We start from the raw sequence: 72,089 nt of genomic DNA on the forward strand, positions 1-72,089 counted from the left end.
TGCCAGTGACCATGCCATTGGTGCAGTGTTGGGACAGAGACATGACAAACTTCTACACGTCATTTACTATGCTAGTCGTGTTTTGAATGACGCACAGAAGAATTACACAACCACAAAAAAGAGCTGCTTGCAGTGGTTTACGCCATTGACAAGTTCAGATCCTACTTAGTAGGATCAAAAGTGATTGTGTACACTGATCATGCTGCTCTAAAATATCTATTCACAAAGCAGGATTCAAAACCCAGACTTATCAGATGGGTGTTGCTTCTACAAGAGTTTGATATAGAAATAAGAGACAGAAAAGGGACAGAAAACCAAGTAGCAGATCACCTGTCCCGAATAGAACCAGTAGAAGGAGCGTCCCCCCTCTTACTGAGATCTCTGAAACCTTTCCGGATGAGCAACTCTTTGCCATCCAGGAAGTGCCATGGTTTGTAGATATTGCAAACTACAAGGCAGTGAGATTCATACCCAAAGAGTACAGTAGGCAGCAATCAAAGAAGTTGATCACGGATGCAAAGTACTATCTTTGGGATGAACCATATCTCTTCAAGAGATGTGCAGACGGAGTAATCCGTAGATGTGTGCCTAAAGAAGAAGTGCAGAGGATCCTATGGCACTGCCATGGATCACAGTATGGAGGACATTTTGGAAGTGAGCGAACAGCCACAAGAGTCCTCCAATGTGGCTTCTACTGGCCTACTCTCTATAAAGATTCTCGAGTGTTTGTGCTTAATTGTGACAGTTGCCAAAGATCTGGCAATCTGCCTCACAGTTATGCCATGCCTCAACAAGGGATCTTGGAGATTGAGTTGTTTGATGTATGGGGTATTGACTTCATGGGACCTTTCCCAAAGAGTACAGTAGGCAGCAATCAAAGAAGTTGATCACGGATGCAAAGTACTATCTTTGGGATGAACCATATCTCTTCAAGAGATGTGCAGACGGAGTAATCCGTAGATGTGTGCCTAAAGAAGAAGTGCAGAGGATCCTATGGCACTGCCATGGATCACAGTATGGAGGACATTTTGGAAGTGAGCGAACAGCCACAAGAGTCCTCCAATGTGGATTCTACTGGCCTACTCTCTATAAAGATTCTCGAGTGTTTGTGCTTAATTGTGACAGTTGCCAAAGATCTGGCAATCTGCCTCACAGTTATGCCATGCCTCAACAAGGGATCTTGGAGATTGAGTTGTTTGATGTATGAGGTATTGACTTCATGGGACCTTTCCCACCATCATACTCAAACACTTATATTCTGGTGGCAGTGGATTATGTATCCAAATGGGTGGAAGCTATTGCAACACCCACTAATGCACTAAGACGGTGTTAAAATTTCTCCAGAAACACACTTCAGCAGATTTGGCACCCCTAGAGTACTAATCAGTGATGGGGGCACTCATTTCTGCAATAAACAGCTCTACTTTGCTTTGGTCCGTTATGGAGTTAGCCACAGGGTGGCCACTCCATACCACCCACAGACAAATGGGCAAGCTGAAGTCTCAAATAGAGAACTCAAGAGAATCCTGGAACGGACTGTAATTAACCGTAGAAGGGATTGGGCAAGGAGCTTGGATGATGCTCTGTGGGCATACAGAACAACATTCAAAACCCCTATAGGGACCTCTCTATACCAGCTTGTGTATAGAAAGGCATGTCACTTTCCAGTGGAATTGGAACATAAAGCCTACTGGGCAACCAGATTCCTGAACCTTGATGCCAAGTTAGCTGGAAAAAAGATTGCTCCAGTTAAATGAGTTAGAAGAATTTAGACTCAATGCTTTCGAGAATGCAAAAATATACAAAGAGAAAGCAAAAAGATGGCATGATAAGAAATTGTCATCCAGAGTCTTTGAGCCAGGGCAGAAAGTTCTGCTATTTAATTCTAGGCTCAAATTATTCCCCGGAAAATTGAAGTCCCGGTGGAGAGGTCCATATGTGATCACAAGCGTATCACCATATGGATACGTAGAGCTTCAGGATAATGATTCTAATAAAAAGTTCATTGTTAATGGACAGAGAATCAAACATTATCTTGAAGGCAATTTTGAGCAAGAATGCTCAAAACTGAGGCTTGATTAAAGCTCAGTAATAGTCTAGCTAATGATAATAAAGAAGCGCTTGCTGGGAGGCAACCCAGCCATTTACAAAGTTTATTTGTTAATTAATTGATTTTTACAGGTATATGTTAAAGTATCTTCAAGGTAAAATAGCAATTTCTTGAATTCACAAAGTTACAAGGGAATTTGGAAGCTCACTGGCGTGAAAGAGCCAGTAAGAAACATTTTGGGCGTTGAATGCCCAAAAGAAGCACCAACTGGGCGTTCAACGCCAGTGAGGGTAGCCATCTGGGCGTTAAACGCCAGAAAGGAGCATCTTCTGGGCGTTAAACGCCAGAAAGAAGCACCTTCTGGGCGTTTAACGCGAGATTGACAGCTTCCCGGGTGTTCAGAAAACGCCCAGTGACAAAGGACTCCCTGGCGTTCAATGCCAGAAAGAAGCAACAGCTGGGCGTTGAACGCCCAGGAGAAGCAGCAATTGGGCGTTAAACGCCCAAAACATGCAGCGTTTGGGCGTTTAAGGCCAGAATGGTGGGGAGGAGGTAAAATTCATTTTTCTTCACAAATTTTCTAATTTTTATGTTTCAATTCATGATTTCTTGCATAAACATGTTTCAAAATATCATCCTTCAATTCCAAAAATTTTAATCCTAATTTCTAAAAACCCTAATTTCTAAATCCTTTTTCAAAAATATTAAATGCATCTTAATCCCTAAAGACAAATTGTTTTCCAATCCAATCCAACTCTTTTTTTTAAGTTTTTCAAAACTCAATTATCTTTTAAAAATCTTCTTTCAAAATTAAAATTCAAATTTATCTTTTCCAAATATCATTAACAATTTTTTTTCTTTTTCTTATCATATTTATCTTTTATAAATCATATCTTTTATCTTATCTTTTTCTTCTTATTTTCGAAACCCACCCTCCCTCCCTTTATATTCACATTCGGCGCCCCTCTCATCATCCACCATTCCACACTTGCTCTCCTCCTATCCCTCTCCTTTCTTTTCTTTTGCTTGAGGACAAGCAAACCTCTAAGTTTGGTGTGCTTATCCGTGATCACAAAAACATACTCACTTTGATCATGGCCCCTAAAGGAAAACAACCCACCCCAAGAGGCAAGAAAAAGAGTATTCCAAAATTACTTTGGAATCAAGGGAATTTCTTGACTAAAGAACATTCAGACGATTACTACAAAATAATGGGTCTAAGATCAGTGATCCCGGAAGTCAAGTTCGATCTGAAAGAAGATGAATATCCGGAGATCCAAGAACAAATTCGAAACAGGAACTGGAAAATCCTAGCTAATCCTGAAACAAAAGTGGAAAGGAATATAGTTCAGGAATTCTATGCTAATCTGTGGCAGACAGACAGACAAAGAATAATTGGAGCTGCCCTCTATGACCATCGGACCTTAGTCAGAGGAAAGATTGTTCACATCCATCCTGACAAAATCAGGGAGATCTTTAAGCTTCCTCAACTGAAAGATGACCCAGACTCCTTTAATAGGAGAATGATGAGGGTAAACAAAGGCCTGGACAAGATTCTAGAGGATATATGCATCCCTGGAGCCAGGTAGACCACCAGCACCATTGGCATCCCAAATCAACTCAAGAGAGAAGATCTCAAACCAGTTGCCAGAGGCTGGCTGGACTTCATTGGGCATTCTATATTTCCCACTAGCAACCATTCTGAAGTTACTGTTAAAAGAGCAGTGATGATTCACTGCATCATGTTGGGAAGAGAAGTAGAAGTTCATCAACTAATCTCATGTGAACTCTACAAAATAGCAAACAAGAACTCCAAGGATGCCAAATTGGCCTATCCAAGCTTAATTTCTATGCTCTGCAGAGATGCCGGAGTAAAGATGGGAATAAATGAGTATATCTCAGTTGAGCGGCCAATCACTAAAATGTCAATGGAAAGACAACATCTGCAGGATGATCCAATCAAGAGGAGAGCACAAGAATTCCTCCCAGAACTTCCTCAATTCGAATATTGGGAACATCTTGAGGCATCTGTTTCCAAGTTGCAAGAAGCTATGAACCAAATAAAGGAAGAACAGAACAATCAAAGTAGCATGCTTTGCAAATTGCTTAGGGAACAAGAAGAGCAAGGGCGTGACTTAAGGGAGCTGAAGCGCCAGAAATTAATCCTTGAAGGACCAAGCACCCCACAGATCAGAGGAACATCCACTTTCCAAAATACAGGTTGTTGAGTTCTAATTTTAGCTTTAACTTTGTGATAGTGTTATTATAGGAATTTACCTTAGAAGTTATAAATTAGTAGTAGTAGTAGTAGTAATTAGCACCTCTATTCTGGTTTTATTTCCAATTAAGTTATAATTTATTTTCTCATCATCATCAAACATGAATAAAATAGTAGATAATTAGAATAAAAAAGTAATTTATATTTTTCGAGTTCTTAATAATAAAAATTATAATTAATTATATGTGGTGGCAATACCTTTTGTTCTTTGAATGAATGCTTGAACAGTGCATAAATTGTATCTTGAATTTTACGAATGTTGGCTCCTGAAAGAATGAGGAACACAAAAAATATTATTGACGATCTGAAAAATCATGAATTTGATTCTTGAAGCAAGAAAAAGCAGTGAAAAAAATTACAAGGAATCATTGGATCAAGAAAAAGAAAAAAAGCCAATAGCTCTTAAAACCGAAAGGCAAGGGTGAAAAGGATCCAAGGCTTTGAGCATCAGTGGATAGGAGGGCCTAAGGAAGTAATTCCAGGCCTAAGCGGCTAAATCAAGCTGTCCCTAACCATGTGCTTGTGGCATGCAGGTCCAAGTGAAAAGCTTGAGACTGAGTGGTTAAAGTCGTGATCCAAGGCAAAAGAGTGTGCTTAAGAGCTCTGGACACCTCCAATTGGGGACTTTAGCAAAGCTAAGTCACAATCTGAACAGGTTCACCCAATTATGTGTCTGTGGCATTTATGTATCCGATGGTAATACTAGAAAACAAAGTGCTTAGGGCCACGGCCAAGACTCATAAAGTAATTGTGTTCAAGAATCAACATACTACACTAGGAAAATCAATAATACTATCGGAATCCTGAGTTCCTACGGATGCCAATCATTCTGAATTTCAAAGGATAAAGTGAGATGCCAAAACTGTTCAGAAACAAAAAGCTACTAGCCCTGCTCATCTAACTAAAACCTGAGCTTCACTTGAAACCCTAAGATATTATTGCTTCTTAATTTCTTTTTATCCTATTTTATTCATCTAGTTGCTTGGGGACAAGCAACAGTTTAAGTTTGGTGTTGTGATGAGCGGATATTTTATACGCTTTTTGGAGGTAATTTCATGTAGATTTTAGCATGTTTTAATTAGTTTTTAGTAGAATACTATTAGTTTTTAGGCAAAAATCACATTTCTGGACTTTACTATGAGTTTGTGTGTTTTTTTGTGATTTCGGGTATTTTCTGACTGAAATTGAGGGAGCTGAGCAAAAATCTGATTTAGGCTGAAAAAGGACTGCTGATGCTGTTGGATCCTGACCTCTCTGCACTCGGAATGGATTTTTTGGAGCTACAGGAGTCCAATTGACGCGCTCTCAATTGGGTTGGAAAGTAGACATCCAGGGCTTTCCAGTATAATAGTCCATACTTTGCGTGAAGATAGACGACGTAAACTGGCATTCAACGCCAGTTCCATGTTGCAGTCTGGCGTCCAGCGCCAGAAACAGGTTACAAGTTGGAGTTCAACGCCCAAAACACGTTACAACCTGGCGTTCAACTCCAGAAACAGCCCAAGCATGTGAGAAGCTTAAGTCTCAGCCCCAGCACACACCAAGTGGGCCCCAGAAGTGGATTTCTACACCAATTATCTTAGTCTACTCATTCTCTGTAAACCTAGGTTACTAGTTTAGTATTTAAACAACTTTTAGAGACTTATTTGGGGGATGACATTTTTTAGATCTGAATTTTATACTCTTTGACGGCATGAGTCTCTAAACTCCATTGTTGGGGTGAGGAGCTCTGCAGCGTCTCGATGAATTAATGCAATCACTTATGTTTTTTCATTCAAATATGCGTGTTCCTATCTAAGATGTTCATTCGCGCTTAATTATGGAGAAGGTGATGATCCGTGACACTCATCACCTTCCTCAAGCCATGAACGTGTGTCTGATAACCACTTCCGTTCTACAGTAGATTGAATGAGTATCTCTTAGATTCCTTAATTAGAATCTTCGTGGTATAAGCCGGATTGATGACGGCATTCATGAGAATCCGGAAAGTCTAAACCTTGTCTGAGGTATTCCGAGTAGGATTCCGTGATTGAATGACTGTGATGAGCTTCAAACTCCTAAAGGCTGGGCGTTAGTGACAGACGCAAAAGAATCATTGGATTCTATTCCAACCTGATTGAGAACCGACAGATGATTAGCCGTGCTGTGACAGAGCATTTGGACCATTTTCACTGAGAGGATGGGAAGTAGCCATTGACAACGGTGACACCCTACATAGAGATTGCCATGGAAGGAACCTTGCATTATGCTATTGAGTTGAATATTACATTGCAGGAATTCAGAGGATAAAACATCTCCAAAACCCCAACACATTCTCCATTACTGCACAACAAGTAATTAATTCACGCTCTTTTATTTTTCTAATAATTCAAACTGATAATTTTAATTAATATCCTGACTAAGAATAATAAAATAAACATAGCTTGCTTCAAACCAATAATCTCCGTGGGATCGACCTTTACTCACGTAAGGTATTACTTGGACGACCCAGTGCACTTGCTGGTTAGTGGTACGAGATCAACTTCTCACGGATGAAGGAGCTCAATCCGTACTTTTTCTTTGAAATAGATGTGGACGAAAACCATAGCCTTAGAAATGTGTTTTGGGCTGATGCTCGGTGTAGAGCTACATGAGAATATTTCGGTGATGTCATGACGTTTGACACTACTTACAAGACTAATAGATACCAAATTATTATTTTTTATTTGACTTAATTAGATTTTTTTCAGCTAAGGCATTTGGATTTTATACCTACCTTACATGTTTTTATATTTCCATTGTTTAGGTACGACATGCCGTTCGGGTCTTTCATAGGTGTCAACCACCATGGGATGTTTACGCTTCTTAGGTGCGCATTATTGCGGAATGAGGAGACTCATACCTTCCAATGACTTTTTTGGACTTGGGTGAAATGCATGGGAAAGGCCCCTGTATGTGTTATAACAGATTAATGCCTACAGATGCGTTCTGCGTTAGAGACCACATTACCAAACACACGCCATAGATGGTGCATATGGCATATCCTAAAGAAGATATCACACAAGCAGGAAGGTTACCATCGTTTCGATCAGCTCAACACATGCATGGAGAGGATTATGTTTGAATCCAACTCTAAAGACTCATTTGGGAGAGATTGGCACGATTTTATTGAAAAGTATGACCTCTAAAATTCTAGGTGGCTAAACGGTAGTATAATCTCCTGGTTTATTGCTGCCTGTGTTTGGCTTCTTTATAGATGTTATTTTATAGTCAATATGGATGTTGCACTCATGGGTAAACTTACGCTATTCTTTTTGCATTTTTTCTTTATTCATTGGCAGATATGTTTACTGACCGACACATGTGGGTGTTAGTATTTTTCAAGGACGAATTCTGGGCTGGCATGAGAAGCACACAACATAGTGGGAGCATGTATGCAGTTTTCGATAAATATTTAAACAGTAAGAGTTTTTGTTGCAATTTGTTCGCCAATACCAAAACTGTCTTATAGACAAGGAGCAAAAGGAGTTTGAGTGTGACGCTAGTAATTTAAGGGGGATTATCCCTTGTGTTTCCATCTCACCAATAGAGAAGCAGTTCCAGAGAGAATATACAAACTCCATGTTTCGAGATGTTAAAGATCAATTTATAAAAAAGGCTGATTACAACATCTCCTCAATCAACCATCATGGCACAAGTACAGCTTGTGAAGTTGACCAACAAAAGATGGTGTCTGACATGTTAGTGTATAACAAATACCAAGTTGTCTATTGCTTGTAGTCATCAGAAGTTCAATGTGATTGCTTTATGTTCCAATTGTATGGTATTTTATGCTGCCACATTCTTGCTATTCTTTTATATTTTCGTGTAACAGCAGTGTCCTCACAATACATTCTATCCCGGTGGAGTAAGAATGTTAGTTAGAGACACACATACATCAGAAGTAGCCTTGACATGGACCGTTCTAACGACAGCATGACCATTTTTAGGGAATTGTGTTTTGATTTTTACAACGTCGCTCAGGATTTCATGGCTACTCCAGAGGTTAGTGTTATATTGCGTGATACCATTGACAGTGCTCGGAACAAGTTCAAAGAACACAAGAAATCCGAGCATCAAGCTGCACATGTACCAAGTGCAATTAACTCGCATATGCGTGATGAGTATCCCGTTAGCATAGATGAGCTACAGGGCCGACGACGTGTTCCTACGCGAGGTCGTCCAACATCCACCAGACTTGGGGCATATCTAGAAAAATCTATTTAAAAGAGGGCTTGCAAACATAAGAACACGCACAATCACAACAAGAAAAATATGAGATCTATCATTTTTCATGTCATTTGTTTGTTTTTAGTGTGCTAAATGGATGATAAGTTAGGATGTTATTTTTCAATATGATTTGTGTGTTTAGGGACCTAATGGTAATGCACAACCATCTCTTACCAATGTGGCATCCTCCTACAAAGATACATAGTGGGCTTGTTCAGAAATGACAGACAATTTGGCTATGTGTTCTGGTTCCTACACATCACTATTGAATTCATTCCATAACGCCAAAGAATTGTGTATGTGCACCTTGTGTTTTTTTCATAGCATTAATGTCATGTTCATCTATTTATTGTTTCGTCTTTATTTTGTTTTTAAATTTTTTTCCACATGAAGCATTTTTGGAGGATTTGAAGTTTAACATTACTACATATCATAAGCTTTAGAGTTTAGCAACTACTTTGTACTTTGGTCATGCTTCAACTTTATTTTATGTTATTATGATTTGGTGGTTTATTGGGTTGGTTTTATATATTTTTATATACGCAACTTTATTTTACCTTATTACAACTTCATATACCATTATTAAACAAAATATAATAATAGACTTGGGCTACTGATATACAACCTTTTTATTTTTTTAATCTTTTTTACCATTATTATTTCTTACTAATATTTAAAATAATAAATGTTTAGTTGATAATTTGATCATTATGATCATTTGGTGCATTACATGAAATTAAATTTGAATTTTAAAAGTATATCGTACACAATAAGATCTTTATTTCATTATTTAAAAAATTAGTGATCAAAAAGGCATATCCAGATATGTATTTTCTTTACATCCAATAACATCTTCTAATCTTTGAAAATAACAACTACAATCGATAATGTATTGTTTGGGCATAAATATTTTTATCTGGATGTTAAGTATAGATAATTTTAAAGTTCAATTAAAAAAATTTTCCTTAGATATACAAAAGAAAATTCAAACTTTAATTAATGTGTTCTCGATCGAGCAAAAACAAGCCAAACACATAATAAAAAAAACTAAAAGAACACAAAAATAATTTTTTTCATATATAATTTTTTATTGTGATATGACATCATATATAAAATTCATCTGTAATTCATGATAACATTCATAAAATTCTGAAATCAAATTAACGAAAAACACACACACACACCAACTCTTCTAATCCCAAGTTATGGCTTATAGTTCTGTTTAGCTTTCTTAGCCCGTTCTGACCTTCGAACCAGTGATCTTGTCCTTGGATTCGTCCAAGGGTCTTCAATCTTTTTCTTCTTTCCCTTATCCTCTACATGACGACATGGCACATTGAGTACACCCTCTACCACACTCCTAGAGACGTTGTCTTTGCAAATTGGTATGTCGGTTACAATTTTCTTCCGAATTTGTAGCAGTTGGGCCTGTGATAACAAACAGATGTATGTGTTTGGTATAAAATACATTAAAGAAGCAAATATAAATCCAACCATTATAAGTAGAATTCATCCAAAAAGAGTTATATATTAATGATTAAATACGCAAATAAGCATCGGCATATGTTTTGGATTACACTAACCGTCGTCCAAATAGGCATGTCCAATTCATCCTCTGCCATGCTCTTTGAATTCCACATGTCCATCCATTTTATGACATATACACCACAGTCTCACCTATGCAACACAAACAACAAAGAGTCGTGCCAATATATTTAAATTTTGCTTCGGTTGATTTTTTTAACCATTTTCTGTTTTCATCTCTAGACTTACCCATTTGACTGTTTTGGGAGCATTGTTTCATAACAACACTCATAGCCCTCAGCTGTGAATACTACATTTTGATCTATAGTTACAACCAACTTTTGGAGAAGAAAGCCCTACGACAAGACAGATAGAAAAATTAGGGAGGAAAATAAAAAAATACAACAAAGGCAACAACTAACACCCATAAAAATATGCATCGTCAAATCTATTCTCACTTACTACATATTTATCTATTTTCTCTCGCCACTCAGAGTGTCGGTCATTGTGCATGGAGTCTAACACCCATAGGTTATTAGTATGCCGGCGAAGCACATGTAGCCACTAGTGATCATTTTGACACACTGGAACAAACCACTTCATCGTTGAATAAAGCATGTTAGCATATAGTTTTTTTCTCACATTCTTGTAATAAAAAATAGATTGTGTATAGATGTTAAGTAAGTACGTGAATTACTTACATATTTAACTTATTTTGCATTCCCCACATTGAAGCAGTGCTGCCATGAAACTTCTAAGAACAGGGACAAATTCAGTGTTCGTGCCCGCACATCGTTCAATATTATTATCAGTCAATATTAGGGCCTACAATCCCATTTTGGATTAGTTAAACACCTAAGAAAATAATTAAGAGTGATAACTCATAAGTATAGATTTCGTATATCTACAACAGTATCCTTCACCGAGGCAATTATGGATATTAATTAATATTAAGTGGGTAAGGACAAATTTCACTAACCATTAGTCTCGGTGGAATGCAGTACAAATCGGTGCAAAATCTTGCGTTACTCGAAGCATTGAACATGAAACAATAGTAATCAACCACTTGAATAGAAAAATTGCATTGCATTTCATAGCACTTTAATGCAGAATACATACTCACCAATTGATTACGATTTTTTTTCGGTGTTACGATATCGCTTACTCTTCTACGCCATCCTAGTGATTGTAGGTCCGCTCGCTGCAGTTAAATATCATCACCATTGTGAATCCATGCGAGTATGGCATTCTGTGCAACCTTACGATCTGTCACCCACTTGTATATCTTGTTCATGTCATCACCTGTAGACCTTGCAGTAACCCCAAATGGCATTGGTGTGTTCACCACATCTTCTGATTTTCTTATATTTTCTGGTGCTTCAGGTTCTAGAGTCGCATTTCGTTCATTTGTTATCGGAGATCCGTGCGATGATTCTGGTGTGTGCATCTGAGTGATACCAAGCGAGAATGACGGGATTGAAAAATCTGGATTGGGTCCTCTGGTGCAACATACACTACCATTGCAAGTTTTCCGGAATATCTGCACATTCATTAACAATTAAGTGCTCTTAAGTGAGTGCCTATTGCAACTTCTCGTACAATTATTTAATACTTTAGTTTAGTAGAAAGCATGCATCTCCAAAAAGGGTGTTAGCGTGAACTAAAGTAAAGAAAGTTGTGTAACCAGCATACGATTAGATAGATAGCATCTTGATGGTAATCAGTGGCTAAGAGCAGGGAGAGGCTGAATCTTAGCTTCCCTTTTCACAAAATATAACTTTTACTTTTCCAAAGAACTTCAGGAGATATTTTAACTTTTTGTCTCGTAACAAGTTAAGAGACATTTTTGTTTTGTCTCGTAACAAGTTGAGAGACATTTTTTATTTTGTCTCTAGAGAACCAGAAATAGAGAAGAAGCAGAGAAGAGAGAATCACACCACGATGTATCCTAGTTCAGCTGCTAAGTGCAATGCAACCTACATCTAGTCTCCATCATTATAGTGACAAAATTTTACTATCTTTAATAGATTAAAATCACCAATTTATTTCCTTAGGATCTACCCAATCCTATCTGAGACAAATCCAGATTCTAACCCGAATCTGAACTTGACTTGGACTGAAACCAAGGTTTTCAACTGTAAAGTGCTAACCCAACTTGCAAGAGAATCTCCACAAGATCATGAAACACAACAAAAAGATGTACAAAGAAACCCTGAGACATCTATGGCTTTTTCTCTAATTTTGATCACTGTCTTTTTCCTCTCATTGGCTTTTTCTTACAAACCTCACCATGTCTGCCTTTTTCACCATGAGACATAGACAGACAAAACTTAGAAAAAGAAAATAAAATAAACATTATTGAAGGAGAAGAACTCAGGAAGCTTGGGTAGCTATGAGAGCTCTGTGCTTTCACTTACTCTCCTTGATCTCAACCCTTGGTCATTCACCCTTAATATAGAAGGGGAAGTTTCCAAGGTTGAAACCCTAACCCAACAACTTCTTCTCCTACCAAAGAGTAGTAGCGGCTTCAACAAAGAGGGTTGACAAAGTCAAGGCTGATGCATGCAAGCTTACCTCATCACTCTCACTCTTTTTCATCAAGCTTCTTCCATCTTGGTAATTGATCTTGACTTTGGCCCCAAGAATGGATTCTGATCGTTGATGGGCTTCTAACTCTGGATGGCTTCAACCAACAACACAACTTATTAAAATTTTTAGAAAATTCAGCAGAATGTACCCTATAATTAGAATCTTCTGCCAAATATAATTATTATTTTCTGACAAATCAAATATGTTTTAAACAATAAATGATAAATAAATATAACATTTTTCAAAAAGAAAACAGCTACAGGCATAAATTGTAACATGCATGCATTCAATAAAACATCAAATCCTAACCGTTCTAGTGTGCAACCCCTTATAACTCCACAATTTTTCAACAAATTTAACCACAAATTTAACCAGTTTTAACAAAATTTAACCACTGATTTAACAAAAATTCTAATAAAATGCTAAACTCATAAAATAATATAGAAAAATAAAACAATCATAACAAAAATAAATCTTATGATAATGGCTACATGGTCACTTTAATGCAGTGGTGACAGAGGCGACAGTAACGGCGATGTGAACAGCAACTGTAGAGGATGCGGCGGGAATAGCAACAGCAGCAGAATCAACGATAACGTGCAGCGGTACCGATAGCGGGTGTTCTAGGAGGTGGTGACGACGATGAAGTGCCCCAGCGGTGGCAATGACAATGACATGCTCTCGGCAGTTGTGACAATGACAGCTTGGACGATGAGAGAGAGAGAGAGAGAGAGAGAGAGAGAGAGAGAGTGTGTGTGTGTGTGTGTAGAAGTGAGGGAGAAGGGTTTTGCGTTTGAATTTTACCCCAATTTTACTGGCAGATTAATCTGCCAAAACGATGCATTTCACTAAATTGTGATACCGGCAGAATATACTGACGGTAAAATTGGCGCAGGTAAGTTACGTTTTTGCGTCAACAATTGCCGTCGACTTTAGCGGTAAAAAAATTATTCCGATGGTAATCTTTTTTGGTAACGAATTTCTCCTTCTTTCTGTAAAAAAACCCAATGCTAAATTCACCGATATAAATTGACGCTAAATCCGATGGTAATTTCGACGGTATTCAGTGTTGTTTTTGTAGTGCAGATAATATGAGAGTTATAGTATCATGTGAAGGAGTTCTAATACATTTTTGGGCTAAACATTATTACATGTGAAATCCTAAGCAGTACTTTTAATCAAAGCAATAAATCCCTCCTTCAGTTATGCCTTACAAGAGATGATGCCAAGTAACCTAATCACAGATCACAGAAAAATTATGTCAAAATAAAAAAAATACATTATTGTCCACAATAAATTTGGAAACACGTAAGAGGTTTTGAGTTATATTAGGCACATAAATCCAATTGTTTAGTTCATAACACATGTTTTGATATTTATCATAAAGTAGAAAAGAACCATGATTTAAAACTAGAATATTCTAACCATTCATTACCAACGGATACTTGTTCAGTTTCATTTGAAGAGTCATTAGAGGATAATAAATTTGCATAATCAGGTAAGATGATGGCTGGCTTCTGAATCTACATACTAGGCAATACCAGGCATAGTCAAGTAGATTGTAATATATATATGCTTTATTGGGTTGATGAAAATATAAATTTGGGGGGGGGGGGTAGTGAATGAGAGTTACTATAAGAAACTTGAGGCTGAGATGATGAGAAAGCAAACTAAGGGTCATAAGAAACAAATTTGATCTATCACACAATTGACATTATGGTCTTGGGTTTGTAAAACGTCCTCCACGGTTAAATTGGGCTCTATGTTCCTTCTATTACTTTTACCTCTTCTTGAATTCGCCCAGATCAGAGTAATGATGAAGACTGAGCCAGATTGTCTAAAGTAATGCCTTGTTTAATCCATCTAGTATGGCTTGAATGTGATCGTCCTCATTTAATAGGGTAAACCAATAACAAACAATAAATCTACCAATTCCCAAATGGTTTTAAATAAGAGTGAATTGTGATTATTGTTACAGTAAATATTGAAGTATATTTCTTGCAAACAACTGAATCATCTTTTTTCTTTTGTTATTTTCTCAATTTCGAACTAAAGAGAGATATTGGAAGAATCTAAATAATCCTCCACTTCTAATCTTTGCGCTATGAGAAATGATGTGTGTTTCCATGTAGTGAAATTCTCTTCTTCAAGTTTGTCTAAAATCTGCAACAAAATATATTCTTAGTATTAGAAGTCAAATTTGTGAGAAGAAATTCGATGGATGTTCAAAGACATGTTGAAATTTGTGCAGCAAAAGTAGTAAGCCTAACCATAAAGAACAAAGACATGTCCTGGTGTAATCTTGGAGCACTCAAGAACTACATAAATTGAAAGCAAAGAAATGAATAAGAATAAAAATGCATTATTGAATGTTGATTTTAGAGTATTGGAAGATGAACAATACAATTTATTGCTATGCCTAAATATATAATTTAGTTTTTGAAACAAAAATAATTAAAATTTTTTAAATTATAAGATGTAAAATCTAGATGAAATATATATCAACTATAAAATTAAATCATGATCGTTTGAATTAGATATGACTAAAGAAAATATTCAAACGTATACAATGCAAATTACAAACATTTACAAACATTTGAATAAAAATTTGATTAGATTAAATAAAAAACATAACAAATTATATTGATTATATTTTTTAAATTAATTCAAATCACATATCTCATTTGTAGCGACAACAAGAAAAATAATAAAATGGATATATATATATATATAATTTTTAAGTATATATTATTAGAATATTATAATTAAGGAACAAAATCAGGAAAATATCAAAGAGAATTAGAAAAAAATTAATGTGATTTATTAGGATATTATTCCATAACGAGAGTATTCTTAGCGTACTCTTGGTTTATATATTGGTAAGAACCTTGTAATCACAGATGAAAAATATGAATAAAAAAAATACTTTTTTTAAATAATTCTTCGTAACATTGTGTCAGAGAAGAGTTAGGTTCTAGCGACTCAAAATTCTGACGAATTGACATTACAAATTGCAAATATACTATGCAATAGTTTTGGCATGCGATCATCACAAATCAATTCTGACAATTTGTCAATTGGTTTCAAACTAAACGGATATAATTATCTAACTCTGATGAAAAAAATAATTGGTAGAAGAAGAAAGAAGAAACACACCAAAGAAAATTGCTCTAAAATTGTGGGTTACCAGATTGGTGGAAAAACAATCCAAGTCATCGGAGCTGCCGCTATGAGCATCCCAGAAATCACCAGTAGCGGTGGCGAGGCCAGAAGAGAGGAAGCAAGTCACGATGGGCAGTAAGGGCAAGAACTACTGAACTCCTTGGCTACTCAGCCCAGACGGCGACTCAATATAAAGAGGAGACCCAAAATCAGAATTTAATTAAAAAGATAAATGAATGGATTTTCGATTATGGGTCTACCGATACTATGACTCATGATTTCCATGATTTTAACAGCTTGACTATACCCTCAAAAACCATATTGAAACCGCTAGTGGAGAATTAATTGATGTTAAAGGAGGAGGTTCCATTACAAAATTGAAATTAAAAAATTATCTCTATATCCCTCCACTATCATCAAAATTATTGTCTGTTAGTCAAGTAACAAAGGATCTAAATTGTGTGGTACTTATGTACTCTACCTTTTTGCCTTTTAAGGAGATCATTGGGCGTGGTACTGAGCAAGAAGGCCTTTACTATGTTGATGAAGTAGCACACTAAGGTCATACCATGCTTGCTCACGGAACGGTTACTAGGCAACATTGGTTATGACATAGGCGTCTCATCATCCTTCATTTGGGTACCTCAAGTTTCTATTTCCTAGTCTTTTTACAACTAGTACTGAACCCCTCAAATGTGAAACTTATATTCGCACAAAAAATCATAGAGTTTCTTTTCCTCCAACCAACACTAGAGTCAATTCCAGTTTTTCATTAATACACTCTGATGTGTGGGCCCAGCCCCTATTTTCCATAACAATTTTCAATATTTTGTATTATTTGTGGATGATTTTTCTCGCATGACTTGGGTATATTTTTTAAAACACAAACTTAAAGTACCTAATAAGTTCTTTGCTTTCTACCAAATAATTCAAACTCAATTAACAAGAAAATCCAAGTATTTCACTCAGATAATTTTTATGGAATTTATAAACCAATCAATGCGCGATTTTTTTATGAAAAATGGTCTTATCCATCAAACTTCCTGCCCAAATACACCTCAACAAAATGGTGTGGCTGAGCGGCGAAATCGTAAGTTACTTGAGATGACCCGAGTCATGCTTTTTGATGCACAAGTTCCAAAAAATTTTTGGCCTGAAGTTATAGCGACCTCTGCCTACTTACTAAATCGCCTACCTACTCAAGTTCTCCACCACAAAACACCCTTACAAGTCTTGGCTACTCAGACTGCAATCCAATCACTCGTCGTATTCATGTGACCATGGATTGCGATTTTTTAGAATCCGAATTTTACTTCAGCCTCCAACATGGCATTCAGGGGGAGAACAATAATGAACCACCAAGTTGGCTAAATAACCTTTGTTGCCCAGAAACTATTCAAATAGAACAAGTAGATGGAGCCACCGAGTATACTTCACTCAACGTAAAAAATAACTCAGTACATACAACCAGTGAGAGTCCTTTTGAGAATGTCAGACAAGAGGTAGGTAATTATCAATCTGATAATTTACTCCATATTTTTAATGAGACTACTAACAATAACAGTATAGCACTGAAACATGAAGAACCAAAATCCAATACCTTTATTCTTCCTCCAAGAAGAAACAGAGGGATGCCTCTTGATCGATACTCACCAGAACATGTTCCTCGTAACTCAAGATACACGATAAGAGTGGCTAGAGAATGAATAGCAGATGTTGCAAAGGCTTTTTCCACCAGACTCTTAACAGAAGACATTCCAAGAACTCTCCGAGAAGTCAATGAGAAATTTGAATGTCGAAAAGCATTGAATACAGAAATAAAAGCTCTAGAGAAGAATGGAACTTGGGAGAAGTGTATCCTACCGACAGAAAAAAAGTCAGTCGGGTGCAAATGGATTTTCACGATTAAACACAAGGCAGATGGAACTATTGAACGATACAAGGCAAGGTTGGTGGCCAAAGGTTATACACAGACCTATGGTATCAACTACACTCTGAAACTTTTTTACCGGTTGCAATACTATTAGGGTGTTGTTTTCAATAGCAGCAAATGAAGATTGGCCACTTCATTAATTTGACATCAAAAATGCTTTCTTTAATGGAGAGTTAAAAGAAGAAGTGTACATAAAAGTTCCTCCAGGTGTCTCAACAGGAATTAAAAAATATGAAGTTTGCCAGTTAAAGAAGGCTCTTTATGGGCTTAAACAATCTCCACGTGTTTGGTTTGAAAGATTTACAGATGCCATGAAAAGGTATGGGTACAAGTAAAGTAACTCTGATCATACCCTTTTTTTGAAAAAATAGAGAGATTTAATCACTTGCCTAATAATCTATGTGGATGATATGATCAAAACGGGAAGTGATGCTGAAGAAATTGAAAAATTGAGAAGAAACCTATTTACAGACTTTGAAATGAAGAATTTGGGAAGACTAAAATATTTCTTAGGAATAGAGGTTCTACGACCCAGTAAAGGAATCTTTATCTCCCAAAGAAAGTACATTTTGGACCTTCTGGCAGAAACAGAAATGGTGGATTGCAAACCATCCAATAGATACACCCATGCAAGTTAATCACAAGTTAAAGATAGTAGAAGGTACCACCCTAGCAGATAAAGAAAGGTACCAGCGACTGGTTGGAAAACTAATTTACTTATCACATACTCGGCCTGACATAGCTTATGCTGTGGGAATAGTAAGTCAGTTTATGCATAAACCACAAGAAGATCATATGGAAGCTGCTATGAGGATAGTTTGATATTTGAAGGGAGCTCTAGAAAGTGGAATCATTTTCAGAAGGAATGGTCATTTGAAGGTTGAGGTATACACTGACGCAGATTGGGCGGGCAACCCAAATGTTAGAAGATCAACAGCTGGTTACTTTACATTTGTTGGAGGCAAACTGGTAAGGAAAAGTAAGAAGCAGAAAGTTGTAGCTCTTTCAAGCGCAGAGGCAGAATTTCGAAGGATCGTTAAAGGCATAACTGAAGTATTGTGGATAAAAAAATTGATGACTGGTTTCTACCACAATTGCCAAACCAGTTGAAATGTGATAACAAAGCCGCAATCAGCATTTCAGAGAATCCCGTACAACATGATAAAACAAAACATGTTGAGGTGGATCGACACTTTATTAAAGAAAAAATTGAGAATGACATTATTGAGCTTCTATTTGTGAGATCAGAAGATCAGCTGGCTGATATTCTTACTAAAGCAATTTTAAGACAAGCCCTTGTTAAAGTTCTAATTAAGCTGAGTATTGGTGATCCCACTGCTCACCTTGAGGGGGAGTATTAGAATATCATAATTAAGGAATAAAATTAGAAAAATATCAAAGATGATTAGAAAAAAATCAATATAATTTATTAGGATATTATTTCATAATGAGCGTACTCTTAGCGTATTCTTGGTTTATATATTGGTAAGAACTTTATAATTACAGATGAAAAATATGAATGAAAAAATAATACTTTTCTAAATAATTCTTCGTTTCTTTTCTAAATTCTTTGTACCATGGTAACACATATAAATGTAATTATAAACTTTAATTTATTTATTATTTATAAAAATACACCATTTAAGTAAAACAGTTTTTGTTGATAATTATTAAAATGACATCATTTCAGCTACTCCAAAATAACTTTTTCCTGTACAAATATATAAATATATATATATATATATATATTTTAAAAGTTACTAATTATTTATAAAATTATTTATTTAAAAAATTTAACTGATATATGTATATTTATTACATTCTTTCAGACATGAACTTTTTTTTTTGAACTTGTGTGTATGTGTGTGGTTTTTTTTGCACATATATTTTTTAATGAACTTATGCTAAAATTATTTTCACTATGAAATAACAAATATTAAATTTTATATTTTTATGTTATTAAAATCCTGATATCATAAAATTATATTTTAGTGTAGAATTACTTATTCAATAATAATAATAATAATAATAATAATAATAATTTTATTATTATTATTATTATTATTATTATTATTATTATTATTATTATTATTATTATTATTATTTGTAATAGATGGATAGCTAGATTTTTTATTACTGGGCACCATGTATATGGCTTTTATAAATAAACTCTACTACGTACATCTTCTACATCTGAAAGAATCAAGACTTCTCATGTTATTAATTAGGACGCGGACAAAGTCTGAATCCAGAAGTGGGACAGAAAAAAGCTGCTTCCAAAACAGGGAATTATCATTGTCATGAATCACGATTGATAATAAACTCTTGTTATGTCAATGTGAAATCGAAAACTTCAAAAGATCGATAACGGTACATTGGTGGAAGAATAATTGAAGGAGATAAGGGAAAGACCAAATTAATTTAAAAATTATAAATAAAAAGTAGTTATGTTGCTTTCACCTCATCTGATCAAGATCTAAGTAACATTCCCCTTGAAGAAGCACCTTTATGCATAGTGCTTAAGGAACATTTTCACTTTCAATTACTTAAAAGGAATATTTTCTTATCACAACATTCTCATCCACTCCTCAAATATAGTAACTTAGCTTGGTCAAACAAATATATTAATTTATACTGTATTATATGATATTGTAAGGCAACCACTAAATATCAAATTTTATAACTAATATAATGAACATAATCTAAAAGATAAATTAACAATAAAGACAAACTAAACCATATATATGATGAGAAGTACAAATGTAATTTTATTGAATTAGGATACCCACACAGAACAAGAGAATCATCGCATTTGTGTTTGTCTACTTGCTCAAATCTAACATAATAATTAATGGTTACAAAGTTCATATAAAGTCACCGATCCAATGATTTATTTCCTCTATTATATATTAATTCCTAAATAATAATAATAAAGTACTATAACTTCATGAATGCGTCCTATTCTTCCACACCACAAAGCAAAAACTAGTCTCATACAATAATAATATTAATAAGTACTTATTCATACAAAATAAAAATTTCATTAATCTAAGTAACGATCTGAGGGAAATCCATGAAGTAAACCATAGGATAAGGCCATGAGCAAGATTGCAGCCTCTTTCTCATCATGAGGGAACACATTTAAAGCCAAGTTCTTGCTCAAACTTATTGTCAAGTCTTCAAAACCAACCTTCTTTCTTCCTCTATGAGATAATTTATTAGTATTATTATTATTGTTATTGGTTCCAATTTTGTGCTTCTTTTTCAACTGATTTGGTGCACTACACTTGGCTTTCAACTTCTTATCTTTGTTGTTGTGCTTGTGTAACTTCTTTTCATTCTTCTTCATACCATCATCATCATCAGTAGAAGCCATGAGAGTTGTATCGTTCTCTGATGCTGCAACCTCCGCCGCGGCCGCCACCGCGGCAGCTCTCCTCGCCTTCCTTTGTCTAATTCCACAAGCATTGCAAAGAGACTGATGCATCATAACAATTAATAATCAGCATATTTATATATACAACATACTTAATTTAAATAAAATAATTCAATAGTTCTTCAAATTCTATTACTTTACTTCACATGGTTGAGCCAATTTGACTGACGATTTTTTTTCTCTACAAAGATAATATATCTATAAATTATTTGTAGAAAAACTAAAGGGAGACGGGCATCAAACACAACCTTAAATTCAAATAAGTTTTGAGTTTGTCAGAGATGTTTGTCTCCTCTTGTGAATTTAAATTTTTTAAAAGAAATGATTTCATAATATAATATTAAAATTATATGATCGAAAAATTTAAAATTTATCTTTGTTAAATAAAAAAAACAAATAAAAAATTCTTGTTTAAAAAGACGTACTAGACATATAACTCATGTATCTTTTATTATCCACTTAATTAATTTTTTAAAAAAAATAGTTTCATAACAGCGTTGATAAGCTTAAAAGTTAAAAATCTCAATTGTGTTAATATAAATAGTTATTATTAATATATAGAGATTTTGTGTCCTATGGGGGAAAGTTTGGAGAAAAGGGGATTATTATTATTTATCATGAGAAGTGGAAAAAAAGTGCTTTTTTTTTGGGATACATTGAGTGAGAAAAACTATTTGATAAATTATATGACAATACATAAAAAAAGAAAATGAGAAAAATGATTTATTTATTTAGTTTAAAAAGAAAAAGAAAGTACCTTGGGGCCTCTTGGTCCACTTCTCCAAAGAGGGGTCTTTGTGGTGTGGCAATCAGAACAAACCCTAACAATCATATTATTATTATTTTCATGACGGTTTGAAGAAGAGTTGTTGTTGTTACTGTTGCTGCTGCTATTATCAGTTCGTAAAGGGGATAGCGGCGCTTGCTGCTTTGGTCCCTCTTCATCAAACCTTAACCTGAAATTATTAGTATCAGAACCACCCATGATTCTCATCTTTGAAGACATCCACTTCACCGAACCATGATCCTCCTCATCATGATGAGCTTGATTATCAAGATGATGATTTTCATTCCTTTCTTCTTTCTTCAAAATTTTTAACTTGAGCAGTTTACTACTCTTCTTGTTTCCATCCTTCTCTTCTTCTTCTTCTTTTTCTTCTTTTTTTCTGTGGTCATGAATATGATCCCATGATCCTCCACTAGAAGGAACATGAATCTTCTCAGCCTAAAAGATATATAATATAACATTATAAAAATCTAAGTTAGAGAAATAATTAATATAAGTGAGAGAGATCAACAATTTTTGCTTCAATGATTTCTTTTACAAGTGTTGTTAGAGTTCGGCTAGCTAATTAGTAAAACAATTATGTTATATGTACACAAAAGATCAATTATAAATATAAAATAGACAGATATAAAATATACGTTAAACATAAATAAACAACATATGTATTTAATAAATCTACAGTGATTAATTTAGTGGCTAATTTCAATTATATACATAATATTTTTGTTAAAACAAAAATATAAAATAATAGTAACTGACCTGTTGATGAGTTATTTGTAAGTGGTTTGGATGATGGTCCCAATAAGAATAAGATGATAAAGAAGAAGAAGGAGAAGAGAGTTGAGGATATGTAGTAGTAGTGAAAAGGTGATGTTCTTCATTGAGATCAAAAGGAATAGGATGATGATGAGAATAACGATAACTTGGTATCATCATGAAGGTGAGGCACACGCATAATACAAAGCAAGGGTATGGAGAATTGGGTCTGGATCACTCTGCAAATGCAACGGCTTATCTTTTGTCCACTAATAAGAGGAAGAAGATAGAGAAAACAAAGACAGAAACCTATGCAAGATGGCAATTATATGGTTCTCACTTCTGACCACTACTTATATATATATAAATATTTTTTATGTATTTAATGTATTAAAAATTTAACTTATTATTGTTTCAAAAAATTTTAGTCAAATAATTTTTATGGTATTTTTAAAATATATTTTTAGGGCACGTATACCTATTAATGATTTTTTTTAATAATATTATGTGCAGAATTTTATATCATTAAGACATTGGAAAGTGTTGTTTAGTTTTTCATGTGATACTTTTTGTTCCTTTTATTGAGGGTTAAGTATTTATTAATTATCGGGAAAAAAGAATATATTGTAAGTTTTTTTTTATATAAATAAAAATGTGTTATCTATCATTCTATTTAAAAAGCTCAGGTATTCACAATTTTTTCATTATCATATACTAATATATCAGTAAGTTTTGATGTGTTTATTAATTTATTTTTTTATCCGTTAAATATGTATAAATATAAAAATAGAAAAGTTATTTATAATAATAAGTGATTAATTATAACTCAATTAGAAAGTCTTGGAACTAGAAATTTCTGTATATAATAAAAGATTTTTTAAAAAAATTCTGTATATCAAAAGAGAAAATATTTAGTTTGGTTTCTGAAAACACATTCGAATCTTAATTTAATTTTAATTGCCTCAATTTAGTTCCTAAAATTTTTAAATTTTAATCACGTTAGTTCCTGCAATAGTGTCACAGAGTCAATTAAAAAATTTAGGGATTAAATTAACGCAATTAAAATTTCAAGGATTAAGGGCCATATTGGGTAAACTTATTAAATAAGTTATTTTGAAAAAGAACTTAAAATATAAGAACTTTTATTAATAGCAAATTTTAAATAAGTTATTTTGTAGTTGAAAAGTTATTATAGAAATACTTATTTTAAAGTTGTGTATTAAATAGGAGTGATAAAATAGTTTTTAAAAATAAGAAAAATCAAATTTTTTAGGGCAATTTACATAAATAAATAAAGTTGGAGAATTATTTACGTAAATGTGCAAATCTGTTTCTTGTTACCATTTTGTGCAAAATGCATTTTTATGTAAACCGTGGCAACCCACCACGGTTTCAAAACAAACATAAACCGTGGGAGGTCACCACGGATTAGGAAGAAATTGATTTGCATGTAAACCGTGGGAGGTCACCACGGTTTACGAAGGAAAATGGTTGAGCATAAACCGTGGGGAGTCACCACGGTTTATGTAGAGTAGAAAAACGTGGTGGCTTGCCACGGTTTACTCTGACGGAAAATCTATATATATGTGGGTGATTCAAGCAGCAGAAGAGATCATTCTCACAATGGCTAGTGAGGAAGAGAGCTTTCTTGCTCTGGTGCATTGCTCTGGAAAAATAAAAAAAAGCAAAAGCAAAGGTGTGAAGTTCACCGACAGAGAACCACTAAGTATTTTTATTAGTTCGTCAATGAGTTTGTCGGACTTGAAGAACAGCATCTTGGAGAAGCTTGGCGTGTTGGGTTGCAAGTGGGTGAAGAAACTATTCTACAAGATTCCCATGGCGGTTGTCTCGACCGGTGTTCAGTACGAAACCTTTCCCGTTAAGTCTGATGAAGATATTCGGGTTCTCTTCTACTGCGTAAGGAGTTTTCCGGAGATCAGAATCCATGAGTTGTTTGCGAAGTTGGAGGTTGGCGTCGATAGTTCTGGGGCATCCGCTCCAGTTCCTTGCGTAGCTTCCGCGGGTGGTGCATCTAGTTCGATGCCTGCGGTCAGACCGCATCTTCCTCCGGTTCAATCACCTTCTTTTGCGGCTGACTTAGAACAAACGGAGGTTGTCGGTTCTGTCCCTTTGGAGCATGCAGCAGTCATTGAGCCTCCCAACGTAGTGGGTACCGGTGGTGGCCTCGTGCCTTATGTTGAAGACTTTGGTGGACCTGATCAAGTAGAGAATGCAATGCGTGACGATGGATCTGACGAGGAGCCTGTTGATATCGATGGTGACAGCGACGAAAACACAGGCGGCGATCCTGATGCGCAACATCGGCCTTCAAGTTCTGCTTCTCATCAATACCCTCCACACTTCTCGACACTAGACTTGGAAGCTCTTGGTCAACAGGAAGACAGCGGTAACAGAGTGGGTAGATCTTCTACAGAATTCGAGATTGGGCAATCTTTCCAGAGTAAAGATGAAGCTGTGCTCAGTGTGAAGGACTATAGCATCCGGCGAGGTGTTGAGTACAGAGTCATCGAATCGGATCATTTGAAGTATCATGGAAAATGCAAGGAATTCGGCAAGGGTTGCACTTGGTTGATTCGTGTAGCGCTTCGTGCACGAAAGGGAACTTGGGAGGTTAGGAGGTACAACGGGCCACACACGTGCCTCGCAACTTCTATTTCAAGTGATCACCGTCAGCTGGATTATAACGTTATATGTGCGAGAATTCTTCCTATGGTTAGGGCGGATGCTGCGGTTACGGTAAAGGTACTTCAACAAGCGACAGAAGCTGATTACGGTTTCAGGCCTAGTTACAGGAAGGTCTGGTTGGCTAAGCAGAAGGCTGTGGCTGAAATATATGGAGATTGGGAAGAGTCTTACGCGGAGTTGCCCCGTTGGATGCTAGGGATCGAGGCGACAATGCCGGGAACAATCACGGTGCTGAAGACGTCTCCGGTTCAGATTGGTGGTGCTGTTGATGAGTCGAGGGTGTACTTTCACCGACTTTTCTGGACATTTCCTCCCTGTGTCGAGGCATTCCGGCACTGCAAGCCACTCGTCAGTATTGACGGTACCCACTTGTATGGGAAGTATGGAGGGACGCTCCTGTTGGCGATAGCTCAGGACGGAAACTCGAACATCCTGCCGATAGCATTCGCCCTTGTAGAGGGGGAAAATGCAGAGTCGTGGTCATTCTTCTTGTCCAACCTACGAGAGCATGTGACTCCTCAGGAGGGTATCCTAGTTATCTCAGACAGGCATAATGGGATCAAGGCGGCCCTTGAGGCACCTGAGAATGGATGGCTGCCTCCTCGTGCATTCCGGGCCTACTGTATAAGGCATGTGGCAGCGAATTTCGCCCTAACGTTCAAAGGTAAGGACTCAAGGAGGTTACTGGTCAATGCTGCCTACGCCAAGACTGAGGGTGAGTTTTACTACTGGTTCGACATCATGCGGACTGAGAATCCAGCAATGTGTGACTGGGCCAACCGTATGGAGTATGACAAATGGACCCAACATGAGGATGCTGGTCGACGGTTCGGGCACATGACCACAAACATCAGTGAATGTGTGAACTCCGTGCTAAAGGGTACTCGCAACCTCCCTGTCACATCATTGGTTAAGTCAACCTACGGGAGGCTTGCTCAGCTATTTGTGGTCCGGGGTCAGACAGCAGAGGCACAACTCGGAGCCGGCCATGAGTTCTGTCAGGCATTGGTCAAGGCTATTGATCGGAACCTTAGAGACTCCGGGTGCTTTACTGTGACATTATACGACAGGCATCAACTAGAGTACACCGTGGCTGAGACAACACCAACGGGGTCGTTCTCTATTGGTAGCTATAGAGTTTCCCTTAAAGATCACCGATGCGACTGTGGGCACTTCCAGGCGCTGCATTATCCATGTTGCCACGCCATTGCCTGTTGCGCCTACTCCCGGCTAAACTGGGCGTCCTATGTTCATGAAGTGTATCGTATGACTGAGGTGTTCAACGTTTACAATCATGGGTTTCTCCCACCTATTCCTGAAGGCCTGTGGCCTCCATATGGTGGCCCAACCATTATTCCTGACCCTAATCTGTGGCGTGCAAAGGAAGGCCGTCCAAAGTCAACCAGGATCCGAGGAAGCATGGATCAGTCTCAACAGAATCAGCCCAAGCGTTGTGGGTTATGCCGTCAGCCCGGGCATACGCGAAGGAACTGTCAGCAGCGACCACAAAGTGGTGGAGGGGATGCGTAGATGTCATTTTGTGTAACCCTCTTCTATGCCTTCTTATTCGTTTCTAGGTCTAAGTAATGTTAGCCCAAGCGTCCTCTGTTACATATGTCACTTTCAACGTGTTTCAGTAGGAACGAAATCTAAGTATAATAACCTCGTTTTATATTATCAGTTTCATTAAACCACTTTAGCTATCTTTAACAATGTGCATTATAATATAAACCATACAGGAATACATGAAATACTCTTAATCAGGCACTCACTACATAGTCTGAAGATAAATATTATTTAACAGTAAGTCTGAAATACATAAACACTAACAGGCATGCACATTACATAAAGTAATTAGCATGCTGAATACATAACGTTACTACCAAGATCAATACATAACATAACTAACATCATCAACACATAACCTACCTACCATTATCAATACATAAATAAAGAAACAAAGTACTGGACAGGAACATATAGCATAACTAATCAGAATCCTCAATGGTGTCACTGTCATCGTCATCGAACTGGCCAAGCAAGTGCCCTCCGGTGCCACACAAAGTAGGACGTCTAACCCGCCTAGGTCGCTGATCTGGCGCTGGTGCTGTGGGGTGTGCGGGAGCCGCGCTGAAAGCGGAGGGAGGTGTACCTCCTAAAGCAAACCATGGGTCAGACGGCGAAACTGCTGGCTCGTTCAGGTCAACTGCCAACTGAGCCTGAACATCGTCACTGCCTGGCTGTTGAGCACCAAACTGGGCATGCTCCTCAGGCATCTGTGGCCTATAATGGGTCTGATCATCATCCCTAAGCATGTCAGCAATGTCTCTGTAAAAGGAGGACTCAGTAACGGGATCAGCAATGTCCACCCCAACAGCCGCGGTCGTAAACTCGGCAAAACCATATGGGCTCACGTTCCCAAACATCTGTGAGCTAGAACCCACGTTGAACGTCGGCTGATCCAACTACATCCTCAGCGGCGACGTGACCAGTGCCTCCCCCCTGCTCGGATGGTCCTCCAGCAGGCCCACCTCGACGGTCAGGCCGCGCAGGTGGCCGTCTGCCTCTACGTCGAGGAACACGGTAGTCCACTGGATCCCCAGCCTCAGCTCCAGGAACGTCCTGGGCCAATCGGTCGGCAAACTCCCTCCACTCGCGATCGGTGGTCCGGGTCCCAATACGGCGACGCCTATCAACTCGTCTGTTATCTGGTCTGTCATAAACATGAACTCTAGGAGGTGCCTGGGACGACCCTCTGTGACGCGCCTCCTCAGTCAACACAATCGGCCTCGGATCCTGAAATGCTACATCTGGGGATAGGAACCTGTGCGCCACACGGCACCACCACTCTAGGTAATCTGATGATGGACCAGGGTCGAGGACACGATCGACCCATATGACCGACTGATGCCGGTTCTCCCAATACTGGTGCCACTCCCGATAATATGAAGGAAACCACCGGTCCCCACCCCTACCATCCTTCGCATGTAGCCAATCTATGTTCAGAGCTACATCTGGGGGAGGCTGAACACCGCCGAACTGGGGTAGAACCCTATCCACCTGATGCCACTTGATGGCAGCAAAATATATGAGGCTAGTGACGGCCGTCCATAGCCGTCGGTGCTGATCAACTAGTATCTCCGGATGAATAGCAGCAGTAACATCAGCAGAAGAATAAGGCTCCCACACAAACTGCATAGAATCAGTAAGACGTTCATGAGGCAGTGCCATGTAAGAAAAACTAGATCCACCATAAGTAATAAATAAGTCACTCACATCGTGGACAAGCAACCGATCAAGTGCAAGGCGTGCGGAAACTAATCTCTGTGCCCCTGCATCGTTCCTCGGAACAAACTCCGCCCACCTACCATTTAAATTGAAATCATGTCAAAACAAACCTTAACACAGTACCAATTTTTACAATTTATGAACGCATATTTTTAAATCATACCTAGAAGCAAGCGGAAAACCAAACCGGTCAAAACCTGTGGGCCTAAGAGTGGGAAACCTCCAGAAAATCCAAGATTGTAGTAGGTGTAGCGGCCCAGCCAAGTTAACGACGTTCCTGTTTGTACCACGACAAAGACACCTATACAACCAGGCTAGTGCAGCGGATCCCCAGCTATATCTGCCCAAGTCATCCAATGATGCCAAATAAGGCAACCAGCGAAGGTGTACCCTGTTTGCATTCTTGTCCGCAAACAGCTGAGACGACAACAGCATAAGGATATAAGCGCGTGCGTATACACGAACGGTCTCCTCAGTAGCATCTGCAGGGAGAACACGGAACCTCTCGTGGAACCAGGTGTAGCACACTGTCATCTGCTTCACCTTACTCTGCGGTGGTAACTCCCCGAACAACTCCCGGAACCACACCCATGCCGGTCTACCGTGTTCCATCAGATTCTCAAACTCAGTCAAGCACCCACTAACGGGTGCACCATCAATCGGCAAACCCAGCTGATACGCGACATCCTGTAGAGTAATGGTGCACTCACCAAACGGCATATGGAACGTGTGGGTCTCCGGACGCCAACGCTCAATAAATGCGCTAATCAGAGACTCATCAACCCAAAACCATTGACTGTTTAGCCTAGCAAGATGATACAACCCCGCAGTCTCCAGATAAGGTATAATCCGGTCATGTAACGGCATATTCTGCTGCCGCCTAACGGCTGTAATAACCCTACTAGGCTGCAAAACATTCGAAATAAATAAATCCCTTAACATACAACCATTACAAACAACAACATACATAATACTCCTGCTAAGATAACTGTGCACTCACAACAACAAATTAACAGTTTAAATTCATGAAAAAAACCTTTGAATAAAATACAATAATCATAACAAAATATTGTGCAAAATACTAAAAACCAACGTTGCGACAACCGGACCGGTCAATGAACCGGTGAGGTTACTGGTTCAATGGTTTAATGCTTCCCCCGGGTGTTAAACCGGAGTTCAACCGGTTTAATTAAATATTAAATAAAATTATTGAAAAACCTAACATTAATTTTAAATACAAGAATTTAATAAAAAACCGTAAAAAAACTGTTAAAAAACTGGCCGGTTCGACCGGTTTTCCAGTAAACCGGCCGGTCCGACCGGTTCTTTTGCAGTAAAACTATTTACTAGATATATTCCTACTAACATATCAATTGCTATATTAGAATTACATTTAATTACAATAATAATAACAATAACAGTTACTAACCTCTTCGTCGATATTTCCTGCCACGTGAGCGATGCCATTTAGTCGGTACAATCGATCCTCATCCTCCATTGGCCCCACCACCTACTTCTACTTCACTGCCTCCAAACCTTTTCCCAAACTCTCTCTACCACAATGAATCCAATTTTTTGCCAAAGGTTACAAATGAATCCGTCCCTACCTTCAGCGGATTACATATATATATAGATACACGTAAACCGCGGTGGGTTACCGGGTTTTACGTTCGAATTTGTTTCCTCATAAACCGTGGTGAGTCACCACGGTTTATGCACACCAAATTTCCCTAGTAAACCGTCATGGGCTCCCACGGTTTACATGTAAACCAATTTCCTCCTAATCCGTGGTGACCTCCCACGGTTTATGTATGTTTTGAAACCGTGGTGGGTTGCCACGGTTTACATAAAAATGCATTTTGCACAAAATGGTAACAAGAAACAGATTTGCACATTTACGTAAATAATTCTCCCACTTTATTTATTTATGTAATTTCTCAATTTTTTAACTTTTTTAAAAATTCTTAAATAACGTTTTGAAAAGTTAAAGACATATCTAAAACATTGTACCAAACACTATTAATATAACTTTTTATAAGTTAAAAATTAAAAAAAATAACTTTAAATTTTTTTCAAACAAACCCTAAATTAAAACTCAAATATAACTTCAGAGACGAAACCAAACTGAATATGTTATCCAACACTTTTTATACTCCCATCTTATATAGTATCAAAGTATAGAAGTATCAATTTCAGGGCAATTTACGTAAATAAATAAAGTGGGAGAGTTATTTACGTAAATGTGCAAATCTGTATGTTGTTACGATTTTGTGTAAAATGGATTTATATGTAAACCGTGGCAACCCACCACGGTTTCTAAACATGCATAAACCGTGGGAGGTCACCACGGATTAGGAGCAAATTTTTGTAGGAGGAAACCGTGGTAGGTCACCACGGTTTATGAAGGAAATTTGGCAAGAATAAACCGTGGGGAGTCACCACGGTTTATGAAGAAACTTGTTTGCACATAAAACCTTGTGGGTCACCACGGTTTATGTGTGGTAAATAATGGCCAGAAAACCTTGTTAATTTTATGTCCAAGAGACACAACTTATTTTTTATTTTTTATTATTCTTGTTAAATTTTTTATAATTATATTTTTATTATTATATTTTCATCTCAAATTTTTTTAATGAAAAAAATGAGAATAAATTAGATTTTCATAATTTGTTCTAGTTTATCACCAAGCAGAATTACAAGAACACAAAATTTTGTGTCTCTATCCATCAGTGTCTTGTCCTGTCCTATTTTCAGTGTCTTATCCTATTTTGTTGTTGAAAACAAAGGCAGCCTAATAAATACACACTATATAGTACATTTTATAAAGAAAAAAATCATCTATTTCTATTGAATATTATAATAAAATTTTTTCGTTCTCTTTATGTATTATTGACTAATATATACTATAAAATTTTACATGTATTATCAATTAGTTTTTCATTATGTTTATTCCTATTTTTCATTTTACACTATATTTAAATATTTATTATACTATAAAAAATATTAATGAACATAATAAAATAATTACTTATTAATATTTTTTAGAGTACTCATTAATATTCTTAAAATATAATAAATATTTTTTATTTTAAATTTAACAAATACTAATGTATCAATATACACTTATATGTGAATTTATTAAATCTATATAAAAGATTTAATCAATAAGCATGTTAATGAATATTAATATACCAATATTAACAAGTAATTATTTTATTGTACTCATTAATATGTTATAGTGTAATAAATCTTTATTTTATAAATGAAAAAATAAAGATGTATATAATGAGAGAGGTCACCTTAAGCTTAAACGAACTTTTGAGTAGTTTTTATAAGTTCGCCTAAGATTTTGAAAACTTCATAAAAACTCAAAATAAAAAATAAAAACACAGATTCCAAACATTAATGTTAGTGTAATATATTTTTAAAAATATTTTTTTATTTTATAATAGAAAAAAATCTGTTACGGCCTGGCCCAAGGTCCGCATGGGTCGACCCGACCCAAGTTCTACCCGACCCGAACACGCGCCCTTTAACCGACCCGGACACGCGTCCTGTACGGTCCGGCATGCGGCTGCAGGACAATGTCCTTGGGGGATATGGGCCTGTCCTCTCTGGGGGCCCACTACTGACATGTATATAAGGGGAAGAATGGCTCTTCCCCCGAGGTACGTCACATTCTTTCACCCTATCACTCTGCCCGCCTGCACATTGCTGACTTGAGCGTCGGAGTGTCTTTGCAGGTGGCACCCTCCCTCATCATCTCTCCACGACCAGTGCTCGGCTACTCGACAACCCGCAAGCAGTGCGACCCAAGTTAAGGCGCCCTCACCCCTCCATCTGTCCACCCGACCTGTTTGGAACCCGACCACCGAACATTGGCGCCGTCTGTGGGGACGTCTAAATGGAAGTCGTACTGGGTCCCGGCGACCACGCTCGGGCAGCCGGAGCGGAGGGGGCAGCCTCCGTCGCCTCGCAAGGGGGGCGGCGGAGGTCCCCCCATCGACACACGAGGACACGACCATTCGGAGGAACGAGCGACGATAGCGCCATAATAATGCAGGAGCTACGCCACAGAGTTCAGAACCTAGAACGACAGATTGCCGACCGGGAGCGGGAGGGACGGTCCACCGACCCGAGCTACACCCCGTCTCCTGGAAGCGGGGAGGAAGACTCCCACCGAAGCCGCCTGAGGACGGAAGCGGAAAGCTCGCGGGAGGAGTCACCCGTGAGAAGGAGACGAAATGATACGATCATCTACTCCCGCGGCAGACCGACCCATCGAGCGACAAGAGGTCGCGAAGACGGAAGAACACGACAACCTGTCATAATGGGCGTCACCCCGTTCCACCGATCTATCCTCGAGGTCCGGCTGCCGAAACACTTCGACAAGCCAACGGACATGAGGTACGACGGAACTCAAGATCCTCTAGAACACCTCACGGCCTTTGAGGCCATGATGAATCTAGAAGGAGTAGGAGACGAAGTAAGGTGCCGCGCCTTCCCGGTAACCCTAGCAGGACCAGCGATCAGATGGTTTAACGGCCTCCCTCAAGGTTCCATCTACAACTTCTCGGACATCAGCCGTGCATTCCTGGCCCAATTTACAACGCGAATAGCAAAGGCCAAGCATCCTATCAACCTTCTAGGGGTAACCCAGAGACAAGGAGAGCCGACCAGGAGATACCTAGATCGGTTCAACGATGAATGCTTGGAAATCGACGGCCTAACCGACTCGGTGGCCAGTCTCTGCCTGACAAATGGCCTCCTCAACGAGAACTTCCGAAAGCACCTCACCACGAAGCCGGTTTGGACAATGCACGAAATCCAGACGGTGGCCAAGGAGTACATAAACGACGAGGAAGTCAGTCGAGTCGTGGCTGCCAATAAGCGGCAGTCCGGTTACGGCCAGGCTCGGCAGTCCGGTGGCGACGGTGAGAGAGCAAAAGAAAAGGCCAGGGAGGAGGCATCAAACAAAGCACCTAGGTCGTTCCCTCGAGTCGGGAAATTCACTAACTACACTCCACTCACCCTCTCCATCGTGGAAGTTTATCAGCAAATAGCTGAGAAAGGAATTCTTCCGAAGCCTCGACCACTTAAGGACCGTACGGGAGGAAACAAGAACCTTTATTGTGATTACCATAAGGGATACGGCCATCAAACACAAGACTGTTTCGACCTAAAGGATGCACTAGAACAAACGATAAGGGAAGGAAAGCTAGCAGCGTTCTCCCATCTCATCAGGGAACCGAGAAGACGTTATCGCGATCAAGACGAGGAAGGCAAGACACGCTCGGCCAAGCGGCGACAGGAACCCGAAGACAGAGACCATGGCCTCACTGTGATAAACGTGGTAACGGCAAAAAACGCTGCACCAAAATCCCGGTCGGCACACAAGAAAGACGCCAAGGTTCTGGCGATCTCATCCCCGCCAGCAAAGCTCTAAAAAACCTCCATCCATTTCTTTCGGCCCGGAAGACCAATGGTTCAGCGACGTCCCGGAAAACCCCCCCATGGTCATAACGGCCAGAGTGGGAACCGGCCTCGTCAAACGGATCCTTGTCGATACAGGAGCTGATTCAAATATCATGTTCCGCAACGTTTTTGACGCACTAGGGCTAAAGGACGCCGACCTGACGACTCACCAGCACGGGGTTATCGGGCTAGGCGACCACTTCATCAAACCGGACGGAGTCATTTCCCTACCAATCTCAGTGGGGCAAATCCAAGGTCGAAGATCGGCGATGGCTGAGTTCGTAATCCTCCGAGATTCCACAGCCTACAACATCATCTTGGGAAGAAAAACAATCAATGATTTTGAAGCCATAATCAACACCAAGCTGCTAGTTATGAAGTTCGTCACCGATGATGGATCAATAGGGACCATAAGAGGAGACCTCGAGACGGCGGTCGCTTGTGACAACGCCAGCCTTTTCCTCAGGAAGAAGTCCAAGGAAGCATCCGGCGTGTTCCTAGCCGACCTTGACGCCAGAGTGGAGGACAAGCCGAGGCCAGAACCAGAAGGGGACCTCGAGAAGTTTAGAATCGGTGACGAAGAGGAAAAGTTTACATTCGTTAACAAGAACCTCCCACGTGAGCTGAATGAGCCTTTGATTGAAATGATAAGGGCCAACAGGGACTTGTTCGCCTGGACACCAGCCGACATGCCAGGCATAGATCCAAAAATCATCTCACATCACCTAGCCGTCAAAGCGGAAGCACGCCCAGTGGCTCAACGAAGAAGAAAGATGTCGGCGGAAAGAGCAGAGGAGGTAGCCAAGCAAACGGCCGGCCTCCTAGAAGCAGGCTTCATACGAGAAGTGGACTACTCGACATGGCTCTCGAACGTGGTATTGGTAAGAAAGCACAACGGCAGGTGGAGAATGTGCGTGGACTACTCAGACCTTAACAAAGCATGCCCCAAAGATTGCTTCCCCCTCCCCAACATAGATGCACTCGTCGACGCCGCGGCGGGATACTGGTATCTGAGTTTCATAGAAGCCTACTCCAGTTACAATCAGATACCGATGCACCGTCCCGACGAAGACAAGACGGCGTTCATAACGCCAGGAGGAACCTTTTGCTATAAGGTGATGCCGTTCGGCTTGAAAAATGCAGGGGCAACATATCAAAGGCTGATGAACAGGATATTCCACGACCTCATAGGGAAAACGGTTGAAGTTTACGTGGACGACATCCTGGCAAAAACAACACAACCTGACGACCTCTTGAACGACCTGGCAAGTGTATTTGCGTCTCTCCGACAACACGGTATGAGGTTGAACCCCTTCAAGTGCGCCTTCGCCATGGAAGCCGGCAAGTTCCTGGGATTCATGATAACTCAGAGAGGGGTAGAAGCTAACCCGGAGAAATGCCAGGCAATAATCCAGATGAAGAGCCCGGGTTGCATCAGGGACGTCCAGAGGTTGGCAGGACGGTTAACTTCGCTATCTCGATTCCTCGGGGCTTCGGCGACAAAGGCCCTGCCATTTTTCAACCTCATGAAGAAAGGGATGGCGTTTGAGTGGACACCCGCATGCGAAGAAGCCTTTCAACACTTCAAGGAAATCCTGGCGGCACCTCCCGTTCTCGGGAAGCCAAAGGACGGGGAACCACTATACCTGTACCTCGCTATAACAAGCGAAGCCCTAGCCGCAGTTCTGGTACGGGAGGACGGGAAAGCTCAACAGCCAGTCTATTTCATAAGCAAGGCCCTGCAGGGGGCAGAATTAAGATATAGCAAGTTGGAGAAGCTAGCCTTAGCACTCCTAACTTCCTCGAGAAGGTTAAAACAGTACTTCCAAAGTCACCAAGTTGTCGTCAGAACGGACCAAGGGATCCGGCAAGTTCTCCAAAAGCCCGATCTGGCGGGAAGAATGATGACTTGGTCCATCGAACTCTCCCAATATGACATATGGTACGAGCCCCGGCAAGCCATCAAGGCGCAAGCCATGGCGGACTTTTTAGTTGAAGTAACGGGAGACCCAGGCAAAGACATGGGAACACGGTGGAAGCTCCATGTGGACGGAGCCTCCAACCAGACCTTCGGAGGTGCCGGGATCATCCTGGAAAGCCCGATTGGGGTCATATACGAGCAGTCGATTAGATTCGAGTTTCCCATCTCGAACAACCAAGCGGAATACGAAGCCCTCATAGGAGGCTTAGCTCTAGCGGCAGAGGTCGGCGCGAGAAGGCTGGACATATGCAGCGATTCCCAAGTCGTCACTTCCCAGGTAAACGGTAGCTACCAGGCCAAAGACCCCTTGCTACAAAAGTACTTGGAAAAGGTTAAAAGCTTGAGTCAAAAGTTCGAAGAGATCACGGTCCATCACGTACCCAGAGAAAGAAACACACGGGCAGACCTCCTATCAAAGTTGGCCAGCACAAAGCCAGGGGAGAGCAACCGGTCTCTCATCCAAGGCATGACAAGAGAACCAGCAATCACACTGCACGTAACGAGCCTAGGTCCTTCATGGCTAGACCCCATCATCAACTTCCTAGAACACGGCCAAGTCCCTGGTGATGAAAAAGATGCGGCGAAGTTAAGGAGAGAAGCGGCCAAATACGCCGTCATCCAAGGACAGCTATTCAAGAAAGGGCTCAACCAACCCCTACTGAAGTGCCTACGCCCCGACCAGACGGACTACGTCCTCAGGGAAGTCCATGAGGGCTGCTGTGGGCACCACATCGGAGGCAAAGCCCTAGCAAGGAAATTAATCCGAGCTGGATACTACTGGCCGTCGATGATGGCAGATTCCAAAGAGTTTGTCAAAAGGTGTGTAAAGTGCCAGCAGAACGCTAACTTTGCCAGGGCGCCGGCCTCAGAGCTAAGCTTGCTAACGGCCTCCCGGCCATTTGCTCAGTGGGGAGTCGACCTCTTAGGACCCTTCCCGGTCGGCCCCGGGCAGGTCAAATATCTCATAGTGGCAATTGATTACTATACCAAATGGATAGAAGCCGAGCCACTGGCTAGCATATCCTCGGCCAATTGCAGGAAATTCATGTGGAGGCAGGTTATAACACGATTTGGGATACCGAAAGTCGTCATCTCGGACAATGGTACACAGTTTACTGACAAAAAGTTCACAGAATTTCTCAGCGGCCTGGGTGTTAGGCAAAGGTTCTCTTCGGTAGAACACCCTCAGACAAACGGACAAGTAGAGTCCGCCAACAAAGTTATCCTTTCAGGGCTAAAAAAGAGGTTGGACAACAAAAAGGGTGCTTGGGCCGACGAGCTAGCATCGGTCCTCTGGTCTTACCGAACAACCGAGCAATCCTCCACCAAGGAAACTCCCTTCCGACTAACGTACGGGGTAGATGCAGTAATACCCGTAGAAATCGGTGAACCGAGTCCGCGGTTGCTTTTGAAAGGAGTAGAGGAAACCGTGGAGAAGGACCTGATAGATGAAGCTCGGGCAATGGCCCATTTGACAGAAACGGCACTGAAGCAAAGAATGGCTCTGCGCTACAACACCAAAGTGCTCAAAAGGGAGTTCGAGCCAAACGACATCGTCTTAAGGCGAAATGATATCGGCCTGCCGACCCCTGGAGAGGGCAAGCTAGCGGCAAACTGGGAAGGCCCCTACAGAGTCAAAAAGGTGATGGGGAAAGGGGCCTTTAAGTTAGAAAAGCTTGATGGCAAGGAGGTCCCGAGGACATGGAACGCGGACAACCTTAGAAGATTCTACTCCTAAAGGACAGAACGACATGCCGACTAATCTAGCTAAGTAGTTAATTTGTCGCTTGAACTTTATAATAGTTTTCAAATCCATTATGTGGTTACCGAATAAGATATACTTGTGCAAATTTTCTCTCCTATTTTGTCACTTAATTTTCCAGATAAACCACCGCGTCCAACGACGACGCGCGTCCCCGGGACTGATCACCCCGGGAACCCGTCAACCCCAATCGTAACAACTACGCAAAAGGCCATGGGCCATTGATATAAGTGACGACAATAAACCAAAAACGGTTAAAAGAAATGGAAATACAACCAAATGAATGAAGAGAAATTCATCACGGCAAGACGAGCAAACGATTAAAACAGTCGTTAATCACGGGCCAAGATAAAACGGCTAAACAACAAATTGTTCACAAGCCAAAAACGGCTAAAACCAAAATAGTTTACAAGTCAAAACAAAGCGGCTAAAACTATAAAAAGAGAACTCATTTCTTGGGAACATCGACAACCTTGCCATCCTGAATAACCTTGCGGACACCGATCGCCGACGTGTCGAATTCGGGGGCGACAATTTTAATTTGAGCTTTGAGGGCGTCCTCGGTAGCCAGGATCGCACCTTTCCCCTGCTTCAAGACATCTTTATACTTAGCTTTCCACGTCGCCAATTCGGCCTCCACGGCTTGCTTTTCCCTCTCCATTTCGGCCACCCGTTTCTGTGCCGCGCCGACTTGACTCTCCAAAGTCATCTCGCGCTCCACAAGACGAGAAACCGTGTCGCCAGACTCTTTCAACTTTTCTTCAGCCGTGGCGGCTTTCTTCTCGGCAGCAGTAGCCTTTTTCTCTGCGGCGTCAAGTTTCTCATTTGTTTGGGTCAGCTGCTCCCGGAGAGTGTCAACTTCACTTTTCAGTTCATTATTTGCTTTGCCAGCAGTTTCCAACCTCCTGCGGAGGGACTCCATCCCGGATAGCTCAAACTCCGCCTTCCGGGCTATCACGGCGCCACGCAAGAGGGTACGGTACATCCACCTCGCTTGCCCGGCAAGGGAAGACTCCTGGAAGTGCTCCTCGGTACCAGGGATCAGCTGAGAATCAATAAAGTTCCCAGCGTCAAAGTTCCTCTCCATAACGGTAAGAGCCCCCTCGGGACTGGAGGACATCTTCCTCTTCCTCTTAAGCTTGGGGACCTCCTCCACCTCTTCATCATCGTCTGGATTAGGCATAGAGCCTCCAGTCTCAATCACCTCGCGAAAAGGGGAGGCGTGGACTGCTGTGCCACCTTCAACCACGGCACCCTGGGCCGAGGTGCCGATGTCGTCGGTAGCGGCCTTCTGCTCGGGAGCATCCTGATCCTCCGGAGGAGCAGCAGACCCCTCAGGAGCGGGTTGCTCATCACCCTCCTCGTCATCAGCGCCCAAAAAGGTTTGAAACAAGTCGGGAAGGCCTGTAACCGACGCAGACATATCCACTGCAGAAAAGCAAGGAAAGTCGGTTAATCGCCACACAATATCAATAAAAGAAAAAAAAAAGGTAAAAGGTAAAGTAAAGAACTCCTCACAAATATAATTACGGCCGGATTCCCGGTCACCCATGAGGAGGTGGGGATTTACTGGGTTCTTCCCAAAAACCGCCATCAATACCTCGGCAATTTGCTTATCCACCTTCGACATACTCCTATAAGCTACCTTAATAAAACTATTGGACCCCGCCCCGAAACTCCAATAAGTCGGGATGAGCCGTACCCCCTCCAAGGACAACCAAAAGGGATGACGACCTTTAACAGGGCGGACCTTAAAATATTTGTCCTTGAAACCATGGTAAGAATCTTCGAACAACCCGAAAATCTTCCGACCCTGGGCAGACCGGAAGGACATGAACCCTTTTTTGTGTTTCCCCTCCTTGGAAGGGTTTGTGAGGGTGAAGAAGAAGAGGTAAACATCCACGGACACCGGCAGGTCGAGATATTCACAGACCATCTCGAAACAGCGGATTGAGGCCCAACTGTTCGGATGCAACTGCGACGGTGACACGGAGATTCGATTCAAAAGCGCCATTTGAAAGGCAGAAAACGGTATACGGACTCCGACTTGAGTGAACATGGCTTTGTAGAACCAGATCCAGTCGGCGACCTGGCGAGGTTGGAAGTTGATTTCGTACAATCGCTCGTGAGGAGCCGGGACGAAGACATCATAATTAGCCTCCTCGTCAGTCCCTCCACATAGGTACCCGGCTTGTCGAAACTCGGTGAGCTCCTCCTCGCCCATTTGATTGGGTGATTCCTTCACGTCGGAAACGACCCAGGCATACGGATCATACGCCGCGGGGTTAACGGAAGCCCGGGAGACCGTGCGAGCCATACCTACACGGGGGGATCATCCAGTTAGTCTAAGAGATCGGTAGATCGGTTGCTCAGTTCAAGCACACCACTACTCCCCAACTAAGGACAAAACACTAGAGGTGGACAGGAAAAAGCCTACCCTGGAATGGCTCCTCCCTTCCCTAACACGAGTAACCGCCATTGGAAGGCCACACAACCATAACAAAACCAAGCAACAAGCATGCGAAAATAATGCACAAAAGGGAGAATGATTCGAAAGTTACCTTAATTGATGAGAAGAAGATGAAGTTGCGAAACTGTAAAAATGCAAGGCACCACAACAATATGCACAGAAATCTCGTAGCAGAGGCGAAGAAAGAGAGGAATAGGGAGTGTGAAAAAGAGCAGAACGCACAAAACCAAACATTTAAAAACCACCCTAGGAAGCGCGAAACGGCTGGGGGCAAGATAGTCTTTTCAAACAAGGTTTTTCCACCCCATTATGAGCATTTAATGCTCGACGCAGGAAACGAAGCGATGAAACGGTTGCTTGTGCAACCAAAGGACACGCGCGCCGGGGGCATGTCCCCCCCACGAACGGCCGACCAGACGAGTTGCGAGGCGACGCGCCATTGGTAGCCCCCACGACTACCATTGGCGCGTGGGGGCACTATTACGGCCTGGCCCAAGGTCCGCATGGGTCGACCCGACCCAAGTTCTACCCGACCCGGATACGCGCCCTTTAACCGACCCGGACACGCGTCCTGTACGGTCCGGCACGCGGCTGCAGGACAATGTCCTTGGGGGATATGGGTCTGTCCTCTCTGGGGGCCCACTACTGACATGTATATAAGGGGAAGAATGGCTCTTCCCCCGAGGTACGTCACATTCTTTCACCCTATCACTCTGCCCGCCTGCACATTGCTGACTTGAGCGTCGGAGTGTCTTTGCAGGTGGCACCCCCCCTCATCATCTCTCCACGACCAGTGCTCGGCTACTCGACAACCCGCAAGCAGTGCGACCCAAGTTAAGGCGCCCTCACCCCTCCATCTGTCCACCCGACCTGTTTGGAACCCGACCACCGAACAAAATCCAAAAATTTCATGGTGTTTATTATTAGAGTCTAATTTTTTTCTAATTTATTTTACATAACAAATTTTAAATATTTTAAATTTATTAAATTTCATCATCTTAAATTAAATATTAATTTTTTATATTTTAGTAAATAGACATCAATTTTTTAAGCACTATAAAAATCATTTTCTTAGTATTATCTGATTTTTTTTATTGTACTCTTTCTATTATAAAAATAATGATTTTTATAATAAACAGCTTTGTGTCTCTTGGACATAAAATTAACAAGGTTTTCTGGCCATTATTTACCACACATAAACCGTGGTGACCCACAAGGTTTTATGTGCAAACAAGTTTCTTCATAAACCGTGGTGACTCCCCACGGTTTATTCTTGCCAAATTTCCTTCATAAACCGTGGTGACCTACCACGGTTTCCTCCTACAAAAATTTGCTCCTAATCCGTGGTGACCTCCCACGGTTTATACATGTTTAGAAACCGTGGTGGGTTGCCACGGTTTACATATAAATCCATTTTGCACAAAATCGTAACAACAAACAGATTTGCACATTTACGTAAATAACTCTCCCACTTTATTTATTTACGTAAATTGCCCTCAATTTCACTTATATCATCGGTTACAAATAATGATTTTGTTAAACATATCCATATATGAGTGCATTTTAAGAAAATGATAATTTCATTCTATTTTTAATAATGTCATTTCACATATGATATTTTTATATTATATATTTGTATAAATTTATAGAAAAAAAAACGTTATTATCAAAATAGAATTGACAATATCTATTTTCTGTTTTCTAAATGCATTAAAGTTAATAGATCCTTTTTTTAATGAATGTGTGAAAATGTGATGTGCTAATTAAAATTGTATTTACAAAAAAAGTAATATTAAAATTAAAAAATAATAATTTAAATTATCTTATTTAATTTAATATTTATAATTATATTTAATATTATCTATTTATTATAATGATAATTAATAGACTAATTTAAATTTATTTTTATTATCTGCTAGACATTCTTGAATGTTGTCGAAACACCTAGTCCGTCACTACCGGATTTAGTGCTAATTTTAATTGGTTTTTTTAAATAAAAAAATATTTTTAAAAAAAATAAAGTATTTTTATTTAATTTAAAATCTATTTAAATATGTCTTTTACCAACATCAAATTTAAAATTTACATTAAATTTAAAGATTAACAGAAAAATGAGTGTACATCATGAATAAAAACATATGTGCATGAAAAAAAAATAGATAAACCCTAATCAATGTAATTTTAAACGAAGGGTATTTATTTTAAAAATGTCCCGGGAGCTTCCTTATTCATATGCCAGGTGTGTGAATATGGCTGCCTGGCGTGTAACTCCAAATTTTTTTTTTTGGATTAATAAATACGTAAATCAAAGCAAAAATAAATATGTATACAAATGAATTGAGCTCACCTCCATAGCTCATGAGTTAATTTAATTATATATATTATTTATTATAATTATTTTATTAATACATATACGATGTATTTTATACTTTTAATTTATAATAAAAATGATAATTTTAAACACATAATTATAAAATTCATGTTAAATATATGATAATGCATTATTAGTTTTTATTTTTGTCATATCTAAATTTTAATATCTTTATTTATTTTATTAAAAATTGAATGGATTGAACTAAAAACATGACAAATCTAATTAATTAAATATTATTTATGATATAGAAGAGTACCATATCTATATATTAATGTTTTGATATAAAATTTTATGATTATCTTTTAAGATATGATTTTGTTAGAGAGAATAAAGTATAATTGATAGATAGATACTATATAAGTATAATTTATTTATATAAAATTATTGATTATATATGTTTATGTTATTTGAGATCGAGTAAATTCGTAAGTTTTTAGTGAATCAATCTTAATCTTTATAAATAAGTTTGGTTGTTAGTGAGTTGAGTTTAATTTTAATTGTGTAAGTTAAGTTTGAGTTTGGTTTAGATCGATTTAACTCGACTCACTTGTTATCCTAATTATATAGCTTTTTTTTTCACTATATTTGTAATTTATTCTTATTATATTTATAATAATGTAATCTTATAAGTTAAACTATAAATAATATAAATCATTATTATATATCTTAAACATTTAAATTGATTTTTAAATAATTTTAGATCGAACACTTTGATTTATAATAAATTTTTATTTTTTAAAAATCTTCGAAAATTAATTTCATTAGAAAGACCAGTCTTTCAATTATTTTAAATAAGTAATTTGTCTTGTAGCTAGCGATAACTTTTTAAATTTAATTGTCTTATTATAATAAAATTTGTGACGAACTTATTTACTCAAAACGTATATTAAAAATTTGACTAAAAATAACATAGAAATCAATTAATTTGACAAAAATAATTTTTGAAAACTTTAAGAGAATAAAAAATATTATTTAAAAACAAAAAATGTCCACTATAATTTTTTTTGGAGATTAATTTATGTATTTTTTCTTTCAATATATAATGACATGTAAGAAATTTTTAAATAATGTATGGTAAAAGTAAATAAAATAAAATAAATGCAGAAAATAAAAATAAAAACAAAAGGCATCATCACTATAAGACATTCCCGTGACCTCAATAAGATACTTTTAAAGCAGACAAATTAACAAGACAAATTGATTCAGGAGTGTGTGGGATGCTACTACGCTGACCCCCCATACTTGCTTGTTGCTTATGACAAAAACCCTATTTGCAGAGACAATCATATTTTTTATTTTTTTATTATTATTATTTCTTTTTTCCTTTTTAACACTGCGCTATGCATGTGTCTGCTAAGTACAAACCCTAGCTAGTTGGAAAACGGTGGAAGAGACAGAATTTGATCGTAGCCACACAAATATACGAGAAGGATAATGTTGTGTACTGTGTACTCATAACATTCATCTCAAGCCAATAATTTGATCACAGGAACAAAATAATATATTCAAGGTCAAATTCTTTTCCGCCAAACATATAAATCATATAAAAAAGATTTTAAATATATTTAAAATATCGATGTTCTAATAATTTTAATAATTAATTTTAATTAATATATTTGTGTATTTATATACTTGAAATTCTTTCAATAATGTTATTGGTTAATGACAAAGATTAATGTGAGGCGAGTATTGTATATATATATATTGAAAGTTGTCTGGTTGGCTATCAACTCAAAATAAATATTGTGTGACTAAGATAAATCATAAACTTTGTTCCACATATTTGCGGGACACAATTCTTCATATAATATATGTCTTATTTATAAATTTTGAAATACTTTTGTCCCACTTATTATAACATTTGTTAAGTAGTATTATTACATTTTTTTTAAATTATTTATTCCTAGTATAATATATAAAATAAGTCTAAGAAAGATAATAAGCATAATGTTAATTATATTAGTTGTTTATACCAATTCATCTATATATTTTTAACTAATATTTTTGTTTATAAAAATTTGGAAATTATATTCTACCATTTATTATTAAAAAAATTATTTTTAGCGATCATTTATTTTATTTTTAGTGCTAACCTATTTATCAACAATTGAACATTAATCATATATTTTTATCACTAAAATGTTTTTGTGACAATTATATAATTGTTGATAAAAAATTTTTTAGTGGCCACAAAAAATATATAATTATTATCATAATATATAATAATAATAGTAAATATATAATTATCGTAAAATTATAAGTTAAATAAGATATATAATGACCATTATGTTATTATTATTACTAAAAGATTGTCACTAAAAATGATTTTATTGTAGTTATTATGGATTATTTGAGAATAGATCCACAGAGTCAAAAAAGCAACTTTTATTAAAGAAGTCTGGAAATAAAAGTCCCAATCGGCCATGGAAAAGAATATGGTAGACAAAAAAAAATCAAGTGATAAATTTTTTAATTATTGTTTTTCATATAAGAATCTTATTCATTTATTTAATTTATTATCATATAAAAGAGTTTAGTTTTTTTCACGAATAATTAATTTATTAATTTTAATATTCATTGTTTCATATTTATTATTTATTTCTCTCTCTCTCTCTCTATATATATATATATATATATATATATATATATGTTGGGATGTTGTTTGGATTACCAATTTTGATGAAGTTAACAATTTCACTATGGTGAAAATAGTCAAAAGCTTATTTTAGTTGACTAAGCCAAGAATACACATCTTACTTTCAAAGAGGCTAGAGGAAGATAAACATGCATCTTATTTAAATATATAACTCAACTAATTCAATTTATAAATAAAAAGGGTACATACACATATTTATACTAGTAGAGGAAGGGAAGTCTTTGAATATTAGGCAATGTGGGACTAATTCATATGCATATTATAATAACATAACTAAATTTTACTATTTTAACTAATATTGCTAATAACCTAATAGTGCTCCTGCATCATATATATATATTAGTAAAAGAAAATTTACATTGATAGGTATAAAGTTACCTAAAAATTATTTTTTTTTTGGAATAATTGAATCTTAATTCTAATGATAGAATTAGCATTTTCTTTAAATTATATGTAATAAATATTTAAAGGAGAAAAAGAGGAAAATATAGTTTAAAAAATAAGTCGTGAAAAATTAAAGATAAATAAAAAAATTGAAAAAGATATGCATATAAAAATTACTACAAGAAAAACGTCGAGTACCGTCAGATTTAGCATCATAGAATAGCGGCTAATTTATCAATGGTAACAACGTTGAATTCATAAGGTTAAGTAATTACCGGCGGATTTTGAATTCTGACGATAAATCCGTCGGTAATATTTAGAGGGAAAAAAATTGGCACGTCCTTTACCGTCAGAAAAATCCAACGGTAGACCCAATTAGTGAAATGCTGCGTTTTGGTGACCTACAATGGTTTACCATTGAATAAATCCGATGGTAAGAGCGCGTAAATTCAAATTGCGAACCCTCTTCCCCCTCGTTCGAGACTCTCTCTCTCTCTCTCTCTCTCTCTCTCTCACACACACACACACACCCTCTTCCTCCTTGTTCGAGACTCTCTCTCTCTCTCTCTCCCCCTCACACACACACACAGACACACACACTTAACTACCGTTTCCTCCTCTCTTCCCAACACTACCATCTGTCGCCGCTGACACCACCACCATCATAGCCCCCTCTCTATCGCTGTCAACCCATCCACCCGCTGACACCCCTCCCTTCTACTTATTCTTCCTTTTCTCTCCTTACCACTTCACCATTCACCTTCTCCCTTCTTGGAACTGGCACGCCACATCACAGACCCACCACTGCCACTGCCCAGCTTCGCCTCTCTCCCTTCTCACGTCCCTGTTGCTCAACTTTTCTTCTTGCTCACATGTCCCTGCGCCTCGTTCTGCCTCTCCTTCGTCTTTGTGGGTGGGTGTTGCTGCTCGTCTCTCATCGTCTGTGCCTCTATGGTTGTGCTGCTTACACGTTGCTATGCATCGTCCACCTTCTAGAATCGATTTTGCCTCTATAGCAATAGGTAACCATTTTAATATTTTGCATGCTATATTAATTTTAAAATAGTTGATTCGTTGATGTTATTGCTATTAATTTTATTGCTTATTGGTTTATGATGCTGATTAGAATATGGCAGTGGTTGAAATATTGAATTGGTTTATGAATTCGTTTATAAATATGAATATGGAGTGATTTTTCTAATTTTTTTGGTTGTTGAATTGGTTTTATATGAATTCATAATGTAAATAAAAAATTGACATTATTTCAATTATCCAATGAAATTTTTCTTATTTTAAAAATGTGACATTTTAGGAAGAAATATTATTTTGGGTATATGTGTTATACCACTATTGAGTTTCTTGTTGATTGTTTTTCTTTATTTTTAACTTGCAAATGTTTTGAAATCATCTTAGGTACACTAATTGAGTTGAATTTTGAACTTTAAAAAGTGTTTCAATTATTGAACTAAATTCCAGAATAGTATTGCCAGAGTTGTTTGAAATTGTCTAAATTATGTTGATTCACTATGTTCCGGCTGGTTTTGCTCTTTGCAGACATGACGACAGGTAGAGGTGTTGCGGATCAGGCTGCTGGTCGTGGTCATAGTCATGATCATGGAAGATGGAGTGTTTCTTCTGGTACCCCTGAAAATTTTGGATCCTCTCCTTCTACTCCGACTACCCCGGTGATATCACAGGTTGTAGGTTTAGTGGACTAGCTATTCATCATGGTCCCTAACCGCAACTACGTCCCTTCATCTACGACGATGACATTACTTCCAACCGCTCAGTAGCCTGCTGACACGGTGACGCTACCTTCAGCGACGAAAGCCACGGCCCCAGAGTCCTCTCACTGATCGAAAGTGAGGCAATTAATGCCCCTCCACCACCTCCCATCGTAGCGATTGACGATTTGGCCTGATGGCGGCACATGGTAAGTATCACTTTAAGTTTTCTATATTTTCTAATTATTGAATTGCTAAAAGTGTTTGATTATTGATTCTAGTTTAGTAGGTTTAGGGCTATAGGTTTGAATGGCTAAAAGTGTTTCATGTTTCATGATTATTGAATTGCTGAAAGTGTCTGATTATTGAAAAAGTTTAGTGGATTTAGGGCTGTAAGTTTGAATGGCTGAAAGTGTTTCATGTTTTCTCATTAGTGAATTGCTGAAAGTGTCTGTTATTCATTGATTATTGATATTTGGTGTTATTTAAGTTAATTATTGATAGAGAGAGTTTGTGGCGCATTCCAGTTATAGACGAAATTCTACCAGAATTTATAAAAAAATCTCTATATATTGTTGTTGTTTGCTTCTGAAGTTTTAATTTATATTGCCATATTGGTTTGTCTGTGGATTATTGATAGGTTCACGCCGAAGAACAACGCATGTACTCAGGAGATGACCAACATCATCAAGTTGATGTACAACCACCTTTGGCCCAGCTATAAGAAGATCCCATCTGAGACTAGAGAGTGATGATTTCAAAAATTAGCGGTAATTAATATATTTTTTTTAGTTTTAAATCCTTTTAACTAGTTTATATCTTCTATTTTGATTAACTAATTTTAAAGTTTTTTTGTGCAACTGCACTTTATATGAAATGCCTCTCATGAAGCCTTCATTAGGAAGACATACGACCATGAAATGGGTCGGTAGCTGCAGCAGATGCTGGAGGATATTCGTGAGGGGGGGACCACCTGACAACCTGATTCTGACTGAAAATAAAGAAGGCTTTGTTATTTCATTGGGATATCGACGAGAGGTTCAAGCATCAGCGTCTCACCAACAAAGCTAACAGGGCATCAGCCATGTCCTCGATTACGTCACGAGTTGCCGTTTCAGGTCCTATCAATACAAAACAAGTGATATCAAGGTGATCAGTCTCAATATCTCAAGTTAAATACTTCAATTTCCCAAAAGTATACTAACGGACTTCATGCTAAACATATCAGTCAGATATCCTAAATAGCACAAGCACAATTTAGAGTATGCATAGAAGCATAAGCAGTCATTCCCTCAAGCTCATGAGGACGAACTACTCTGATACCATAATATAACAATCTAATATTCAAATCCTTATAATCGAGTCATAAGTCATTGATAATAAGGTGGTACGACTATTAAGGTAGATTATAATACATATTTATAGATATAATCGAAAGGAAGTATTAAACGAGAAGTCTGAAAAGGAGCAAAATAAAATCGCGAATCGTAATGCTCACGTATCAGTAAAACAAAAGATAAAGCATGGTCAAAAGCGATGAAGAGACAAAGCAGTAAAGGAGAGTAAGATAAAGACAGAATATAGATATATAACATTCTACCACACAGAGCTTTACGCTTGAGCCGTCGACCTCTAAAATAAAATATACATACATAATATAATGAAAAGAATATAATATTCGAAGAGTCTTGAAGGTTGGTTAAGCAAAAACGTGAAAGATAAAAGCACAACACTCAAGGTAATGATTACTTGCATTACGAAGATAAGTAAATATACATATAGATAATAGGAACAGAGTGTCAAGGATACAAAATAATCAAGCTCCGGGCTCAACCTGCGAAGCTAAGTGTAACACCCTAACTTTTAGCACCTCATGATTGTACTAAAAGTCTGAGTGCTACTAACCTCTATTCCTTTAATTATTCACTATGTTTATTTAATATCGAGCCTTTGCGAATATGAAACAAAACTTTAATTAAGAAAATGAAATAGTTTTTACTTTCACTTACTTAATGACAAAGATATATATATATATATATATTCACATAGCATGATATACATAGACTTATTCAAAGACCCTCAAATATAATTCCTACCCCTCTAAAAAATAAAATCAATAAATGACGAGGGAAAAATAAAATCTAAGAACTCAACTTGCAAACTGATTCTTTTATGCTCTTGTAATTCCGTACTAAGTCTTCGCACCTGTAGCTGAAAGGGGTGGAAATAGGGGGTAAGAATTGGAGAGTTTTTAGTAGGGCCAGGGTGTATAGTTATATCCATTTTATATATACTTTATCAGCAACAATAGTTAACAAAGTACGAGCCAATTCAACAATTATAGAACACAAAACCCAATCACAAGCACACACAATCATAGAAAACACACTCACAAACAAATATGATGCATGTCTATCCCTAGTGCAGGTAATAATGAGCTCATTTTTCGGTTTTGACCCGCTCTCGATGCAACTCAGCAACCTTTGTCTGAGTTTGGTTTCCAATGTCATAACTTCTGTAAGCAACCTTTGTCTTACATATGAGGCTTTCTCTAGCCAATGTATGTAGCGATAACCTCTGTAAGCAACCTCTATCTTATAGGTGCGACCATCCCCTAGACTGGCCGATGTATCTCTAGAAGTAAATCTTAGTGGACTCACTACCATATCTCTGCTCGTTTTCAGCAGGTACATAATCATCTTAGCTCATTTTTTCTTTCGTTTCTTTTATTCCTACTCTCTGCTCTCCTGTGGCAGAGGTTCCTTATATTCTTTTAATCTTTTCTCTCTGCTCTTCTATGGCAGAGGTTCTTTAATATTTTTCTTTCCTTTTATTTTCTTTCTTCTTCTTTCTTATCGTTCATAATATAAATTATCCTCACATTGTTCCCTCGCCTTTCCCTAAGTGTCTTATGGAAAAGAATTATAATTTTTTTTAATTAAGTCTGCATTCTCTAAAGCTTTTAGGATTAGTGTGCTTGGTTGCTTACCTTACTCATTAATATTACACATTATAATATTCTTACAAAATAATATATTTGATAAATACTAATTATAATAATAATTTATTTTAATATAAATAAATAATTTTAAAGAAGTATTTAAAATAATATTTATAATATTCTTTTAAAACTTAGTTTATAAAATCTTGTTTTTAAACTTTTATTAATTGCTTTCTAAATCACGAATTTTTTAATATTCTATTTTTAACTTCGATATTTTATAAAATTATATTTGAATCCCAATTTATTTTTATATTTATAAAAATAACCTTGAATTTTTATAAAATACCCATTTTTATCCCCGTATTTTATTTATTACCCAAAATACCCAGAAACTTATATAATTACAAATTGTACCTCGATTTTTATATACAAATACAATATTATCCTTCAAAAATAAAATGTAATTACTAATCTTTCTTTTATACCAAAACTGAAACCCTTAACCCTTCTCTTTCAAAATATTACTTGTATTTTAATCCGTTTTCGAGTCTTTCGGTTACCTATTTTTCATCACTTTTAATTTAATCTTTCAATCACCAAATCTCATCAATTTTCTCAAAATACCATATTATCACAATAGTCCAAAAATCATTAAAATAACCACAACTGAGCTATTCCTCAAATCACAAGCAAAAACAATAATTTAACATAAACTCATTCAAACTCAAACAATAATCAACAATTACTTATCAAATTCACATTTAATTATTATAAAGTTACAAAACCCTACCTCCGTACGAAATCAAAGCAACGGAAGCTCCAATCAAACAATATCGCAGACGCTGAAAAATCATTGATTGTCCAAAGAAGTGCAACATGCATTTGAAAAGTTTCATTTAAAAGAATAATATGTAATTATCCCTGACACCCGTAGCTCCTTCAGCTCTTCGATTAGTGGTTGCAAAAAACATCAATATTATTTCCTAGTGAATAGGGTCCAGGTATGAGCAAAGAGAGCATGCAATATTTTGACTTCATGGACATCCAAGGAGAAAAGTTGTACACCATTAAGACAACTGCCCATGAGCTATGTGACACGTTCATAGTTAAAAAAGGATTAAAACTATTACACCAAACCAAGCCTCAAGTTGCGAAGTTCTTTTGAAAAGTTGGGTACCGACTGTCCAGGTTCTTCCATGCTTGGTCATCAGCAGGATGCCTTATCCAACTATCTTTCAAATGCTGCTCATCATGCCACCTCAATGCTCTGCTGTGTTTGGGCACATAAAAAACCTTTTAAGCCTTGGAATTAAAGGAAAGTATCTTAAGGTTTTTGAAACAACCTTATGAATTTTCTTCAGAAGCGCAAAGTCATTTTCGTTGCCATCCATAGTAGGAGTCTCATTATATCGAAACTCTCCACAGATATGGCAAATTGAGTCATTTATATACTCATTCAAATATAGCATGCAGTCATTAGGACATGCATCTATCTTTTTATGGTCAGGATCCAAGTCTTTAACAATATTCTTAGTTTTATTAAAAGAAGTGGAAATATTAAAATCAGGTCTAGCTTCTTTCAATAACTCCAAGAGGGAGGTAAAAGATGTGTTACTCCAGCCATGTAGATACTTTCAGTGGTAGAGACAAATGATAAACGATAATCTCAAAAATCTAGATGTACAATTCAGATATAATTCTAGATCTGCTTCATCTACCAACTTATAAAATCTCTTCACATCTTCACTCAACCCGTTGTTCCCCTCTTCAAGATTTGTCATATCTCCGAATGCATGACGCAGCAATCGGTCAATATCATGAAAGCAACTTCAATTATTCATGTCACATCTTACAACTATTAGGATTATTAGTTCCCATGATTAATCCATCTTTTATAACCTTCGACAAACCCGTAGCAAATAAGATGCCCGTATACATCATCTCGTTCACGCCAGTAAGTGTTTTTGTAATACCCTAACAATCAAAATGTCACGTTTTCGGCTGCGCTACTCTGATAGCTCGGGTATTACGACGACTCTTATAATATTTAATACTAAAATATAAGCCTGTTTAAAACTTAAACCGAACTTTTCAAAAACATACAGTCATACTTACAATATAAATTGCCATACTCACAGGAAATACATATATATATATATATATACACACACACACACGCACACACACACACACACACACACACACATATACATACATATTAATTTACAAGCACCTTATATCAAAATCATATCCCTCTTACAAAACTTGCAAGGTTAAAGGCGAGAAAAACATAAACACTAAAACAATACATAAATATCGTCTAACAGAAAAGAAATAAGCTCTTCTGAACTTCGTCGTCCATAACCTGAAAAAGAAAAGACCTGTAGGGGAGTGAGAACATCATCCTCGAAAGGTTTCTCACTTTAGGGTTGCAGAATTACTATAATAGGATACGCGAGATAAAATCGTTACAGTGATTAATAACCGGCTTATGCAGCTTTTCAATGAAAAGGTTTACTATAAAAAAATATCTGAAATCTTTTCTGAAAGAGAAAACTGTTCATTTCTTAAAAATTCAAAAGCCTTTCAAAAGGTTTATCTATGCTGAACCATATTAGTTTTTCATACTTTTCTAAACCAGAAACATCAACCAAACGTGGCCTTCGTCCCACCTCATGATCAACTACGGCCCTAGGCCCAAACAGTCCAAACAACAACCAGTCACCATAGTCCAACAGAATCCCAGTCGCAAACACAAGTAGGAAAGTTCAAGCACAAACAAACAATTACTTCAAGTAGAACAATTTGCAGTTAACCACAATTAATCACAAAGGCAAACCAAATACAATATGCACACCCAAATAATGTCACATAGATGCTTATAATGAATGCCTGCCCTAGTGGCTGATGAGTCTCATCTGTCGGTTATAAAGCCAACCCGACAAGTCCTGGTAGCTAACCATTGAACTGTCCCTCTATCGTGCATCCCCAACTTGAGTTATTCACAATCATAATCATAATTCACATCCAACACCCTCACTGGTGTATATTCACAGGGGTGAGCTCATCCGGAACTTTCACAGTATCCGGCCACACTTACGACATAGGGTCAGTAGAATATCGAGTCTCCACCTGAAGCACGTGGTGGCTAGCCACTGCTTTCACCCAGGGAAACTCGTATCTCAGATAGGTGCAGTGCAACCATCACAATATCAATAACTCAGCATATATGCATTTATTCTCAGCCATAAATCAACATTCATTTCAGCCATCCGGCTTAAATTCATGATTCATAGTCAGCCATGATTCATTATCATATATAGTCATTCCGGCTCATAATATAATAGCACTTCCACCATCCAACATCATAAAACTTATAAAATCATCATTCAAGCCATAAATCACTTTTCTCAAATCACTTTTCTTTGAAATCAAATTCAATTCATCCCAATTTTAACTTCAAAAATCCACATTTCTCAAATCACTTCTAGCTTATAAGCCATCTTTCCCAAAAGAAATTTTCTCTTTCAAAAGCCATATCTCCACAACATCCTTCTACAACTTCTAGGCGATTCAGCAACTAGACCAAATCAAAAATCTCTTTTGAAAGATACAAAAATTAGTCATCCAAAAATAGAATTTGGTAATAGAAATTTCTTAGCAGAATCTCAAGACTTTAGGGGAGAATAACATAATTCATTTTCTCAAATTCGTTTAAAGTCCTTAAAACCTTGGATTCTTGATGTGAGTAATAAAATAGAGATCTAAACTAAACCGAGTCGTGCAATTAATTACTCCACCCACATTTTTAAAACTATTTCTTTTACTTGGACCAAACCAATCTCAACCCCATATTAAAATCTGAAACGTTTCCATCGACTCGAAAATCATTTTAGTTTTTCCTAAACCAGAAGTCTAAAGGATACTTAAACTTTTCTTGAAATGTCAAAGAAAACGAGATTTATCAATCGAAAACCAAGTTCTTTCAAAGTCACTAGAACTCCTCTAAGTAAAAATCTTTGAATTAAATTCAATTATATAAACCCTTTTCACCTTTAAAACAGCTTTAAAGTAAAAATCTCTTCCGAACAACTCCCACTCAAACCTGATATTTTTCTTAGGAAACAAAGCCAAGTCAAAATTCTCTTTTTGATAATTCGCTTCAAAACATAATTCATAACTTTCTTAAATGATTCAAGTAACATAGTAAAAGTCTTAAGCTCATAATTTTCCAAATGATATTTCGATGAAGCCTCGGATTCCATCAGAATTTCGGCAACACCTCCCCTAAAACTTGGACTTTGCCACCTTTTCTAGGTCTCATCCAAACCATTCCACAACCGTCTTTAAAGGATTCAAAACCAAATCAGCTCAAAATTCAACTGAATCCAAAGGTGCATTCCATTTTTGTATTTCAAGAAAACCAAATCAGACTCAAATCAATTTCCAACGGATTAAACTTGCTTTCAAAACTTTAAAGAAGCGACTTTAAAGAAACACTTCAAAACTGTCCGTTTCGAAAAACAAAATGATAATCGATCAACCAAGTATTCATATTCATACAAAACAACCATCATTATATAACATTTATACAATCACTCAAGGATACATTTTTACCACATAATAACCATATATAATAACTCCAATTTATAAAATATACTTTTCTGAAATGGCCCCTACCTCAATACGCAAAACCACAGCCCAAACACCTCAGAGAGTTCTTTTCGCCTCAACCAGAATTGGCGGCAACAAAAACCTTGGCTCCACTTTCCCTCTAAAAAGCAGAAACAGCTTCAAAGCCACAAGTAAAATCGGATTCTAACTCCTAGAACCATTAAAATCGCAAATACTTTATTACACGGAACAGAACACTAACGCAGGGCTTTTGAAATAGAAATACTTATTGAACTAGAGAAACAAAACAGTGGCGGGCTTTGAACCAATTCGGCGGTAGCCCGGCTGCCACCTCAAGCGGCAGCGGCGACCTGAACAACATGCAGTGACAATGAGGTTCCCAAAAACTCAACGGAAAGGAGAATCAACTTAAAACCCTTACCAACAGAATTTTCCGGCGACGGCAGCAAGGTCTCAAGTGGCAAAAGCAGCCAGAAGCTTCGGCAGTGGTTCCAGCAGTCACAGAACTGTTCCCAGCAGCCAGAGGTGCGTCAACCATGGCATCAATGGCAACAAGACTCTAATGGTGGCAGAAATAACCCTCTTCACAGCACCGCTTCACGCGCTTCACTCTCACAAATAGCAGCAACAATTGGCATCTTTAGTGACCATGGAGGCACGACGGCGACGCTTTCCCTCATATGCGGCTTGACGTCGACACTGAGGCTCGGCAATGGTGGCGCGGTTGTGGCGCTGGCTTCCCTCGGCGACGACTGCACGTACAACAGCAGCGATACGAATCCTCCTCCCTCCTCACATTTCTCTCTCTGTCCAATCTCTCTCTCTCTCCTCCTCTAGCGTGGGTGGCTGGCGCGACGGCAAGATGGCCGACGGTGGCTCCCCGTGGCAGCGTTGCCCTTCACGCAAGTGCTCTCTCTCCTCTTTGTGGTTCTTCTCAGGAAATGAAACGACTTGATGGAAGATAGAACGGATGGCGAAGCTGCCAGTAGCAAGGCGCGACGGTGACTGCGACAGCGGTGAACCCTAGTTTTGGCGCCGTCCCTTCCTCCCTTCTTTTCTCCTGGCATGACTCTCTCTTCCCTCTTCCCTCTTATGTTTCTTTCTTCTATGTTTCTGTGAATGAGAGGGTGAAAGGGAAACAGGTGGGGGTGTGGCTGCTGGGTTTGGGGAAAGGGTACTGGGTTAGGGTTTTCCCAATTTGGGAATTAGGGTTTAGGTAAAATTAGGTTTAAATGTAGTTTTGTAATTTCTAATAAAAATAGGGATAATATAGTAATTAGAAATAAATTTTAATCCAACAATAATAATGTATAAAAATACTATTTGTTCATCAATTTTACAAATTAATTTCAATAAAATGTTTAAATCTAAAAATCAGAAATAATATAATTAATTTCTTTATTTTTTCCAAAACAGCAGTATTAATATTTTAAAATAGTAATTATTTAGTCCAAATCATATCTTATTATTTCATAACTACCAACTTTATAATTTAAATATAGAAAATAATTCAATAATTATAAAATTGGATAATAATCTTAATTTATTTCAAATTCAATTAATCAAAACTTGCTTTAATTATCTTTACTAAAGAAATTTTTGAAATTAAAACTACAAAAATATTGAATTTAAAATTAGCTCATAATAGCCCTTTTTCAAAAATTTTGGGTCTTACAGTTTCCACACTTTGCACACGTATACTGAATTCCTTTTCCAACCGGTTGTCCAATTAAGAAGGCAAAGTCTAAAAAATTATTAATATTATCTATATACTTATTCTTAAGTCATGGTGATTCCATCCAATCTTTTGACGGAATATGATTAACCTAAGAATGTAAATATATGAATTTACTAAACATGATTTAATAGATTAATTATAGTCACAATCTAGCTAGCATATATCTACTTACTATCTAAATAAATGGAAGAAAAAATTATTTTATATGATAAGTATGATATTAACTTACTGTTTAGTTCATTCATTTTGAGATGCCATATGAAGTTGTTATAAACATACCACAATAACTAGTTGACTCCTTTTGTCCTTACTAGTATAAAAAAATTATCATATATACAAAACAAAGCAAAACAAAATTCAAAAAAGGTAAAGAACATTTAAAAGAAGGTAAACAAAATAATCAATTAACACATATTAAACCTAAATTAATATAAAGTACATGACAACAATCATATATCAATTTCTAAAAATACCTAATAAAAAATTTTCATTTAAACCTACATTTAAACAGTAATAATCAAGTATTAAAACGACAACAATCAATAGCAACAATCAAGTATTCTATACAAATTTTAATTAGCATCAAATTTCTATTTTAAACTTACATTAAAACAACAACAATTAGGTAATTTTAACTTTCTTTTAGTCTTACGCTTCTACTACTTGTCCATTGCATGTATTCTAATTTCGACTTTCTGTGTCTTTTGTTGATGGTTTTCAAGAATTGTAAATTTTGTAAAGTTATAGGTTAGTAATTGGTTTTAGGGTTTATATAAGTGAAAAGTTTCAGTATGATATTGGCAAATGAAAGGGGTGTCATGTAAATTAAGGTGTTGTCTCAAGATGAGTAAGAGAGTGATGAACAAAATAAAATATTGATGAAACTATCATATTTTCACTTTAAATCCATGTCACTGAGACAAAGTATCCAATTACAAGCCCCTTATAGATTTCTATCAGGTATGATGCTATTTCACATTTAGATTTACATGGCAACTTGAAGAGGAATAAAATGGTTGAGTTTTTGATAGTAACATTAGATAAAAATGTAAATTCATAACCTAGAGACACCTAATACCAGAAAATAGACCATAAAGCTACCAAAGAAGCTAAAATAGATGATTTTGTATATGTTTATCTAATTTTAGGTCCAGCTACTGTGAGGAGACATATAAGTTTATAAATTCTTTTGCAACTAAAGTTTCAGAAAATTTCTTGCTTGAAGAACTGCAAACCAAGTAGTAGTGACAAGAAAACATTAAAGCGGTAATTTTTTATAGACAAGAGGGTTGGTTAAATAAACAACATTAATATTTAAATATATCAACAAAGTACTACTCAATTTGCAGCACTAAATCAACAAATTTATTAGCTTGAAATTGATGACCTTGTAGCAAGTCAAATTTGAATAGAAGTTCAAATCATTAACAAATGCATTAGTAAATCAATTTGTTAACCAAAAAAATAATTATATGAAGTTTGGTATTTTAGGCTACATGAGAAAAACTAGCATCATCATTTGTTTCTAAAGGGTAAAGAAGCTAATATCATTATCATCATCAACATCACTTGTTGTTTGCCAAGAACGGATTCAAGAGGGAGACCAAACACATATTTGATTATCCGACTATGCAGACAATGCAGAATGTAATTTGTAGAACGCTGACAATGCAAACAGAGAGAAGAGGGAGACCAAATACAATGACGATGCAGACGGCGAGGCAGAGAAGAGGCAAAAACGACCACGAACAATACCAGACGAAGAGGTAACGACGACGACAACGGACGCACGGGAAGCAACGAAATGCGACGACAGACGCACTATAGGCACATGTGCCGTGCGGTGGTAGTAGCTGTTGGCAACGATATATTCTCTTCTTTTTCTCTTTGAGTGCTAGTGAGGCTGTGAGTGAGATTGAGAGATTTGAGTGATGGGGAATTAGGGATCAAGGATGAGTTAGGTTTTTTTTTAATAGAGGCTAAACGATGCCGTTTTGAGAGGGATGAAAAAAAAACCTTGGATACCTTTAGTCACCCACCAAAATTGTGACTATAGACCCCTTTAGGTCATCTCCAAACCCGTGATCAAAGATTCCTTTTAAATCACTTTTTTGTAAAATCGTAATCATAGACCATTTTAGGTCACTCTTCAAAACCGTGACTATAGACCTCTTTAGGTCTTCCACAAAAATTGTGACCATAAACCCTTTTAGGTCACTCTTCAAAACCGTGACCACAGATCCCTTTAGATCACCCCCAAAAACTGTGATCATAAGCCTCTTTTAGGTTACCCTTTCGTAAAACTATGACTATAGACTCTTTTATGTCACTCTACAAAATTGTGACCGCAGATACCTTTAGGTCATCCTCCAAAACCGTGACTATAGACCATTTTAGGTCACTCTTTAAAATCGTGACCAAAGACCACTTTAGGTAACCCATCAAATCTGTGACCATAGATCCTTTTAGGTCATCCTTTCGTAAAACCATGACCATAGATCCTTTTAGGTCATCGCACTACAAGAAAAAGAAATATTTGTAACAAAAAAAAATTGTCACAAAAAATCGAAATTTTAAAACAAAAGGATTTTGTAACAAAAAAAAGGGGCCGTTGCAGTATGTCCCGTTACAAAAAGTTTTTGTAACAAATTTTTCTGATACAAAAAACCAGAAGTCATTACAAAAGTGATAACAAATTTTGATCTTCAAGGTAATTTTGGTGACAATCTATTTTTTTCTATCATAAAATTTTATTACAAAATGTAACTTGATTTTGTAACTTTTTTTTCTTTAGTTACAAAAGTAAAATAATTATTTTGTAACAATTTTTTTAATACAAATTGCATGCATAATATAAATATACTGAAATATATTGAAATTAATTACTACAAAATGAGATATTTTATTAAACTCAAAATATTGATACACAAATTTCTCTTGAAAAGTAATAAAATATGTTACAAATCTAAACAATAAAAAATACTACAAACCTATAACTATGTTACATCAAGTTAGGCTATAAACCAATCCCAATGACAAATTCTAAGAAGCATATTTCCAATTAGTAACTTTCCTGCATTGAAAATAATAATTAACAAAATAAATAAATGAATAAAAAAGAGAAATTAGGAAGCCATCATTGGCAATAACAATTACAATTAACAAAACTTAAATTAATAAAATTATCAACATATTTTCAATCAGTAAGTCTCCTGCAAATCTCACATCAATTGATTAGCATAGCACATACTAAAATATAAGACAAATTATATCTCAATGTTATAATAAACCTGTTATAAGTCGCTTCTTTTGTTCCTCTGAGATGCTCTTGAGCATTTCATCACCCACCAATGTGTCTCCACGTATAGCATTTAGGAGTTTGGAAGACTTATAAAAATGTCAACATGATGTAAGTTGTATTGAAACAGGATACTAGTAGCTAGAGCCTATTAATCTCTATTTTTACATTTTTATCAACTCAACATATATTAAACTATTTCGCAATTTGCTTAATGAATACCTTTATGATGTACTCTACCACAAAATTTATTTCCTATTGGTGCACAAAATTGTGATCATCAATGGCGCCATCAACATGGTACGCTCAATTGCAATCTCAACTCTTTATCACAACTTCGCACAACTAACCAGCAAGTGCACTGGGTCGTCCAAGTAATAAACCTTACGCGAGTAAGGGTCGATCCCACGGAGATTGTTGGAATGAAGCAAGCTATGGTCACTTTGTAAATCTCAGTCAGGCAGATTCAAATGGTTATGGATGATTTATGAATAAAACATAAAGATAGAGATACTTATGTAATTCATTGGTGAGAATTTCAGATAAGCGAATGGAGATGCTTTGTCCCTTCCGTCTCTCTGCTTTCCTACTGTCTTCATCCAATCCTTCTTACTCCTTTCCATGGCAAGCTGTATGTTGGGCATCACCGTTGACAGTGGCTATAGTCCCGTCCTCTCAGTGAAAATGTTCAACGCACCCTGTCACGGCACAGCTAATCATCTGTCGATTCTCAATTAGGTTGGAGTAGAATCCATTGATTCTTTTGCGTCTGTCACTAACGCCCAGCCTTCAGGAGTTTGAAGCTCGTCACAGTCATTCAATCATTGAATCCTACTCAGAATACCACAGACAAGGTTTAGACCTTCTGGATTCTCTTGAATGCCGCCATCAATTCTAGCTTATACCACAAAGATTTCGATTAAAGAATCCAAGAGATAAACATTCAAGCCTTGTTTGCTTGTAGAACGGGAGTGGTTGTCAGGCACATGTTCATAAGTGAGAATGATGATGAGCGTCACATAATCATCACATTCATCAAGTTCTTGAGTGCGAATGAATATCTTGGAATAAGAACAAGCTGAATTGAATAAAAGAACAATAGTAATTGCATTAATACTCGAGGTACAGCAGAGCTCCACACCTTAATCTATGGTGTGTAGAAACTCCACCGTTGAAAATACATAAGAACAAGGTCTAGGCATGGCCGTGAGGCCAGCCCCCAAAACGTGATCAAAAGACTTCAGATGATCAAGGATCCAAAGATTCAAAGATCTAAAGATGAAAATACAATAGTAAAAGGTCCTATTTGTAGAGAACTAGTAGCCTAGGGTTTACAGAAATGAGTAAATGACATAAAAATCCACTTCCGGGCCCACTTGGTGTGTGCTTGGGCTGAGCATTGAAGCCTTCATGTGTAGAGACTTTTCTTGGAGTTAAACGCCAGCTTTTGTGCCAGTTTGGGCGTTTAACTCCCATTCTTGTGCCAGTTCCGGCATTTAACGCCGGGCATTCTTGAGCTGATTTGGAATGCCGGTTTGGGCCATCAAATCTTGGGCAAAGTATGAACTATTATACATTGCTGGAAAGCCCAGGATGTCTACTTTCCAACGCCCGTTGAGAGCACGCCAATTGGGCTTCTGTAGCTCCAGAAAATCCACTTCGAGTGCAGGGAGGTCAGAATCCAACAACATCTGCAGTCCTTTTCAGCCTCTGAATCAGATTTTTGCTCAGGTCCCTCAATTTCAGCCAGAAAATACCTGAAATCACAGAAAAACACAAAAACTCATAGTAAAGTCCAGAAAAGTGAATTTTAACTAAAAACTAATAAAAATATACTAAAAACTAACTAAAACATACTAAAAACATACTAAAAATAATGCCAAAAAGCATACAAATTATCCGCTCATCACAACACCAAACTTAAATTGTTGCTTGTCCTCAAGCAACTGAAAATTAAATAAGATAAAAAGAAGAGAATATGCAATGAATTCCAAAAACATCTATGAAGATCAGTATTAATTAGATGAGTGGTGCGCGAAATTGTGAACAATACTTTTCACAACTCTCATAATCCCTGGTCATGAACTCCAAAAACTTGGTGGTTCAATTCCATGGCATTACACAACTTCGCACAACTAACCAGCAAGTGCACTGGGTCGTCCAAGTAATACCTTACGTGAGTAAGGGTCGATCCCACGGAGATTGTTAGCATTGAAGCAAGCTATGGTCATCTTGTAAATCTTAGTCAGGCAAACTCAAATGTATATGATGATGAACGAAAATAATATAAAAGATAAAGATAGTGATACTTATGCATATCATTGGTGTAAGAGCTTCAGACAAGTGTATGAAGATGCCTTCCCTTCCGTCTCTCTGCTTTCCTACTGCCTTCATCCAATCCTTCTTACTCCTTTCCATGGCAAGCTCGTGTAGGGTTTCACTGTTGTCAGCAGCTACCTCCCATCCGCGCAGTGAAAGCTAATGCACGCACTCTGTCACAGTACTGCCAATCACCGGTTTGGTTCCCCCCCTACCGGAATAGAATCCCTCTTTTGCGTCTGTCACTAACGCCCAGTAGGTTACAGGTTTGAAGCACGTCACAGTCATTCAATCATTGAATCCTACTCAGAATACCACAGACAAGGTGAGACCTTCCGGATTCTCTTGAATGCTGCCATCAAGTCCTGCCTATACCACGAAGACTCTGATCTCACGGAATGGTTGGCTCGTTTGTCAGGCGAGCACTCGGTTGTCAGGCGATCAACCATGCATCGTGCAATCAGGAATCCAAGAGATATTCACTAAGCCTCAGATGCTTGTAGAACAAGAATGGTTGTCAGTCACCTTGTTCATGAGTGAGAATGGTGATGGGCGTCAATCATCACCTTCATCATGTTGAAGAACAAGTGATATCTTGGACAAAGAACAAGCGGAATTGAATGGAAGAACAATAGTAATTGCATTAATACTCGAGGTACAGCAGAGCTCCACACCTTAATCTATGGTGTGTAGAAACTTCACCGTTGAAAATACATAAGAACAAGGTCTAGGCATGGCCGAATGGCCAGCCTCCCAAAGGTCTAAGATAGCATAAAACAAAGATAGCTACCCAAAAGTCCCTCTAATACAATAGTAAAAGGTCCTACTTATAGAAAACTAGTACATAGATGAGTAAATGACATAAAAATCCACTTCCGGGCCCACTTGGTGTGTGCTTGGGCTGAGCAATGAAGCTTTTTCGTGTAGAGACTCTCCTTGGAGTTAAACGCCAGCTTTAGTGCCAGTTTGGGCGTTTAACTCCCAATTAGGTGCCAGTTCCGGCGTTTAACGCTGGAATTTCTTGAGGTGACTTTGAACGCCGGTTTGGGCCATCAAATCTTGGGCAAAGTATGGACTATTATATATTGCTGGAAAGCCCAGGATGTCTACTTTCCAACGCCGTTGAGAGCGCGCCAATTGGCCTTCTGTAACTCCAGAAAATCCACTTCGAGTGCAAGGAGGTCAGAATCCAACAGCATCTGCAGTCCTTTTGAGTCTCTGGATCAGATTTTTGCTCCGGTCCCTCAATTTCAGCCAGAAAATACCTGAAATCACAGAAAAACACACAAACTCATAGTAAAGTCCAGAAAAGTGAATTTTAACTAAAAACTAATAAAAATATACTAAAAACTAACTAGATCATACTAAAAATATACTAAAACAATGCCAAAAAGTATACAAATTATCCGCTCATCACAACACCAAACTTAAATTGTTGCTTGTCCCCAAGCAACTGAAGATCAAATAAGATAAAAAGAAGAGAATATGCAATGAACTCCAAAAACATCTATGAAGATCAGTATTAATTAGATGAGCGGGGCTTTTATCTTTTTGCCTCTGAATAGTTTTGGCATCTCACTCTATCCCTTGTAATTCAGAATGATTGGCTTCTTTAGGAACTCAGAATTCAGATAGTGTTAATGATTCTCCTAGTAAAGTATGATGATTCTTGAACATAGCTATTTCTTGAGTCTTGGCCGTGGCCCAAAGCACTCTGTCTTCCAGTATTACCACCGGATACATACATGCCACAGACACATAATTGGGTGAACCTTTTCAGATTGTGACTCAGCTTTGCTAAAGTCCCCAATTAGAGGTGTCCAGGGTTCTTAAGCACACTCTTATTTGCCTTGGATCACAACTCTTATTCTTTCTTTTTCTTTCTCTCTTTTTTTTTTCGGTTTTTCTTCTCTCTTTTTTTTTTTCGTTTGCTTTTTCTCTTTTTTTTTCTTTTCTTCTTTTTCTTGCTTCAAGAATCATTTTTAATGATTTTTCAGATCCTCAGTAACATGTCTCCTTTTTCATCATTTTTTCAAGAGCCAACATTCATGAACCACAAGTTCAAAAGACATATGCACTGTTCAAGCATATATTCAGAGAACAAAAGTGTTGCAATTCTTTCCTTTATCAATTAAGCACGTTTTTATTCAAGAAAGGTGATGGATTCATAGGACATTCATAACTTTAAGGCATAGACACTAAGATACTAATGATCACAAGACACAAACATGGACAAACATAAAGCATAAAAATCGAAAAACAGAAGAATAAAGAACAAGGAAATCAAGGAACGGGTCCACCTTAGTGATGGCGGCTCTTTCTTGCTCTTGAAGATCCTATGGAGTGCTTGAGCTCCTCAATGTCTCTTCCTTGTCTTTGTTGCTCCTCCCTCATGATTCTTTGGTCTTCTCTAATTTCATGGAGGAGAATGGAGTGTTCTTGATGCTCCACCCTTAGTTGTCCCATGTTGGAACTCAATTCTCCTAGGGAGGCGTTTAATTGCTCCCAATAATTTTGTGGAGGAAAGTGCATCCCTTGAGGAATCTCAGGGATCTCATGGTGAGAGGGGTCTCTTGTGTACTCCATCCTTTTCTTGGTGATGGGCTTGTCCTCATCAATGGGGGTATCTCCCTCTATGTCAACTCCAACTGAATAACAGAGGTGACAGATGAGATGAGGAAAGGCTAACCTTGCCAAAGTGGAGGTCTTGTCCGCCACCTTGTAGAGTTCTTGGGCTATAACCTCATGAACTTCTATTTCTTCTCCAATCATGATGCTATGGATCATGATGGCCCGGTCTATGGTAACTTCGGACCGGTTGCTAGTGGGAATGATTGAGCGTTGTATGAACTCTAACCATCCTCTAGCCACGGGCTTGAGGTCATGCCTTCTCAATTGAACCGGCTTTCCTCTTGAATCTTGCTTCCATTGTGCGCCCTCTTCACATATGGTTGTGAGGACTTGGTCCAACCTTTGATCAAAGTTGACCCTTCTAGTGTAAGGATGCTCATCTCCTTGCATCATAGGCAAGTTGAACGCCACCCTCACACTCTCCGGACTAAAATCCAAGTATTTCCCCCGAACCATAGTGAGATAATTCTTTGGATTCGGGTTCACACTTTGGTCATGGTTCTTGGTGATCCATGCATTGGCATAAAACTCTTGAACCATCAAGATTCCGACTTGTTGAATGGGGTTGGTAAGTACTTCCCAACCTCTTCTTCGGATCTCATGGCGGATCTCCGGATATTCACCCTTTTTGAGTGAAAAGGGGACTTCGGGGATCACCTTCTTCAAGGCCACAACTTCATAGAAGTGGACTTGATGCACCCTTGAGAGGAATCTATCCATCTCCCATGACTCGGAGGTGGAAGCTTTTGCCTTCCCTTTCCTCTTTCTAGAGGTTTCTCCGGCCTTGGATGCCATAAATGGTTATGGAAAAACGAAAAAGCAACGCTTTTACCACACCAAACTTAAAATGTTTGCTCGTCCCCGAGCAAAAGAAGAAAGAAGAGAGTAGAAGAAGAAGAAACGAGGAAGAGGGGGAAGGTGGTGTGTTCGGCTAAGAAGGGAAAGAAGGGGTGTTTATAGGAGAGAGGGGGGTAATGGTTCGGCCATGATGGGTGGGTTTGGGAGGGAAAGTGGTTTGAATTTGAAGGGTGAGGTTGGTGGGGATTTATGAAGGATGGATGTGAGTGGTGAAGAGAAAGATGGGATTTGATGGGTGAAGGGTTTTTGGGGAAGAGGTATTGAGGTGATTGGTGAATGGGGGAAGAAGAGAGAGAGTGATGGTGGGGTCCTGTGGGGTCCACAGATCCTGTGGTGTCAAGGAAAAGTCATCCCTGCACCAAATGTTGCTCAAAATCACGTTTTGAGGTATTTCTGGCGTTAAACGCCGGGCTGGTGCCCATTCCTGGCGTTTAACGCCAGGTTGTTGCCCTTTACTGGCGTTTAACGCCAGTCTGGTGCCTTTTTCTGGCGTTAAACGCCCAGAATGGTGCCAGACTGGGCGTTAAACGCCCAACAGCTAGCATTACTGGCGTTTGGACGCCAGCTTCTTCTCTTCCAGGGTGTGCTGTTTTTCTTCCTGTTTTTCATTCTGTTTTTGCTTTTTTCATTGTTTTTGTGACTTCTTATGATTATCAACCTACAAAAAAAGATAAAATAACAAAAGAAAATAGTTAATTATAAAACATTGGGTTGCCTCCCAACAAGCGCTTCTTTAATGTCATTAGCTTGACAGAGGACTCTCATGGAGCCTCAGAAATACTCAGAACCGTGTTGGAACCTCCCAACACCAAACTTAGAGTTTGAATGTGGGGGTTCAACACCAAACTTAGAGTTTGGTTGTGGCCTCCCAACACCAAACTTAGAGTTTGACTGTGGGGGCTCTGCTTGGCTCTGATTTGAGAGAAGCTCTTCATGATTCCTCTCCATGGTGACAGAGGGATATCCTTGAGCCTTAAACACAAAGGATTCTTCATTCACTTGAATGATCATTTCACCTCTATCAACATCAATCACAGCTTTTGCTGTGGCTAGGAAAGGTCTGCCAAGGATGATGGTTTCATCCATGCATTTCCCAGTCTCTAGGACTATGAAATCAGTAGGGATGTAATGGTCTTCAATCTTCACCAAAACATTCTCTACAAGTCCATGAGCTTGTTTTCTTGAATTGTCTGCCATCTCTAATGAGATTCTTGCAGCTTGCACCTCAAAGATCCCTAATTTCTCCATTACAGAGAGGGGCATGAGGTTTACACTTGACCCTAAGTCACACAAGGCCTTCTTGAAGGTCATGGTGCCTATGGTACAAGGTATAGAAAACTTCCCAGGATCTTGCCTCTTTAGAGGCAGTTTCTGCCTAGACAAGTCATCCAGTTCTTTGGTGAGCAAGGGAGGTTCATCCTCCCAAGTCTCATTTCCAAATAACTTGTCATTTAGCTTCATGATAGCTCCAAGGTATTTAGCAACTTGCTCTTCAGTGACATACTCATCCTCTTCAGAGGAAGAATACTCATCAGAGCTCATGAATGGCAGAAGTAAGTCCAATGAAATCTCTATGGTCTCATTTTGAGCCTCAGATTCCCATGGTTCCTCATTGAGGAACTCAGAGGAGATTGGTACACGCCCACAGAGGTCTTCCTCAGTGGCGTCCTCCTCCTCTCTTTCCTCTCCATATTCGGCCATGTTTATGGCTTTGCACTCTCCTTTTGGATTTTCTTCTGTATTACTTGGAAGAGTACTAGGAGGGAGTTCAGTAATTTTCTTGCTCAGCTGTCCCACTTGTCCTTCCAAATTTCTAATGGAGGACCTTGTTTCATTCATGAAACTTTGAGTGGTCTTTATTAGATCAGAGACCATTGTTGCTAAGTCAGAAGTATTCTACTTAGAACTCTCTGTCTGTTGCTGAGAAGATGATGGAAAAGGCTTGCTATTGCTAAACCTGTTTCTTCCACCATTATTGTTATTGAAACCTTGTTGAGGTCTCTCTTGATTCTTCCATGAGAAATTTGGGTGATTTCTCCATGAAGAATTATAGGTGTTTCCATAGGGTTCTCCTAGGTAATTCACCTCTTCCATTGAAGGGTTCTCAGGATCATAAGCTTCTTCCTCAGATGAAGCGTCCTTAGTACTGTTTGGTGCATTTTGCATTCCAGACAGACTTTGAGAAATCAAATTGACTTGTTGAGTTAATATCTTGTTCTGAGCCAATATGGCATTCAGAGTGTCAATCTCAAGAACTCCTTTCTTCTGACTAGTCCCATTGTTCATAGGATTCCTTTCAGAAGTGTACATGAATTGGTTATTTGCAACCATTTCAATCAATTCTTGAGCTTCTGCAGGCGTCTTCTTCAGATGAAGAGATCCTCCAGCAGAGCTATCCAAAGACATCTTGGATAGTTCAGAGAGACCATCATAGAAAATACCTATGATGCTCCATTCAGAAAGCATGTCTGAAGGACATCTTCTGATTAATTGTTTGTATCTTTCCCAAGCTTCATAGAGGGATTCTCCATCCTTCTGTCTGAAGGTTTGGACTTCCACTCTAAGCTTACTCCATCTTTGTGGTGGAAAGAACTTTGCCAAGAAGGCATTGACTAGCTTTTCCCAAGAGTCCAGGCTTTCTTTAGGTTGAGAATCCAACCATATTCTAGCTCTGTCTCTTACAGCAAAAGGGAATAGCATCAGTCTGTAGACCTCAGGGTTAACCCCATTAGTCTTGACTGTGTCACAGATTTGCAAGAATTCAGCTAAGAACTGATGAGGATCTTCCATTGGAAGTCCATGGAACTTGCAATTCTGTTGCATTAGAGAAACTAATTGAGGCTTAAGCTCAAAGTTGTTTGCTCCAATGGCAGGGATAGAGATGCTTCTCCCATAGAAATCAGGAGTAGGTGCAGTGAAGTCACCCAGCACCTTCCTTGCATTGTTGGCATTGTTGTTGTTTTCGGCTGCCATGTGTTCTTCTTCCTTGAAGAATTCGGTCAGGTCCTCTAGAGAGAGTTGTGCTTTAGCTTCTCTTAGCTTTCTCTTCAAGGTCCTTTCAGGTTCAGGATCAGCTTCAACAAGAATGCCTTTGTCTCTGCTCCTGCTCATATGAAAGAGGAGAGAAAAAGAAAATGTGGAATCCTCTATGTCACAGTATAGAGATTCCTTGAAGTGTCAGAGGAAAAGAGAAATAGTAAGAAGAAGGAGAAGAAGAATTCGAACTTTATTAGTTAGAGTTCGAATTGTGCATTAAGAAGGAGTAGTACTCCATAAATAGAAGGATGTGGGAAGGAGGGAAGAGAATTTTCGAAAATTCAATTAAAAGATTTTGAAAACATTTTGAAAGTTTGATTGATAATTTTCGAAAATTCAAAGTGAAAAAGAAATCAAGTGATTTTTGAAAAAGATTTTGAAATTAGGAGTTTAAAAAGATTTGATTGAAAACTATTTTGAAAAAGATGAGGTTAAAAAGATTTGATTGAAAAGTTATGGTTTTAAAAAGATGTGATTGAGAAGATATGATTTGAAAACAATTTTAAAAGATATGATTTGAAAACAATTTGAAAAGATATGATTTTAAAAATTGATGACTTGCCTAACAAGAAAAGATATGATTCAAACATAAAACCTTCCTTAATAGAAAAGGCAAAAATGTTCAATCAAATCATTAATTGTTAGTAAGTATCTTTGAAAAAGGAAAGAAAATGATTTTGAAAACATTTGATTGAAAAGATATGATTTGAAAAAGATTTGGTTTTGAAAAACTCTGAAAACTTGAAAAAAGATTGATTTGAAAACAAAATCTTCCCCCTAGCACCATCCTGGCGTTAAACGCCCAGAATGGTATACATTCTGGCGTTTAACGCCCAAAATGCTACCTCTTTGGGCGTTAAACGCCCAACCAGGTACCCTGGCTGGCGTTTAAACGCCAGTCTGCCTTCTTCACTGGGCATTTTTGAATGCTCAGCTTTTTCTGTATAATTCCTCTGCAGTATGTTCTGAATCTTCAATTCTTTGTATTATTGACTTGAAAAGACACAAATTAAAAATATTTTTGGATTTTTAATAATCAAAATGCAATAAGAATCAAATAACAATGCATGCAAGACACCAAACTTAGCAGTTTGTATACTACTAACACTATATGAGACACATAAATACTCAAGCCAAAAGAATTCAAAGATCAGAGCAAGAAATCATCAAGAATTACTTGAAGATCCTTAAGACACATGAATGAATGCATGTAATTGACACCAAACTTAAGATGAGACACTAGACTTTAAGCAAGAAACAGCAAATATTTTTTTTTTGTTTTTATGATTTTGTAATTTTTTTGTGTTTTTCGAAAATTAAGTGGAAAAAGGTATCAAAATTCTTAATGAGAATTCCAGGAATCAGTACAATGCTAGTCTAAGACTCCGGTCCAGGAATTTGACATGGCTTCACAGCCAGCCAAGCTTTCAAAGAAAGCTTCGGTCCAAAACACTAGACATGACCAAAGGTCAGCCAAGCCTTAGCGGATCACTGCTCCAAAAGCAAAATTGATGAAGATCAACAAGCTCTTGTGGTGATAAGTTGAAACCTCGGTCTAATCAGATTAGACATGGCTTCTCAGCCAGCCAGATTTCAACAAATCATCATGAAACTCTAGAATTCATCTTCAAGAATTTCGAAAAAAAAATAAATACCTAATCTAAGCAACAAGATGAACCATCAGTTGTCCAAACTAGAACAATCCCAGGCATTGTTACCAAAAGCTTGCTCAAAACTTGAACAATCCCCGGCAACGGCGCCAAAAACTTGGTGCGCGAAATTGTGAACAATACTTTTCACAACTCTCATAATCCCTGGTCATGAACTCCAAAAACTTGGTGGTTCAATTCCATGGCATTACACAACTTCGCACAACTAACCAGCAAGTGCACTGGGTCGTCCAAGTAATACCTTACGTGAGTAAGGGTCGATCCCACGGAGATTGTTAGCATTGAAGCAAGCTATGGTCATCTTGTAAATCTTAGTCAGGCAAACTCAAATGTATATGATGATGAATGAAAATAATATAAAAGATAAAGATAGTGATACTTATGCATATCATTGGTGTAAGAGCTTCAGACAAGTGTATGAAGATGCCTTCCCTTCCGTCTCTCTGCTTTCCTACTGCCTTCATCCAATCCTTCTTACTCCTTTCCATGGCAAGCTCGTGTAGGGTTTCACTGTTGTCAGCAGCTACCTCCCATCCGCGCAGTGAAAGCTAATGCACGCACTCTGTCACAGTACTGCCAATCACCGGTTTGGTTCCCTCCCCTACCGGAATAGAATCCCTCTTTTGCGTCTGTCACTAACGCCCAGTAGGTTACAGGTTTGAAGCACGTCACAGTCATTCAATCATTGAATCCTACTCAGAATACCACAGACAAGGTGAGACCTTCCGGATTCTCTTGAATGCTGCCATCAAGTCCTGCCTATACCACGAAGACTCTGATCTCACGGAATGGTTGGCTCGTTTGTCAGGCGAGCACTCGGTTGTCAGGCGATCAACCATGCATCGTGCAATCAGGAATCCAAGAGATATTCACTAAGCCTCAGATGCTTGTAGAACAAGAATGGTTGTCAGTCACCTTGTTCATGAGTGAGAATGGTGATGGGCGTCAATCATCACCTTCATCATGTTGAAGAACAAGTGATATCTTGGACAAAGAACAAGCGGAATTGAATGGAAGAACAATAGTAATTGCATTAATACTCGAGGTACAGCAGAGCTCCACACCTTAATCTATGGTGTGTAGAAACTCCACCGTTGAAAATACATAAGAACAAGGTCTAGGCATGGCCGAATGGCCAGCCTCCCAAAGGTCTAAGATAGCATAAAACAAAGATAGCTACCCAAAAGTCCCTCTAATACAATAGTAAAAGGTCCTACTTATAGAAAACTAGTACATAGATGAGTAAATGACATAAAAATCCACTTCCGGGCCCACTTGGTGTGTGCTTGGGCTGAGCAATGAAGCTTTTTCGTGTAGAGACTCTCCTTGGAGTTAAACGCCAGCTTTAGTGCCAGTTTGGGCGTTTAACTCCCAATT

General features: G+C 38.0%; 3 protein-coding genes and 1 non-coding gene across 4 annotated transcripts; 3 read left to right on the forward strand and 1 right to left on the reverse strand.

Moving 5' to 3' along the window:
• Positions 1–20,573: 20,573 nt before the first annotated feature.
• On the reverse strand, positions 20,574–23,077 carry LOC130970011 (GATA transcription factor 21). Its single transcript, XM_057895949.1, has 3 exons — positions 22,767–23,077; positions 21,978–22,445; positions 20,574–21,262 (listed from the first exon to the last, which is right to left on the reverse strand). Exons 1-3 carry the CDS (start codon positions 22,941–22,943, stop codon positions 20,828–20,830), a joined length of 1,080 nt encoding a protein of 359 aa, XP_057751932.1. The 5' UTR covers positions 22,944–23,077; the 3' UTR covers positions 20,574–20,827.
• A 1,432-nt stretch (positions 23,078–24,509) lies between these two features.
• On the forward strand, positions 24,510–26,999 carry LOC130966020 (uncharacterized). Its single transcript, XM_057890768.1, has one exon. It carries the CDS (start codon positions 24,510–24,512, stop codon positions 26,997–26,999), a length of 2,490 nt encoding a protein of 829 aa, XP_057746751.1.
• A 7,271-nt stretch (positions 27,000–34,270) lies between these two features.
• On the forward strand, positions 34,271–37,951 carry LOC130966021 (uncharacterized). Its single transcript, XM_057890769.1, has 3 exons — positions 34,271–35,113; positions 35,822–37,165; positions 37,271–37,951. The coding sequence occupies exons 1-3, from the start codon at positions 34,271–34,273 to the stop codon at positions 37,949–37,951; spliced, it is 2,868 nt and encodes a 955-aa protein (XP_057746752.1).
• Positions 37,952–68,466: 30,515 nt separating this feature from the next.
• On the forward strand, positions 68,467–68,574 carry LOC130971815 (small nucleolar RNA R71). The gene has a single exon (XR_009083023.1). It is a non-coding gene; the product is annotated as a small nucleolar RNA R71 (small nucleolar RNA).
• The last annotated feature ends 3,515 nt before the right edge of the window (positions 68,575–72,089 follow it).

This window comes from Arachis stenosperma, chromosome 3, assembly GCF_014773155.1.
Source record: "Arachis stenosperma cultivar V10309 chromosome 3, arast.V10309.gnm1.PFL2, whole genome shotgun sequence".
NCBI classification, from domain to species: domain Eukaryota; kingdom Viridiplantae; phylum Streptophyta; class Magnoliopsida; order Fabales; family Fabaceae; genus Arachis; species Arachis stenosperma.

Excerpts from the sequence above, each read along its gene's own strand:
- LOC130970011 (XM_057895949.1), bottom strand. The coding sequence starts at position 22,943 with ATGATGATACCAAGTTATCGTTATTCTCATCATCATCCTATTCCTTTT. Across the intron at positions 22,446-22,766 it reads TACAAATAACTCATCAACAG|GCTGAGAAGATTCATGTTCC; the intron begins GTCAGTTACTAT and ends TATATCTTTTAG. Across the intron at positions 21,263-21,977 it reads GTGGACCAAGAGGCCCCAAG|TCTCTTTGCAATGCTTGTGG; the intron begins GTACTTTCTTTT and ends ATGATGCATCAG.
- LOC130966020 (XM_057890768.1), top strand. The coding sequence starts at position 24,510 with ATGAGTTTGTCGGACTTGAAGAACAGCATCTTGGAGAAGCTTGGCGTG.
- LOC130966021 (XM_057890769.1), top strand. The coding sequence starts at position 34,271 with ATGGTCATAACGGCCAGAGTGGGAACCGGCCTCGTCAAACGGATCCTT. Across the intron at positions 35,114-35,821 it reads GGCTCTCGAACGTGGTATTG|GAAATCCTGGCGGCACCTCC; the intron begins GTAAGAAAGCAC and ends CAACACTTCAAG. Across the intron at positions 37,166-37,270 it reads TCCCGGTCGGCCCCGGGCAG|GTTATAACACGATTTGGGAT; the intron begins GTCAAATATCTC and ends ATGTGGAGGCAG.